The sequence below is a fragment of the Triticum aestivum genome, chromosome 4D (assembly GCF_018294505.1).
Source record: "Triticum aestivum cultivar Chinese Spring chromosome 4D, IWGSC CS RefSeq v2.1, whole genome shotgun sequence".
In the NCBI taxonomy this organism is placed as follows: domain Eukaryota; kingdom Viridiplantae; phylum Streptophyta; class Magnoliopsida; order Poales; family Poaceae; genus Triticum; species Triticum aestivum.
In genome coordinates this window covers 304937072-305009160 of record NC_057805.1, presented here as the reverse complement: position 1 = coordinate 305009160, position 72089 = coordinate 304937072, and the positions used below count along the sequence as shown (strand labels likewise).

At 43.2% G+C, this 72089-nt stretch overlaps 1 protein-coding gene across 1 annotated transcript; it reads right to left on the bottom strand.

The window, feature by feature from the left end:
* Window positions 1-55446: 55446 nt before the first annotated feature.
* LOC123097590 (NAC domain-containing protein 2) lies at window positions 55447-57812 on the bottom strand. The gene is made up of 3 exons (XM_044519372.1): window positions 57475-57812; window positions 57015-57322; window positions 55447-56486 (listed from the first exon to the last, which is right to left on the bottom strand). The coding sequence occupies exons 1-3, from the start codon at window positions 57638-57640 to the stop codon at window positions 55887-55889; spliced, it is 1074 nt and encodes a 357-aa protein (XP_044375307.1). The 5' UTR covers window positions 57641-57812; the 3' UTR covers window positions 55447-55886.
* Window positions 57813-72089: the final 14277 nt, after the last annotated feature.

The following is a 72089-nucleotide window of genomic DNA, read 5'->3' as shown; positions in this document are numbered from 1 at the left end:
TTTGCAAATGATCAAAACCATGTAATATTTATCAAATTTATTAAAAACTAGCAAGATGCCCGTGCATTGCACGACACATGCATTTTTTTACAAACACCTGTTGTAATTGACCCATGCGAGAGTAACTCCATGTGTAATAACTAATGATATCTCAAGAAAGATGAGAGATAATGTGAGGAGGAGTGGGCGTGGTGGTGATTGATGGTCGGACTGAGCAGAGGCATGCGGATGGACAACGCCGGCAGCGGCCACCATGCCAGATTGTTCTAAAGGCTTCCTTTTTAAATTGCTCAACAATGAAGTTGTGAGAGATAAGGATGAACGAGGGGTGGCCTTATCTACAAATGTGAAGAGAGATGCCGGTATTTTTCTGCAAAATTGGCATAGTTTGATTTCTATCCGTGAGATATAGATTGAACGATCTATATTGCACGATGACATGCACACCATCATCACCAACTCAATTTTCTATAAGAGCAACTCCAACGGGCCGACACAAACGGACGGTGATTTTGTCCGCTTTCTGTCCGTTTGTGTCGGTCAGGCGGACACGGATGTCCGCTTCCGCGTTTGGGTTGGCGCGTGTGCCCAACGCTGGCCCGGCCAATTTTGACGGCGCTAGAAAAGAAAAGAACGCATGCATATTTAAAAAAACATAATTAAACTTTAAAGCCGACCACGAAGGCAGACGAGAGTCCACGCGTCCACATTTGCATTTAAGAAAAATAAAAACAACCTAAACTATGAGGCGGCGTCATCATCGTCCTCGGGGTCCGTGAGGTCGATGAGCGTCGGCGCCGGACCGGCCCAAGGAAACGCTGTGTTCCAGAGCGCGTTCATGTCGGGCGCAGGCAGTACCGGCGCAGGGGGCTGTGCCGCTGCCTGGGCTGCTGTGGCCTGGCGCGCCTCCTCCTCGGCCTCTCGTTGCTCGTCCTCGAGGTCGCGCTCGAGCATCTCGAGGTACTCGTCGTCGCGGCGCTCCTCGGCCATCCGGATCTGGCGCCAGTGCTCGAGGTACACCGCCTCCTGCTACGGCGTCGCCCCCACCCAGACCGGTGGCGCGCGCACCCACTCGCGAACTACTCCCGTCCAGGAGTAGCGCTCGATGGGGGACGGCTCCGGCTCGGGTTCCGGTTGCGGCTCTGGCTCAGGCTTGACGCGGCGTCGGGGAGGGGACGACGGGCCACCGGCGGCCACACGCAGTCGCCCGCCGCGGAGAGGGCAATGGCCTGCGCCATTGCCGCCTCGTACCGAGCCTCCTCTTCCTCCGCCGCCTCCGCCCTGCGCCGCTCGTCCTCCTCGCTTTCCCGGTAGACGGCCGCAAGGGCCGCCTGGTCCTCCTCGCGGACGATGAGCGGGGGCGGTGGCACGGTGTGGTCGACCTCGCGGACGTCACGTCGCCTCGCCTCCTCGTGCTCGAAGGCGAACCAGCGCTTCCAGTTGGGCGAGTCGGCGGAGTAGCCGGCCTCGCGGCGCTGCTCCGGCGCCAGCAGCGCCCGCCGGCGCCGCACCTCCTCCGCGTGAGCCCTAGCCAACCGCGGCCCGCCGGCACCGGGATCCTATCTAGATCCATAGGCCAGTCCTGTGGCAGGGTGGCGTCGGGGTATGGGAGAGGCACGCGGTGCTGCCAGTGCCACTCCGCCTGGTGCACTGGCACGTTCACGCGCTGCCTCTGCCGGCGAGGCTCCGGTGCCGGCGGAGGTGGGAGGAACTCCGAGGGGAAAGGGATGCCGGGGGCCTTGCCCTTGGCCTTGCTGCTGCTCGTGCCGGAGAAGAGCCCCATCTCACTGTGGTGGTGGTGGTGGCTAGGGGGTGCCAGCGACGGGGAGCAAAGCTTGCTAGATGTGGACGGCGAGTTTGGACCAGGACGGCCCCGCCGCACGGTCGGCTTAAAAAAGGCGACCGCCGTCCCTGACGCGTGGGCCCGTGATCATAAATTAAGCTGATCGCGTGGGCAACGGGTAGTTGGATGGCTGACAGATAGGGACGCGGTGGACAGCGAGAAGGCGCGCGTGGCATCCGTTTGGCGTCTGCGCCGACGCATTTGGGCGCAAATTTGGGCCGCAAATGCGTCTGCGCGGACGCGAAGCGGACGTGATTTGGGTTTGGATCGGCACGCTGGGCCGCTATTTTTGTCTGCGCCGACTCAAATGAAGGCAGGCGGATGAAATGGATCGGCCCTTCGAAGTTGCTCTAAGAGTAAAGAAACTTGTATTATTAAAAAAAAGATAGCGCCTACCCTTGCATGCGCACCACGAAACATGGCCGTGCAACATGACACCTGGTAACTCTCCATCGTTGAGGCCTGCATGCAGCATGATTCATCTCCTACGTGTGCGCAATGCCGCTGGCCGCATGTCGACGCCGCACGCCGCATGGAGACTTGGAGAGCGAACATAGTAGTAGGAATATCAGGGAAAAGTTTGATTTGCCTCCTTTAAACAAAGTTTGCTGGGTAGGAAAACGATACGTGCATGTCTGATCACCGAACTCTGTCTGATGCGTGCACCCAAAGACGCATCATTCGTACACCACACGAGATATGAAGCACGATTCGGATCCGGATGGGCCCGCGTCCTTCCGGTAAAGCTTTTCGTCCTTTCGCCCAGCCAAAGGTAAAAAGGTAACAAAGCGACGAGATGCGCGGCGAGGTTCGCGTTCATGTGTCCCCACTGAGCAGTGTTACTGTTACAGACCTTGAAGGAACTTAATCTGGATTTTCTTTGTCAAACCTCAAGCAGGAAACCTTTTTCTTTTATTTTGAAATATCTTTCATTTTTCTCTTGAAAAGTGTTATTCCGGTGTGCACATCTCCCACCCCGAACAGTGCCATGACCTTGCCGACGCCCGATGGTGGGGTAAAAGGGACGGTTGTGGATAAGATCGTAGGATTCTCACCCCACGCGGCCACGCGGTTGTACTGTCTTCACGAGACGTGGTTCTGCAGTCCTGAACATTCGTACTGCCCCATGCTCAACTTTTCTCCCTTTTCTCTTTTCATTTATGATCTCCACACCTACTCGTCGTTATTAGGCACACCTGCTGCGATCTGCAAAGACAGCAGCGCAAACGCTATGATTGTGTCCGCGATCGACCTCCACACGGAGATTAGAGCAAATCCACCGCCCCGATTCATTTTGTTGTTCATTTGGGTCAAAACGAATATAAAAGTCGATTCAATGTGCCGACTTAAACAGATTCGCCCGATTTTTATTCGCCGGGTGACCCATTCCTAGCCTAAATTTAGGTCTCATTTGCGTCGATATGGACACGAAACAAACACGCGCGGCCGGCGCCTACTCCTCTCCATGGCCCGTTAGTCGGTGGCACAGCAACCATCATTTCCCTTCACTTTCCTAAAACACTCCCACCCCGCTTGCGCTCCCGGCCGCTCGCCATGGACGACGCGCCGACCCTCGATGCCACCGCCGGCCTCACCTCCCTCGCCTCGTCCCGTCTTACCTTCGTCGCCTCAGCCAAAGGCAAGCCCTGCGCGCCCCGCAAGACCGCGGCGCCACCCAAGAAGAAGCAGCTGACGCCCGAGGAACGGGTCGTGCAGTCGGCTAAGAGGAAGGGCCGGAGGCACGCGCAAGACGCATAGAGGGAGGTCATGCTCTACCTAGGGTTAAACCGTGGCCAGCACAGGCTCGTCAGCGCCGTCGTGGCATCGGCCAGCACGGGCTTGTCGGCATTTCCTCGGATGGTGCTTCGAGAGTCATCGCGCGCGTCTGCCATGCAGCCGATTCTCGGCTTCCATGTCTATCCGCAAGCCTCCCGCTTCTCTGGGGAATGCTCGCTGGAGGTGAGCGTGGTGGCGCCGTCCAAGCCCGCGCCCATGGCCATCGACCTCAACGCCACATCGGTGGCCGGTGCATCATCCTCCGGAGGGGCGAGGAAACGCCCGCGGGAGATACCAACCGACATACTTCCCGGCGCCCGCAACCTGTTCGACAGAATGCCGACAGCCGGTGACGGCAAAACGGCCAACTGTTTCATCATCGGGAAACTCATCTTTGAATGTGGTGCAGAGATCGCTGCCTCCGCTGGTGGTGCGGGTGCGCTGCCTTCGATCCCGAGGAGACCCGAAGCCAAGACGACTGAGTGCCATTCATGCCCGCCACCTATGGTCAAGCTGGCATGGACGACACCTTCATGCAAGATCAGGTCGGCATAGGCAGCACCTTCCCGCTCGACCACGAATTCCCGGAGGACTACGGCCTTGAGGAAGAGGATGAAATGGACATCGACGAGGATCCTTTGTTTGAGGACGAGCTCACCAACCAAGCCGACGCAAACAAGAAGTGAAAAAGCAAGCGGATGGAGGCATACACGCCATCCGAAGGCAAACTCATTTGTGAGTGTTGGAGGGACATTGGGCAAGACCCCAAGGTCGATGCTGAACAAAATGCATCAACCTTTTGGCTTCGTGTTCGACGTGAGTACCATGAACGCAAGAAGTTTGCACCATATCAAATGGAGAGCAAGCATGGGTGGGTGTCTCTCTCGAAGCGATGGAGGGTGATAAAACAAGAGTGCAACAAGTTTTGTGCCACCCTCGAGACCATCAAGGCACGCCCCATGAGTGGCATCGGCATGAAAGATATGGAATACATGCACCCCTTTTCGTATCCGTTTCTGTTACGCTTACATGTTCATTTGCATGTCCATTTTCCCATATACTTGCATGCTATTCATTTGCAGGCATTCAAAGCTTTGGAGGCATTCAAAGCCTAACATAAGGGCAAGTCCTTCAACCTCTTCCATTGTTGGATGGTCATCAACAGGGAGGAGAAGTTCAAGGCGTAATATGCCGCCGCCAAGGCACGTGGGGGGGGGGGGGGTCTTCGAGGAGCATGGGAAGGGCGAGAAGCCACGGCCGCGGGGAAAACACTTCCAAGAAGGAGGACAAGCGCGATGCGGCGTCGATTGCCTTGCATGCCACTTTGGAGAGCATGATGACCCAGAAGGACACAAGGGACAAGAAGCGCCGACAAGACAAGGAAGAACAAATGACTGACTTCATGGAGATCCAAAGGAGGAGGATTGAGCTTGAAGTGGAGAAGCAAGCCAAGATGCTTGAGATGGAGGCGGAGAAGCAAGCCAAGATGATCGACATCAAGGCCACCAATGCCAAGACCAAGGCAAAAGAAGTGGCGCTCGCTAGCATGATGACGGGGGTGAAGATCATGAAGATGGACTTGAACACCGTGTCGTCGAGGAAGAGGCCATGGTTAAAGAAGATGCAGTCCGACATGCTTAAGTTCAACGACGAGTGATATATGACGGAGAACGTCATCCGCTTTTTGTATGCCGACAAGTGAGCTGGCATGACCACGGTTGAGATGGCGTGGTAGAACTCCCGCCTTTTGTGTGTGTTGGCATGTGTGCCGGTCGCTGGCAAGTGCGCCAGCCTAAACTGTGTGGTGGGTTTTTTGGAGGCTGTCATTGTATGCCGACCTCTGGCATGAACTCTGCGACGATGGCATGGCCGCTGACATAATCTATGACCGCGGGTCTTTTAAAATTCATGCGCGGACATAAAATAGATCATACGCATTGGACGCTCGGCCGGACCAACAGTAAAACAAAGGGGGCGCCGAACGGATGGTCGATCCAAACAAACGAAAAAGAGACAAAACATGCATCTCATTTGGATCAGCGCATTTGCTCTTATTAACTTCAAATACATGTTCGGCGGCCGCCACAGAGTCACCCAGGAAATGGTGCAAAGTGGCCTTCGGTGGAGTGCCGGATTGCAGGAAAGTAAGCTACTTCTCTCACGACTAAACTATAGTCCCGATTTCTTTTAACACTGGTTTCTCCAAAATTAGTATATTTTGTGAAAAGTGCCGTCAATGGCGGACCAAGATCATGATGTTTCTAGCGTACAAGCATGTGGTGCAAAAGAATCTACCATACATTTCCGCGTTCTTTTTCATATAAAGTAAAAAATAATTGTGTTGTGTAATACTCCCTCCATTCCGTGCGCATAAGAACATCTCCAACAACAATACCCTAAATCAGAAATGTATAACCCATGGTCCGAAATGTCAAATGTCAATCACTTGTGATCGTCAGGATCATCCGATAAGTGTCCGTCATGATGGCGCGGCAGCTTTGGTTCTCGATCCAATAGTTGACGTTTTTCATCTAACCAGGGTCCTCATGGATGGTGGTAATAGCCTCAACCTTATATCCGCTGACACCATCAACAAGATTCGCATCGACCTGTCCCAAATAAAGCCCAGTATTTGTGTACAATTTTTAAACATGTCCAGGTGCTTCTCATGAATCCAAATTTGGATCATTTTCAACGTAAAACAATTTTCTCAGAGCTCGGTGTTGGATATAGGCTAGAGAGAGTTGGATTGGTAAGGTTTATTTTCTAAAGAAATAAAAAAAATGGCCTTGCCAACTTATTTTTTAGTTCAATCACACATTATCTTATCAATTTCCCCAAAACAGGTCCACATCCCTTGCCCAGTGCAGGGAAAACCCAGAGGACCAACCAATTGGTTCCTTGTTGCAAATTTCATCGATATGAGCTTCGACTTTCTCAATCTTGAGAGAGATTTCGACCAAATTCTGACGCCAATTTCAGCTGTAGTATACAAATTCAAGATGTTTTTCATAGGAAGCTATCCTCATCGCCCTTTCTTCAATATCTAGAGTTTTGGAATAAGGCACATGAGTGCCAAAGTTGGAAACAAGGTTTTTTCTCTCCTTGTTTGTAGAGAGCTCCTTGGTTATACACAATTCTTCTTTCGATAAGTTTTCTGCTTGTCGCAGACTATGTTGCATGCACTAAGTTTTATGTTCATTGCAATACATAGATTCAGTTGATATAGGTATCCATGTGTTGTAGTACTTGAGAAGTCACAACGACATCGAAACTGATATTTTTCTCAAAAGTTTGTATGATACTTTTATTTCCAGCAGTGTTCCAACTTTTTTCTTTTCTGCATATCATGACACAATGAGATGTAGAGCTCATTTCTTCCTTGTTTACCCATGTTAATCTTCAGCTAGATGTGCAAGCTTTACGAGAGAAATTTGTGTTCCAACGACTGACAAACAAATACAACAGAATAAAACTACCATTTGTCAAGGATTTCCTAGATAAACTTGTAAGTGTGTTATGCATTCATTTTTCTTCCTAATTTATCTTCGGGAAACTCCCATTCTTCTAGCTTTGTCACTTATGCATTCACTCCTCTTTCTAAAATTTTGTAAATCATAATCAGTTATGCTCAAATAAGTTCTACTCATCTAGCTTTCACACTTGTAGTAATCCATTTTTCTGTTTCCAGATGGTTGCAGGGTCTGGACGAGTTGGAGTAATTGAAAACTATATTGTGGGATTTCATCATGGCAAGTCGAAGAAGAACTTAAAGAAATACATCACTACCCAGTAACATGAATACTGGACTAAGTATGCAAGTTGTAGAAAAAATCGAGAACTTAGAAGGCATCAGTTCGTCTATATCTTCTATTGATATTGGAGTTTTTGAGTGAATACTTTCTATCTAGTAAAAAACATTTTGAAGTGACTAGCCGGAAACTAGTACAATTTTATGTACTTGTTCTTTACAATTTATGTACAGTGAATGCTTACTACCTAGTATTTTTTTTCTGCCTCTTTCATTAAAAAAATTAGATTCATTTTTATGGTGAGAACAACATTTTTTTTCTTGAGTTGTACAATAAAATAAGAAAAAACATAATTTGATATGCACAATTTACCGAGGAATATGTATATTTTTTCCCAAAAACATTTTTCTTGAGGAATATGTACATTTTCAAGTGGGAAAGACAAAAAATGTATCCAAAGAAAATGTAGTGCTAGTTGAATGTATCAACCAGAAGTAGAAGCAAAGCATGAAGAAAGAAAAAAATGTATCCAGAGAATTTGTACCAAACAGAAGAAAATGTATCCACAAAATTTTGTACTGCTAGTTGAATGTGTCCAAAAGAAAGAAGAAAAGTAAATTTCAGTACAAGGAGCGAACCAGTTTATACCAAGAAAGAAGAAGCAAAGGAGAAAGTAGAATAAACACGCACCAGAATTTGAAAAAGGGCAACGACGCGGGCGCCAACTGAACCGGCCCAGTTTTTTTTTTTTTTTTTGAAATAGCTTACCACTCATGCCAAGTGGTTGAACCGGCCCAGTTGCACGCTGTCGAGAGTACCGGAATCACGTCCGATCTTGTTTCTTGATTGAGTAAAAAAGGGATATATGAAGTTCGTTCTCTTCCTCTGTGCATCTCCCTTATGGGTAAATCCCCATCCCGTCTCACGTTCAACGAGACATTGGTGAACATTATTTTGACGCGTACATAGCCAAATAGCGACCAAACACGTACCCCAGCAGGGTGGGCGTTCGGTTCCCAGAAAGTATGCACCGATCGGTCCATAGGAATGAATGAAACTGAGATTTCGGTGCCTCGATATCGGTCCGTATTCAGTTTTTGACCGAACCGATTGGACAGGTGGGTCCTGGCAGAGTAATTTAGACTAATAACATACATATTTACTAGTCTATATTACTATCTCCATAATGAAAAGTGTCATAGTGTAGTACTACCGATATCTTCATTTATTGCTTTTAAACTCATTTTGCATTGGAAAAACGCTATGTGATGGTAACATATTATGTTACTCTATTTACCTCTCTCCTCTTTAGTTACATGACACATCATTTTTTTTGCTTATGTGGCATGTATGTTACTCTTTCCGCTTTTATTTAGTCCGCGTATTAGCTTTCGTAGAGTCAAGCTTCACAAACTTTGGCAAAGTATATAAACAAAAATATTAACATGTACGATAGCAAATCAATACCATTAGATTCATTGTTGACTTTAGTCAAACCTAGTATGCAGAGTAAATAAAAACAGAAAAAGTACTACTTATGTTACTTTTACTATAACTAGCTTTAGGCCTGCCGGATGGGATAGATGCATTAATGAAACCTTGTCTATAGTGCCTTGGCTGGGCTAGCAATTGTGTTGTGTGGGCTACATATAACATTACTGGACGGCGGTGCGAGGCATCTGATCGGGACTGGCCGGGATCTTGGAGACTTGGAGATGTGCAGAGCTACAGATGAAAATCCTGTTCGGTTATGGCCGGACCGGCGTTGATGGCACCTGCAGGTGTCATTCACCTTCCTAGAGGCTTCGCCGAGTGCAACGCCATCTTTCTCGCGACCTTGTATCGGCAGCCGTCTCCAGAGCGAAAGCCTTGATTCGTAGGATCGGTATGATGGCAATGTCTTTGAGGTTGTTACTCTGTTGGGAGCATTGTGCTGGGAGACTCGAGGTCCCGTGATGCGCTCCTCCGGTGTTCACCGCTACCCGGATCTTTCTCCTTCGGCGCCATGTACAGTCGTCGATGGCTACTCCAAGGAAGCTGGAGTTGCTGTTCTTCGGAGGTCTTCAGTGTCGGCCGAGACGTGGCGAGGGGCTCGGTGTTGGGTAGGCTTTTTGTGTCGTAGCCGTGTTGTTGTGTTTGGTTGTCCTTGTACGAACCGGGTGTGGAGTTGGTCACCTTCGCTCTCCGTAGCGAATGATAGACGTTGCTGTATGTCTTTTTTCTCTCCTTCTATAAAGCTAAGGTACGCAATTTGCGTACCCTCAAAAAAAACATATAACATTACGTGAGCGAGACATCATGCGGCAACTATGTGTCCTGCCCATGCATGTTTGCATGTCACAGTGTGCCTTTAGGCCGGAATTCAAATTTAAACATTGCGAAAAATCTGAAAAAAATCATGCATGTTCACATCATATATTAAGATAACCCCTAAAAAATTCAGATCAAAATTCAAAACATACATCGAAAAGCATAAAAGAGAAATCTGTCATGAATAGTTCGCGAATGGTTCTCTGTAGACTATTTACATCTGAGTTTATCTTTTTTGCTTCTCGATGTATGTTTCAAATTTTGATCTGAATTTTTTAGGGGTTATCTTAATATATGCTATGAACATGCATGATTTTTTCAGATTTTTTTGCAATGTTTAAGTTTAAATTCCGGCCGCAAGGCACATGGTGACATGCAAACGTGCATGTCACCGTGCGTGCATGTCACCTGATCTCTGTCCGTGATGTATAACACCTATTGCTCAAAAATAAAACACGTGATGCACAACACCCGAGAACAAAAAAGAAAAGAAAAAGGAAGCAAACGGGCATAGTTATATTTATGAGTTGTGGCCTGCGCCTGCGGTACAGGTTAATTCGACAGCCAGGATCGTCACGTGGGGAGCTCCTGTTTGGCGCCTCAGCGCCCCTTAAACTAGTTGGCGCTCGCAGGGGACCTGTAGCCGGCCGGCCCACTGAAACACAACGAAACGCAAAAATAATAATTAAAAAAAGGTTGATTACTTTTTCGAGAGAAGCAGGTTTCGAACCGCGGTCAGGACCATGGAAGTCGTAGCCGCTCTAATATCTGCAAGTAGCGTTATTTGAACCTTAATTTAGTCAATAATTTTTTTGTGAAAAAATTATTTAATATATTGACTCTTTTCCTTTTACGAGTAACATATACTATTATCCAAAACGAAAACATAACTTTCATAATATGAAAAGGTGAAAACATTTGTGAATTAAAAAATGTTCACAGATTTTGAAGAACAATTCATGTTTTTTATAAAAAGTTTTTGCAATTTAAAAAAATTATCAAATATGAAAAAGTTCGTGCAATATTAAAAAATTCATCAAATTTGAAAAACATTCATCGGATTTGAAAAAAAGGTTCACCTAATCTGAAAAAAGTTCACTGAATCTGGAAAAAGTTCATCAGATTTAAATAAAGTTCATCGGATTTCAAAAAAGTTCATCAAATTTGAAAAAAGTTCATTGTTTTCGAAAATAGTTCCTCGATTTCGAGAAAAGTTCACCGAATCTGAAAAAGTTCATTGAATTTGAAAAACAAATCATCAATTTGAAAAAAGTTCATCGGATTTTAAAAAAAGTTTATCGAAATTGAAAAGGAATTCATTGATTTTGAAAAAGGTTCACACTATTTGGAAAAGGATGAAGAAAAAAGAAAAAAGAAAAAGGAACAACAAAAATAAAGCCAAACTAAGGTCGACAATAAATAAAATGACTAAAGTAAATGTTCATAGAATCGGTCCTGGCCTAGTGGCTAGGGCCTAGCGCTTTCAACGACGTGGTTCCTGGTTCCAGCCCTTGTTCGTGCAATTTTTTGATGTTTCTCGATAAACAGAAGCTTTGTGGATGAGAATCAAGGGTAATTACATGGCCCTAGTACTTCGGTCAATTCGGTGGTCCGAGCGTGCACACCGAAATCACCGAAGAAAATTCGGTTTCTCATAATCGCTAACTGAGCACAGTACCAAATCAATCGATTTCGATCATTTCAGCTTCAATTAAGGTTAATTTGGTTCGGTCGTTCCATTTTTGGTTTTTTTGAGAAATCTCGCCTTCTTTACTGCTCAATAATTAAAGGTACAATGTTTTGGTCATGAGAAGACCCCAACCAAACATGACGACCTATACCTAAATTACAACCAAACTTGGCGAGATTATGCGCTTCAAAATTAAAACCTCTACGTTAATGAGTGAAAGTACATGAAATCATATCATTTTTCCTAGCAATTATTTCCTGAATGATGGCACCATGATATCCTCCCGACCCTGCTTAATGTCCTTCACCACTTCCTCACAATCTGAAGCAACGTGCATCATCTGAATTCCAAGGTCCTCTGCAAGTGCAAGAGCTTCTTTACACGCAAATGCTTCGAGAAGAGTCGGGTCAGTAATACCTGCATACACAACAAGAGAATAGCCCAGGTAAAGACCGGTGCTATCCCTGCATACTGCTGCTGCCACTCCACAATGGCCATGCCGAGCTACAGCTCCGTCGACATTGATCTTTGCTTTGTCCCGCATCAGAGGCAGCCACCTCTGGACTTCTGCCACCCTAGGACCCGAGCTCGCACCAGGAACCCTCTTGTTGCTGGTTTATGCAATCCTCGCAAATCCATCAAATATGAGTTAATGAATGAATTTGTTTGACTTGGGCTCTGAAAGATAACTTCATAGACCGCTTTCCGTCTTGTGTACCAGATAGACCATAGGGTAACAACCATAGCTGTAAACTGGTCATGGCTCAACGACTCCTGCATGTCAAAGAGAAAGTTCTTGGCGCCCGGCTCCTGATTATCTACCATACGCCGCACCACCTCTGAATCTGACAAGCCCAAATACAACGCGCCATGGTGCAACTGATTAGTGCGTGTCTCCAATAGTCTTCCCTCCCACACAAAGGGCATGCATCAACCGTAGACATGTTCCGTTTCTTTAGCACACCTGTTGTCGGCAGTGAGTGGCGTGCCAGTCTCCACAGGAATATTTTCACTTTAGATGGAACCGAGAACCTCCAAAGCGTAGTCCAATCTTCCTCCTATCTAGAGTTATTCCACGCACCACTTCTCCCTTCAAGCCAGTCTTCCCGCTGCATTTTGGTTTTGATGATGAATTTGTATGCAGAGTGATACGTCTCCAATGTATCTATAATTTTTTATTGTTCGATGCTATTATATTATCCATCTAGGATGTTTTATATGCATTTATATGCTATTTTATATGATTTTTGAGACTAACCTATTAACCTAGAGCCCAATGCCAGTTTCTGTTTTTTCCTTGTTTTTGAGTTTTACAGAAAAGGGATATCAAACGGAGTCCAATTAACCTGCCATTTTTTGTGGATTTTTTATGGACCAAAAGAAGCCCCCGAAGTAAAAGAGTTGGGCCAGAAGAGTCCCGAGCCATCCACGAGGGCGGAGGGTGCGCCCCCTACCTCGTGGATGACTCGGAGACCCCCTGACGTGAGACCGACGCCAAAAATTCCTATAAATACACCCGAAAGAAACCTAGATCGGGAGTTCCACCGCCGCAAGCCTCTATAGCCACCAAAAACCAATCGGGGCCCTGTTCCGGCACCCTGCCGGAGGGGGGATCACCGGTGGCCATCTTCTTCATCCCGGCGCTCTCCATGACGCGGAGGGAGTAGTTCACCCTCGGGGCTGAGGGTATGTACTAGTAGCTATGTGTTTGATCTCTCTCTCTCTCTCGTGTTCTTGATTTGGCATGATCTTGATGTATCATGATACGTCCATTTTGCATCATGCTTTTATATCGATATTTATTGCATTTTGGGCTGTTATATCACATTATGTCACAATACTTATGCCTATTCTCTCTTATTTTACAAGGTTTACATGAAGAGGGAGAATGTCAGCAGCTGGAATTCTGGGCTGGAAAAGGAACAAATATTAGAGACCTATTCTGCACAACTCCAAAAGTCCTGAAACTCCACGGAAGTTATTTTTGGAATTAATAAAAAATACTGAGCGAAGAAAGTACCAGAGGGGCCCCACACCCTGGCCACGAGGGTGGGGGGCGCGCCCTACCCCCTGGGCGCGCCCCCTGCCTCGTGGGCCCCCTGGCAGGCCTCCGGTGCCCATCTTCTGCTATATGAAGTATTTTACCCTGGAAAAATTCATAAGCAAGCTTTCGGGAAGAAACTCCGCCGCACGAGGCGGAACCTTGGCGAAACCAATCTAGGGCTCCGGCGGAGCTGTTCTGCCGGGGAAACTTCCCTCCGGGAGGGGGAAATCATCGCCATAGTCATCACCAACGATCCTCTCATCGGGAGGGGGTCAATCTCCATCAACATCTTCACCAGCACCATCTCCTCCAAAACCGTAGTTCATCTCTTGTATTCAATCTTTGTCCCAAAGCCTCAGATTGGTACCTGTAGGTTGCTAGTAGTGTTGATTACTCCTTGTAGTTGATGCTAGTTGGTTTATTTGGTGGAAGATCATATGTTCAGATCCTTTATGCATATTAATACCCCTCTCATTATGAACATGAATATGATTTGTGAGTATTTACGTTTGTTCCTGAGGACATGGGAGAAGTCTTGCTATAAGTAGTCATGTGAATTTGGTATTCGTTCGATATTTTGATGAGATGTATGTTGTCTTTCCTCTAGTGGTGTTATGTGAACATCAACTACATGACACTTCACCATTGTTTTGGGCCTAGAGAAAGGCATTGGGAAGTAATAAGTAGATGATGGGTTGCTAGAGTGACAGAAGCTTAAACCCTAGTTTATGCGTTGCTTCGTAAGGGGCTGATTTGGATCCATATGTTTCATGCTATGGTTAGGTTTACCTTAATACTTCTTTTGTAGTTGCGGATGCTTGCAGTAGGAGTTAATCATAAGTAGGATGGTTGCCCAAGTAAGGACAACACCGAAGCACCGGTCCACCCACATACCAAATTATCAAAGTAACGAACGTGAATCATATGAGCGTGATGAAAACTAGCTTGACGATAATTCCCACGTGTCCTCGGGAGCGTTTTCCTTCATATAAGAAACTGTCCAGGCTTGTCCTTTGCTACAAAAAGGATTGGGCCATCTTGCTGCACCTTATTTACTTTCATTACTTGTTACCCGTTACAAATTACCTTATCACAAAACTATCTGTTACCGATAATTTCAGTGCTTGCAGAGAATACCTTACTGAAAACTGCTTATCATTTCCTTCTGCTCCTCGTTGGGTTCGACACTCTTACTTATCGAAAGGACTATGATAGATACCCTATACTTGTGGGTCATCAAGTCTCTTTTCTGGCGCCGTTGCCGGGGAGTGAAGCACCTTTTGTAGGTGGAATTTGGTAAGGAAAAATTTATATAGTGTGCTGAAATTTACTGTCACTTGTTACTATGGAAAACAATCCTTTGAGGGGTTTGTTCGGGGTATCTTCACCTCGTCCGGAACCACAATTAGCTACCCCTCAACCTACTGAACCTACTGAAAATGTTTACTTTGAAATTCCTTCGGGTATGATAGAGAAACTGCTAGCTAATCCTTTTGCAGGAGATGGAACATTGCATCGCGATTTGCACTTAATCTATGTGGATGAAGTTTGTGGATTATTTAAGCTTGCAGGTATGCCCGAGGATGTTATCAAGAGGAAGGTCTTCCCTTTATCTTTGAAGGGAGAGGCATTGACATGGTTTAGGCTATGTGATGATATGGGATCATGGAACTACAAGCGATTGAAATTGGAATTTCATCAGAAGTTTTATCCTATGCATCTTGTTCATCGTGATCGTAATTATATATATAATTTTTGGCCCCGCGAAGGAGAAAGCACCGCTCAAGCTTGGGGGAGGCTTAAGTCAATGTTATATTCCTGCCCCAATCATGAGCTCTCAAGAGAAATGATTATTCAAAAAATTTATGCCCGGCTTTCTCTCAATAATCGCTCCATGCTTGATACTTCTTGTACTGGTTCTTTTATGATGAAGACTATTGAATTCAAATGGGATTTATTGGAAAGAATTAAACGCAACTCTGAATATTGGGATCTCGAGGAAGTTAAGGAGTCAGGTATAACACCCAAGTTTGATTGTGTTAAAACTTTTATGGATACCGATGTTTTCCGTGAATTTAGCACTAAATATGGACTTGACTCTGAGATAGTAGCTTCCTTCTGTGAATCCTTTGCTACTCATGTTGATCTTCCTAAAGAGAAGTGGTTTAAATATAATCCTCCCATTGAAGTAAAAGTATTTTCACCTATTAAAGTTGAAGAAAAGACCATCACTTATAATGATCCTATTGTTCCTACTGCTTATATTGAGAAACCACCTTTCCCTGTTAGAATAAAGGATCATGCTAAAGCTTCAACCGTGGTCAAAAAAGTAACATTAAGACACCCAAACCCCCTGAGCAAATTAAAGTTGAACCTAGTATTGCTATGGTGAAAGATCTCTTGGCTGATAATATTGATGGGCATGTTATTTACTTCTGTGAGGAAACTGCTAGAATTGCTAGACCTGATACTAAAAATAAACATATACCTGTTGTAGGATGTGTTAAGATAGGAGATCATTGTTATCATGGCTTATGTGATATGGGTGCTAGTGCAAGTGCAATACCTCATTCCTTATACAAAGAAATTATGCATGATATTGCACCTGCTGAGATAGAGGAAATTGATGTTACAATTAAGCTTGCCAATAGAGATACTATTTCACCAGTTGGGATTGTTAGAGATGTTGTAGTCTTGTGTGGGAAAATTAAATATCCTGCTGATTTTCTTGTTCTTGATTCCCCACAAGATAACTTTTGTCCCATCATATTTGGTAGACCCTTCTTGAATACTCTTAATGCTAGGATAGACTGCGAAAAGGATGTTGTTACTATTGGTTCGGGTGACATGTCTCATGAGTTTAATTTTGCTAAATTTCGTAGACAACCCCGTGATGAGGAATTGCCTAGTAAAGATGAAATTATTGGTCTTGCTTCTATTGCCGTACTTCCTAGTCCTTTAGAACAATATTTGCTAGACCATGAAAATGATATTTTTATGAATGAAAGAAGGGAAATAGATGAAGTATTCTTTAAACAGGGACCTATTTTGAAACACAACTTGCCTATTGAAATCCTAGGGGATCCTCCTCCACCCAAGGGTGATCCCGTGTTTGAGCTTAAACCATTACCTGATACTCTTAAATATGCTTATCTTGATGAAAAGAAGATATATCCTGTTATTATTAGTGCTAACCTTTCAGAGCATGAAGAAAAGAAATTATTGAAAACTCTGAAGAAGCACCGTGCTGCTATTGGATATACTCTTGATGATCTTAAGGGCATTAGTCCCACTCTATGCCAGCACAAAATAAAATTGGAGAAAGACGCTAAACCAGTTGTTGATCACCAACGACGGTTAAATCCTAAGATGAAAGAAGTGGTAAGAAAAGAAATACTAAAGCTTCTGGAAGAAGGTATAATTTATCCCGTTGCTGATAGTCAGTGGGTAAGTCCTGTCCATTGTGTCCCTAAGAAGGGAGGTATTACTGTTGTTCCTAATGATAAAGATGAATTGATCCCACAAAGAATTGTTACAGGTTATAGAATGGTAATTGATTTCCGCAAATTAAATAAAGCTACTAAAAAGGATCATTACCCTTTACCTTTTATTGATCAAATGCTAGAAAGATTATCGAAACATACACATTTTTTGCTTTCTAGATGGTTATTCTGGTTTCTCTCAAATACCTGTGTCAAAAGAGGATCAAGAAAAGACCACTTTTACTTGCCTTTCGGTACCTTTGCTTATAGACGTATGCCTTTTGGTTTATGTAATGCACCTGCTATCTTTCAAAGATGCATGATGGCTATATTCTCTGATTTTTGTGAAAAGATTGTTGAGGTTTTCATGGATGATTTCTCCGTATATGGAACTTCTTTTGATGATTGCTTGAGCAACCTTGATCGAGTTTTGCAGAGATGTGAAGAAACTAACCTTGTCTTGAATTGGGAGAAGTGCCACTTTATGGTTAATGAAGGTGTTGTCTTGGGGCATAAAATTTCTGAAGGAGGTATTGAAGTTGACAAAGCTAAAGTTGATGCTATTGAAAAGATGCCGTGTCCCAAGGACATTAAAGGTATAAGAAGTTTCCTTGGTCATGCCGGTTTTTATAGGAGGTTCATTAAGGACTTCTCAAAAATTCTCAGGCCTCTGACTAATCTCTTACAAAAAGATATTCCTTTTGTCTTTGATGATGATTGTGTAGAAGCATTTGAAATACTTAAGAAAGCTTTGATTTCTGCACCTATTGTTCAGCCACCCGATTGGAATTTACCCTTTGAAATTATGTGTGATGCTAGTGATTATGCTGTAGGTGCTGTTCTAGGACAAAGAGTTGATAAGAAATTAAATGTTATCCAATATGCTAGTAAAACTCTAGACAATGCCAGAGAAATTATGCTACTACTGAAAAGGAATTTTTAGCAGTTGTATTTGCTTGTGATAAGTTCAGACCTTATATTGTTGATTCTAAAGTAACTGTTCACACTGATCATGCTGCTATTAAATACCTTATGGAAAAGAAAGATGCTAAACCTAGACTTATTAGGTGGGTTCTCTTGCTACAAGAATTTGATTTGCATATTATTGATAGAAAGGGAGCTGAGAACCCCGTTGCAGACAACTTGTCTAGGTTAGAGAATGTTCTTGATGACCCACTACCTATTGATGATAGCTTTCCTGATGAACAATTAGCTGTCATAAATGCTTCTCGCACTGCTCCATGGTATGCTGATTATGCTAATTACATTGTTGCTAAATTTATACCACCTAGTTTCACATACCAGCAAAAGCAAAGGTTTTTCTACGATTTAAGACATTACTTCTGGGATGACCCACACCTTTATAAAGAAGGAGTAGATGGTGTTATTAGACGTTGTATACCTGAGCATGAACAGGAACATATCCTACGCAAGTGTCACTCTGAAGCTTATGGAGGACACCACGCTGGAGATAGAACTACACATAAGGTATTGCAATCCCGTTTTATTGGCCTACTCTCTTCAAGGATGCCCGTTTGTCTTATCTTATGATGAATGTCAAAGAATTGGTAATATTAGTAGACATCAAGAAATGCCTATGCATTATTCACTTGTTATTGAACCATTTGATGTTTGGGGCTTTGATTATATGGGACCGTTTCCTTCCTCTAATGGGTATACACATATTTTAGTTGATGTTGATTACGTTACTAAGTGGGTAGAAGCTATTCCAACTAGTTGTGCTGATCATAACACCTCTATTAAGATGCTTAAAGAAGTTAATTTTCCGAGGTTTGGAGTCCCTAGATATTTAATGACTGATGGTGGTTCACATTTTATTCATGGTGCCTTTCGTAAAATGCTTGCTAAGTATGACGTTAATCATAGAATTGCATCTCCTTATCACCCGTAGTCTAGTGGTCAAGTAGAATTGAGTAATAGAGAGCTCAAATTAATTTTGCAAAAGACTGTTAATAGATCTAGAAAGAATTGGTACAAGAAACTTGATGATGCATTATGGGCCTATAGAACTACGTATAAAAATCCTATGGGTATGTCTCCTTATAAAATGGTTTATGGAAAGGCATGTCACTTACCTCTCGAACTAGAACGTAAGGCATATTGGGCTATTAAAGAGCTCAATTATGACTTCAAACTTGCCGGTGAAAAGAGGTTATTTGACATTAGCTCACTTGATGAATGGAGAACCCAGGCCTATGAGAATGCCAAACTATTTAAAGAAAGGGTTAAAAGATGGCATGACAAAAGGATACAAAAGCGTGAGTTTAATGTAGGTGATTATGTGTTGCTATTCAACTCTCGTTTAAGATGTTTTGCAGGAAAACTTCTCTCTAAATGGGAAGGCCCTTACGTTATCGAGGAGGTCTATCGTTCCGGTGCCATAAAAATCAACAACTTCGAAGGCACAAATCCGAAGGTGGTGAACGGTCAAAGAATCAAACATTATATCTCAGGTAATCCTATAAATGTTGAAACTAATGTTATTGAAACCGTAACCCCGGAGGAATACATAAGGGACACTTTCCAGAATGATTCAGACTCCGAAAAGGAATAGGTATGTGGTACGGTAAGTAAACCGACTCCAAAACAGTTCTAATGGCAATTTTTCTCCGTTTTGGAATATTTAAAAAAATAGGAAAATAAGAAGTAGTCCGAGAAGGACACGAGACTTCCACGAGGGTGGAGGGCGCGCCCTACCCCCCTGGGCGCGCCCCCTGCCTCGTGGGCACCTCGTGTGCTCTCCGGACTCCGTTTTCTTGCACGATACTTCTTTGGTCGGTAAAAATTCATTATATAATCTCCCAAAGGTTTTGACCCTCGTATCACGCAAATATCCTTTTTTTTGTTTCGAGCTATTTCTATAGCAGATTTGGAGCAAGATGTCATCTCAGGATTCCGACGGAGAGAGCTATGTCTCACACCTCATTGCTGACCCAAAGACCTATGGGGATCTATCTCCTTGTGGTCGAATTACGGATGAGGAGGAGGATGCTCATTTGATGAGGATCAATGATTCAAGTTCGGAGGAGGAGGATGTCCCTCTACCTCAACCTGGGGATATGCACGTGAAGTTCAAGAAGTCTAGTCTCCCTAAGAGGGCTAAACTGTCTAACAACCGATCTATTCCTTCTCGTTTTCGGCAGAAAAGCAAAGGAGATTTATGTGACAAGATCTTGAAGCTGGAATCGGAGGTCGATGATTTAAAGGAGAAAATTACTCTTCTCAATTACAATATGAAAAAATTGAAAGCACAATTTACGTCATCAACAACTCCATCATCATCACCACCTCCGAGGAAAGAGATATAATCACATGGGTATGGGCACTCCCCTTGGCAACTGCCAAGCTTGGGGGAGGTGCCCCGGTATCGTATCACCATCACACTCCTATCTTTACCGTTTTTCTTAGTTCGATCCTTTTGGTAATATCCTGATCTAGTAGCATAAAGTTTTAGTATGATCTAGTTTGAGTTTTGCTTTATGATCTTTCTATGTAATCGAGTCCGTGAGCTATATATAATAAAGATTAGTGTTGAGTCAAGGGCTTGATTATTTTTCTATGATCCTGAGGGAATAAAAGAAAAATAAAGAATAAAAAGAAATAAAGGGATCATATTGATCTTATGGAGAGTAATGACTTCACATATAAAGAGTATGATGAACAAAAGTTGTTGAGAGTTGACAAATATAGTTTTGGTCATCGTTGCAATTAATAGGAAGTAATAAAGAAAGAGAGGTTTTCACATATAAATATACTATCTTGGACATCTTTTATGATTGTGAGCACTCATTAAAATATGACATGCTAAAGAGTTGATATTGGACAAGGAAGACAACGTAATGGCTTATGTTTTCTTATATCCGAAATAAAGTATATTGTCATGGATCATCCAACATATTGATCTTGCCTTTCCCTCTCATGCTAGCCAAATTCTTTGCACCAAGTAGAGATACTACTTGTGCTTCCGAATATCCCTTAAACTTTTTTTGCCATGAGAGTCCACCATACCTACCTATGGATTGAGTAAGATCCTTCAAGTAAGTTGTCATTGGTGCATGCAATAAAAATTGCTCTCTAAATATGTATGTTTTATTAGTGTGGAGAAAATAAGCTTTATACGATCTTGTGATGTGGAAGAAATAAAAGCGACGGACTGCATAATAAAGGTCCATATCACAAGTGGCAATATAAAGTGACGTTCTTTCGCATTAAGATCTTGTGTATCCAACCACAAAAGCACATGACAACCTCTGCTTCCCTCTGCGAAGGGACTATCTTTTACTTTATGCAAGAGTCATGGTGATCTTCACCTTTCCTTTTTACATTTTATCCTTTGGCAAGCACATTGTGTTGGAAAGATCCTGATATATATATCCAATTGGATATAAGTCATCATGAATTATTATTGTTGACATTACCCGTGAGGTAAAAGGTTGGGAGGCAACACTATAAGCCCCTGTCTTTCTCTGTGTCCGATTAAAACTCCATACCCATAAAGTATTGCGTGAGTGTTAACAATTGTGAAAGACTAAATGATAGTTGAGTATGTGGACTTGCTGAAAAGCTCTTATAATGACTCTTTCCGATGTTACGATAAATTGCAATTACTTTAATGACCGAGCTCATAGTTTGTTAGTTCTCAATGAAGTTTCTGATTCATACTTTACATTGTGAATAGATTATTACTTTGTAGCGACCCGACCCGAATGGATCAAGTCTCTGTGCTTAAGTGTCATCCCTGGATCGGTATGCTGACACACACAGTACTCGAGGATTTATAACAGAGGTAAATCACATGTATAAAGTAACGTAAAAACTATTACCTCAATCCAAAATAGCGGAAGTAACAAGGTTGTGGATTCCCATCAACACCAACGGCAAAGTTGAGTGTAGAAATCGTAACCCTAACGAATCACTTACTCGTCGTAAGAACCCTGCAACATGAAACGTTGCAGCCCGAAAACGGGTCAGCACATGGAATATGCTGGCAAATTCACACCATAGAGAAATGATGAACAAAGGCTATCACTACATGCAAATATGGTTGGTGGAAAAGCTCTATGGTTATAATGTTTTTGCGAAAAGCCAATTTTTCCCTACTTCAAAGGAATAAATTTTATTTAACTATCATGGTGGTTGTGAAACATTGAGATGGTTGACAGCATCTCAATCCCAATTAAGTATCATCATTAACCCAACAATATTAATTAAAGTAACATGATGAGATCAACGGGATAATCCAAGAACTAGATACTCAAGATGTCCATAACCGGGGACACGGCTAATCATGATTAGTTTGTACACTCTGCAGAGGTTTGTGCACTTTTCCCCACAAGACTCGATCGCCTCCGCTTGATTCTCGCACTACATGATGTTTGAGAAACGGATGACCGAGACACAGTCTTTCAGAAGCGTTAGCACCTTACGATGGGTACACCGGTACACCTACATCCCCTACATCTGCTAGTCTACCACTGTAAGAGTTCACACAACTTAATCAACTATGCTAGAGCCCATAATAGCTTGCGGCTGCACACGGAAGTTTCTAGCATGAATAATCTCATGATCCCTTTGAACCTGGGTGGCGGTCCAAAAGAAAAACAGGCAATCCTGGAATACCCAGGTACCTCAATCCACCCAGATGTGTGTTTAAGTTGCCACCTTAAGTAAACCATTAAATTAACAATCTCACATCTGTCATGGAAAATTCACTCAAACCCAATCCACGTCTACGAGCATAGCATAGCAATATAAGCAAACGTAGAAGTAACTCCCAAGGATTTGATAATAAAACAGGTAATAGGTACTACCTCAACTACTTCCCAATACCCACAATTTAATTAGGTCCTAACCATGCAATGTTTGAGGGTTGAATCTAATGCATAAAAACTGGGTATGAAAGGGATATGATCAAAGTGTGAACTTGCCTACAATGTTGATGAAGATGATTCGCACTCAAAACTCTTGGTAGATCTACTCGTCACACTCCGGTCAATCTATCGCAAGCAAGCAATGGTAACCACACATAAGCAATCACTCAAAAGATCGAGAAGAACGAAGAAGACACTTCGGAAAACATCAAAACCAAGCAAATAACTCTTGCAACATAAAACAATTTCTAACAGTACCAAAATTATGTGAATTTGGCCTTATCAGAAAGTTTAGGTCAAGAGCTTCGCTTTGCAAAAAAAAGAATCAACTCAAACGGAGTTACGGAACTTAAGTTATGAACAAAAGAAGTTTGAATACAAATCTGTTTGAATTCAAATCTTAAAACTTTCAAAAACATGCTTAAGTTGTTTTGCTGGATAGAGGGGATCATAACGAAGACGTGGGCGTTGGTTTCGTTGGATTTGGACAAACGAGTAAAAAGTTATTGACGTTTGAAGATCAGGGGCTAATCGGTAAATAAAATATTCACAGATGGGTCCCTGGCCGAAAATAACAGAAAAAGAAAAAACTAAATAGTGAACGTTCGTTCATAGGATCTAAACAGTGGACGTTCGCTGTTTAGTAAAACCTAAAAAAACAGATCTCGGCTAGGGTATTTTTTAATAAAACCAAAACAAATAAAAAAACCGGGGCGGTTCACGGTTTATACCGGCTCGGGCAAATAAACCGGCGGCGGCGACGGTTCCCGGCGAAGTGGCGCGGGGCTCCGGCGAGGGCGACGAGGTGGCTCCGGTCGTCGGGGAAGGCGGCGAAGGGCACGGGAGGGGGCGGCGTGGAGCGGTGGGTGCGGTGGCGGCGACGGCGGCGGTCGTCGGCGGCGAGAGTGGTGGCTTCGGGCGGCGGAGCTCGGCGGATCTCGCCGGCGGCGGCGAGATGCGGGAGGGGCGGCGGCACGAGCAGAGGGGAGAGAGAGGGTCGGGGTCCTCGCCTTTTAAAGGCGGAGGGGGAGGCGTGGCGTGGGGAAGGGGGCAGAGGAGGCCGGCGGCGGCACGGAGGCGGCGGCGATGCCGTGGCGGCTCGGGACTCCGTCCCGAGCTCGGGGACGAGCGGGGCGCGGTGACGGGCCGGCTGGGCCGGCCCGGTCCGGTCGGTCCAAAGTCTTTTTTTTAAAACAGAGAAAGAAATAATAAAACAAAAGAAAATGAAAATTTTATATAGGCATATAATATATCAAAATTTTCAGAAAAAGATTTCCAACAACATGGACATTTTTGTGAAGTCAAATAAAATCCTCACAAATTTACATAAAGCCAAGAGTGCTACTGCCTTAATAAAATCCAATAAAAATCATTTTTAAAAATACCAAAATGATTTCCAATTTATTTCTCTCCAATTTTCTGATGTAGGGAATCATGTTACCCTATTTTCTGTATATTTTATTTTTGGAGAAAAATAATTTGAATAAAACTCAAATAGCTCCAATATTGAAAAATAATTTCAATGGGACTTTGAATAAATCCTTTGAAACTCCCAACTCATATTTCATTTGTTTTGAAGAAGTCATTTTATCTTCTCTCGTGAAAATCATTGAGTTGCATAAAGTTTCAGAAATGGGAAATATTTTCAAATGAAATTCAAATATTTTCAACACCCCTTGTCATTTAAATAAATGGAAGAAGTCATGTCATCTTCTCTCCAGGGTTTTGTGGTGAAAAGAATTTGAATTCATGGAGATCATAAAAGAAAAATGAAAGTTTGGGAAAGTCCTTTTATTCCCTCTGATTTAACTTTCAAAAGATTTCGAATTCCACTCACTTTCAGTCAATCAATCAAACAATCAATCCAATCTATTTGTTTATTATAACATTCCAAAATTTAGAATTTTGGGATGTTACAAACCTACCACCCTTAAAATGAATCTCGTCCTCGAGATTCGGAGAGGCTAGAAAGAAATAGGTTAGGGTTTGGGGTCTTCTCAAAATCCATCGATCATCTCAGGGGTCTGGGGTGCTACCACCCTTAGAAACATTGTTACGGTTCCACCAAAACTCGTATACTCCATCCTTGTTGTTGACAGTGTCAGTCTTCTTAGATTCTCAGAAAAATTCCTTCTCTGGCTCTTTGGGTAGCGGCATAACCTTTTCCTCAATTCTTCTGTCTTTCATCTTGGTAAGGTTATTCCGAGACTGGGTCTTCACAGATGACGGGTCAGGCGCCAATACTAAACAACTATCGACAATCTCCTAGTGGTCAACAATTTACGGTTTCTCTTGTAGGAAATGGGTCTGGGTTGAACCTCACCGTATAACCTACGGTTGGCAACAACTGCCGTGTACAAGGGAAACATTCTTATACCATTCTAAGGTTCAAGCAAGGTTTAATACCGTCGTCTCTCTACTATAGGTAGGTCACTCAGATTTACCGTCCCATATAGCAAAGCGAACAATAAGAGTAAGTCGGTACGGTGATCAATCCATCCCGCACCCAAATCATTACCTTGTATATGGTTTAGCGAATCTCGCATTCTAACACTCGGTCATCCTCGCAAGCATTGCAGAATTTCTCTTGTCGACGAACCAAGTTCGGAAAAATCCAATGATTCTGCAAGCCAAACAAACATCTATCGTTCCTTCACAACTCTTAGGTTTTGCGTAACTCCTATAAGATCGTTTGTCGATAAAATCGTAACTTCTTCCGGGGTCTTTCCTTCAGCAAGAATGTGCTTGCTTCTTGGCAGGTCCTGGGGCCTGTGGGTTATGGCCCACCTCATCACTTGTAGTTCTTGAACTTATCATCGAGCAACTGATCATTAATCCAACATCCAACTTCCTGGTATTCTTAAATCCATCCAATTGTACTGTCTTCCTTCCTTCTATTGGCACCAAACTAGGACATGATTACTCAGACTCATCATGGAATTTCCATTGATCCATATTTCCAACATCATACCTCCTTTATATCCAATAGTAATTCATCTCTTCATCCTCGGGGGATATCCCACTTACCGAGATAAAAAAACTTATACTTATGAAGTCCATACTCCACTTCGTGGAACATCATTATCCTTTCCAGGGTCAAGCGTCCTTACAGGGGAATATTGGCCATCTCTGCATGGCACTTCTTCAACTGGGAAACATGAAACACATCATGAACTCTTGACAGTCCTTCGGGTGACTCCAACTTGTTGGCCACTTCTCCCATACGCTCCAAAACTCGGTATGGTCCTACAAATCTCGGGGCTAACTTTCCCTTAACTCCAATAGTTTAACTCCTCGCAGAGGGAACACACGAAGACATGCTCCGTCTCCAATTTCATAGACTACCTCCTTTACATCCAATAATACTCCATACCCTCATATTCTTGGGGTATCCAACATATCGAGATAAAACTCATACTTATTTTGTTCGAAATCCACTTCGTGGAATATCATTACCTTTTTCCAAGGGTCAAGTTTCCTCACAGGGTACTACCACCTTTAAAATGCACAATCTTCCATAGACCATATTTCTCATATCCTCGAAAATGGTCAAAATCTTTCTTCATAGAGTAACAACTCATAAAATCCAAATCAATACCAATGATGCTAACTTTATTGATTCTCAAATTATTACAATCTCCTGCATTCCATTACATGCCTCAATCCGACACCTCACTAATAAAAGAAATGTCCACACTACTACTACTATTTCTCGTTGCACTCAACTATTTATCACAAGTCTCCGTCTCCTTGGGGCATTCTCTGGCAAAGTGCCCTGCTTCATCACAACGGAAACATATTACTTCTGACATATCTCGAGGTTTCCTTGTGATTATATAGCCTCCTGGGGTCCTCATCTTCCCTTTTGGGCAATCATTGTGGTAGTGTCCTGAATTTTTGCACCTGAAACATGTGATATGACTCAGGTCTCTCTTTGTAGAAATTGGGTTGTTCCTGGGATCCAATCTACTTCTCTTCCTGGACTTTTCCGTTCCAATCAGGGCTTCTATTTCCTGTGGGTCATACTCTACTTCCTCTGTCGGGAATTCTACTAAATCCCCATTCAGACAATTTTGGGAGATGTGTCCTTCTTCTCCACATGAATAGCATGACTTGGTGCAGGGTTTAATTGGTTCTTCTTTGGGTGTGTCCTCCACCTCTTCCTTCATCACAGATTCCTCTAAAATTTCCATGAGGGCTCTTTTCATTGCTTCTTTCTTCTGCTGGACGGTCCTTTGTACCATGGGGTAGATGTGACACTGAGCAGGGTAGTGGGTAGTCCCTTCACACAAGAAACAAGTGATCTGCCTAGTTGGGCATTCTTCAGCTGGGTGACTTCCTTCACAATTAGGGCATTCATCCTTGTGTTCCTTATGGTTGTGTCCTATTTCTCCACAAGGCTTGTATGCACAAGGTTTCTTCATATCCTTTCCATAAGGTTTCAATTTCTGGGACACAAGACGAGATCTTTGTAGAGTCCACTTAAAATCTTTCCAAGTGGTTACTTCTTGCCATCCATTTGTGGTTTGGTACATCCTCCACCAAGTAGCAGCACCTCTTTCAAAACATTGAAGAGCATGCCGGGTCATATCCTTTCCGACTATAGGGTTATTCTTCATGTGATCCTCCATGTTCTGAATCCATCGGTCCGTCTCCAATTGACTCATCGGTCCAGAAAATACAAGCTCATCTCCATTCATCCTCTATTGGGTCCAAGGGTTTGGGGTGAGATAAGAGAGGTCGAGAGGGATGCACACAATACAAACAAAAGTTTTGAAAAGACAGATTTTATTGTGGCTGTCGGAAAAACAACAAACAAATGACAGCTCACAAACGTCGCATCTAACGTAGGTATAACAGGGGTTTGGTCTTCTAAAGGTCAATAAATCTTCAACGTCGCCAAACTCTTCCAGTCTTGTTCATGTCTCCGATGGCTTCTTGCAATCATGCTTGTCCTTCTCAAGTTCTTTTGCCAAATCATCTCTGTTGACGCGAAGTCTCTCGTGACGTCCTTTAATATTTCTGGGGTTGCGCTCCAACTTCTGGGTTTCAACATCCTTGACATGAACCATGACCCTACTGTCCTTCAGTTCCTGATGAGTCTTTGATGTCTCGAGGTTTTGCTCTTCCATCATGGCTACTTTCAACTTCTGGGTTCTGAGTTCTTCACGAAATGCTTACTTGTCGAATACTGCTTCCTGAAGGTTCATCTTTAAACTTCCTGATGTAATGCTCCAGATCCTGGTGATACACCAGCTAAGGTTAAAACTTCGTCTTGCTGATAGGTGCTCCATCAGCCTTCTACCATCCAATCCTTCCATGCATCTGCATGCTTAACTCAACACGGTGACAATAGCATAAACGGTTAATAACACCATGGTCAGCCGTGTCTATGCCCATGTTACTGCCATGAGCTTTCATTCCATAACTGATATCTCCTGTCTTTGGGTTTTCTTAACAAAAACTTTGAGTTCTAATGCTCCATGTTTCGGTCTTTCTCCGATACACCTTGCTCTCGAGTATTGACAGCTTCCATAGTCTGCCAAGCTCCATAAGGGTAACCTTCCTAGGTCATACACATCTGGCAATTCTTCAGAGCCTTCAAATTCTCCCAGTCTTCGGAATCTTCAACCGTTGTGGTTTCCATTATCATAATGCACGGTAAAATTCTCTTCATTCCAAAATGGTCTTAGTTGTCCGATATCTTGTCCTTCTTGGAGTGGTCTCATCAGTCGAATCTTCGTGTGGTCCAAAGGAAAAAGGGTATGGTCTCACTAAAGGGAATATTTGAATAAGCTCAGAAAAGAAGAGAGGTAAAAGATCCTTTTGAAAAAGAAAGTTTTAGGGAAAATCCTTCCTATGGGCTTGCCAGTTTCTAGGGTCACGTCCTACAGTCAACATGTGCTCTGATACCATCTTGTAGCGACCCGACCCGAATGGATCAAGTCTCTGTGCTTAAGTGTCATCCCTGGATCGGTATGCTGACACACACAGTACTCGAGGATTTATAACAGAGGTAAATCACATGTATAAAGTAACGTAAAAACTATTACCTCAATCCAAAATAGCGGAAGTAACAAGGTTGTGGATTCCCATCAACACCAACGACAAAGTTGAGTGTAGAAATCGTAACCCTAACGTATCACTTACTCGTCGTAAGAATCCTGCAACATGAAACGTTGCAGCCCGAAAACGGGTCAGCACATGGAATATGCTGGCAAATTCACACCATAGAGAAATGATGAACAAAGGCTATCACTACATGCATATATGGCTGGTGGAAAAGCTCTATGGTTATAATGTTTTTGCGAAAAGCCAATTTTTCCCTACTTCAAAGGAATAAATTTTATTTAACTATCATGGTGGTTGTGAAACATTGAGATGGTTGACAGCATCTCAATCCCAATTAAGTATCATCATTAACCCAACAATATTAATTAAAGTAACATGATGAGATCAACGGGATAATCCAAGAACTAGATACTCAAGATGTCCATAACCGGGGACACGGCTAATCATGATTAGTTTGTACACTCTGCAGAGGTTTGTGCACTTTTCCCCACAAGACTCGATCGCCTCCGCTTGATTCTCGCACTACATGATGTTTGAGAAACGGATGACCGAGACACAGTCTTTCAGAAGCGTTAGCACCTTACGATGGGTAGACCGGTACACCTACATCCCCTACATCTGCTAGTCTACCACTGTAAGAGTTCACACAACTTAATCAACTATGCTAGAGCCCATAATAGCTTGCGGCTGCACACGGAAGTTTCTAGCATGAATAATCTCATGATCCCTTTGAACCTGGGTGGCGGTCCAAAAGAAAAACAGGCAATCCTGGAATACCCAGGTACCTCAATCCACCCAGATGTGTGTTTAAGTTGCCACCTTAAGTAAACCATTAATTAACAATCTCACATCTGTCATGGAAATTCACTCAAACCCAATCCACGTCTACGAGCATAGCATAGCAATATAAGCAAACGTAGAAGTAACTCCCAAGGATTTGATAATAAAACAGGTAATAGGTACTACCTCAACTACTTCCCAATACCCACAATTTAATTAGATCCTAACCATGCAATGTTTGAGGGTTGAATCTAATGCATAAAAACTGGGTATGAAAGGGATATGATCAAAGTGTGAACTTGCCTGCAATGTTGATGAAGATGATTCGCACTCAAAACTCTTGATAGATCTACTCGTCACACTCCGGTCAATCTATCGTAAGCAAGCAATGGTAACCACACATAAGCAATCACTCAAAAGATCGAGAAGAACGAAGAAGACACTTCGGAAAACATCAAAACCAAGCAAATAACTCTTGCAACATAAAACAATTTCTAACAGTACCAAAATTATGTGAATTTGGCCTTATCAGAAAGTTTAGGTCAAGAGCTTCGCTTTGCAAAAAAAAGAATCAACTCAAACGGAGTTACGGAACTTAAGTTATGAACAAAAGAAGTTTGAATACAAATCTGTTTGAATTAAAATCTTAAAACTTTCAAAAACATGCTTAAGTTGTTTTACTGGATAGAGGTGATCATAACGAAGACGTGGGCGTTGGTTTCGTTGGATTTGGACAAACGAGTAAAAAGTTATAGACGTTTGAAGATCAGGGGCTAATCGGTAAATAAAATATTCACAGATGGGTCCCTGGCCGAAAATAACAGAAAAAGAAAAAACTAAATAGTGAACGTTCGTTTATAGGATCTAAACAGTGGACGTTCGCTGTTTAGTAAAACCTAAAAAAAACAGATCTAGGCTAGGGTTTTTTTAATAAAACCAAAACAAATAAAAAAATTAAACCGGGGCGGTTCACGGTTTATACTGGCTCGGGCAAATAAACCGGCGGCGGCGGCGGTTCCCGGCGAAGTGGCGCGGGGCTCCGGCGAGGGCGACGAGGTGGCTCCGGTCGTCGGGGAAGGCGGCGAAGGGCACGGGAGGGGGCGGCGTGGGTGCGGTGGCGGCGACGGCGGCGAGAGTGGTGGCTTCGGGCGGCGGAGCTCGGCGGATCTCGCCGGCGGCGGCGAGATGCGGGAGGGGCGGCGGCACGAGCAGAGGGTAGAGAGAGGGCCGGGGTCCTCGCCTTTTAAAGGCGGAGGGGAGGCGTGGCGTGGGGAAGGGGGCAGAGGAGGCCGGCGGCGGCACGGAGGCGGCGGCGATGCCGTGGCGGACTCCGTCCCGAGCTCGGGGACGAGCGGGGCGCGGTGACGGGCCGGCCGGGCCGCGGCCTGGCGGCTGGGCCGGCCCGGTCCGGTCGGTCCAAAGTCTTTTTTTAAAACAGAGAAAGAAATAATAAAACAAAAGAAAATGAAAATTTTATATAGGCATATAATATATCAAAATTTTCAGAAAAAGATTTCCAACAACATGGACACTTTTGTGAAGTCAAATAAAATCCTCACAAATTTATAATAAAGCCAAGAGTGCTACTGCCTTAATAAAATCCAATAAAAATCATTTTTAAAAATACCAAAATGATTTCCAATTTATTTCTCTCCAATTTCCTGATGTAGGGAATCATGTTACCCTATTTTCTGTATATTTTATTTTTGGAGAAAAATAATTTGAATAAAACTCAAATAGCTCCAATATTGAAAAATAATTTCAATGGGACTTTGAATAAATCCTTTGAAACTCCCAACTCATATTTCATTTGTTTTGAAGAAGTCATTTTATCTTCTCTCGTGAAAATCATTGAGTTGCATAAAGTTTCAGAAATGGGAAATATTTTCAAATGAAATTCAAATATTTTCAACACCCCTTGTCATTTAAATAAATGGAAGAAGTCATGTCATCTTCTCTCCAGGGTTTTGTGGTGAAAAGAATTTGAATTCATGGAGATCATAAAAGAAAAATGAAAGTTTGGGAAAGTCCTTTTATTCCCTCTGATTTAACTTTCAAAAGATTTCGAATTCCACTCACTTTCAGTCAATCAATCAAACAATCAATCCAATCTATCTGTTTATTATAACATTCCAAAATTTAGAATTTTGGGATGTTACATACTTGAGCATAAGAAATCATATGACAGTATCTATATATGTTGCTGTTATAAGAATAATCATGATGCCCTCATGTCCGTATTTTATTTTATCGACACCTCTATCTCTAAACATGTGGACATATTTATCGTTATCGGCTTCCGCTTGAGGACAAGCGAGGTCTAAGCTTGGGGGAGTTGATACGTCCATTTTGCATCATGCTTTTATATCGATATTTATTGCATTTTGGGTTGTTATATCACATTATGTCCCAATACTTATGCCTATTCTCTCTTATTTTACAAGGTTGGCATGAAGAGGGAGAATGCCGGTAGCTGGAATTCTGGGCTGGAAAGGGAACAAATATTAGAGACCTATTCTGCACAACTCCAAAAGTCCTGAAACTCCACGGAAGTTATTTTTGGAATTAATAAAAAATACTGAGTGAAGAAAGTACCAGAGGGGGCCCACACCCTCGCCACGAGGGTGGGGGTGCGCCCTACCCCCTAGGCGCGCCCCCTGCCTCGTGGGCCCCCTGGCAGGCCTCCGGTGCCCATCTTCTGCTATATGAAGTCTTTTACCCTGGAAAAAAAATCATAAGCAAGCTTTCGGGAAGAAACTCCGCCGCCACGAGGCGGAACCTTGGCGGAACCAATCTAGGGGTCCGGCGGAGCTGTTCTGCCGGGGAAACTTCCCTCCGGGAGGGGGAAATCATCGCCATCGTCATCACCAACGATCCTCTCAGCGGGAGGGGGTCAATCTCCATCAACATCTTCACCAGCACCATCTCCTCCAAAACCCTAGTTCATCTCTTGTATTCAATCTTTGTCCCAAAGCCTCAGATTGGTACCTATAGGTTGCTAGTAGTGTTGATTACTCCTTATAGTTGATGCTAGTTGGTTTATTTGGTGGAAGATCATATATTCAGACCCTTTATGCATATTAATACCCCTCTGATTATGAACATGAATATGATTTGTGAGTAGTTACGTTTGTTCCTGAGGACATGGGAGAAGTATTGCTATAAGTAGTCATGTGAATTTGGTATTCGTTTGATATTTTGATGAGATGTATGTTGTCTTTCCTCTAGTGGTGTTATGTGCGTCGACTACATGATACTTCGCCATTGTTTTGGGCCTAGAGGAAGGCATTGGGAAGTAATAAGTAGATGATGGGTTGCTAGAGTGACAGAAGCTTAAACCCTAGTTTATGCGTTGCTTCGTAAGGGGCTAATTTGGATCCATATGTTTCATGCTATGGTTAGGTTTACCTTAATACTTCTTTTGTACTTGCGGATGGTTGCAATAGGAGATAATCATAAGTGGGATGCTTGCCCAAGTATAGACAACACCCAAGCACCGGTCCACTCACATACCAAATTATCAAAGTAACGAACGCGAATCATATGAGCGTGATGAAAACTAGCTTGACGATAATTCTCATGTGTCCCCGGGAGCACTTTCCTTCATATAAGAAATTGTCCAGGCTTGTTCTTTGCTACAAAAAGGATTGGGCCATCTTGCTGCACCTTATTTACTTTCATTACTTGTTACCCGTTACAAATTACCTTATCACAAAACTATCTGTTACCGATAATTTCAGTGCTTGTAGAGAATACCTTACTAAAAACTGCTTATCATTTCCTTCTGCTCCTTGTTGGGTTCGACACTCTTACTTATCAAAAGGACTACGATAGATCCCCTATACTTGTGGGTCATCATATCGCGAGCTTTGCTATTATAGTTGGATCTTATGATGTTTCTCCCCCTCTATCTATTGTAATGGATTGAGTTTTCCCTTTGAAGTTATCTTATCGGATTGAGTCTTTAAGGATTTCAGAACACTTTATGTATGTCTTGCATGGGATACCCGTGGTGAAAATGGGGTATTCTATTGATTCACTTGATGTATGTTTTGGTGATCAACTTGCGGGTTTCGTGACCTTGGGAATCTATGCATAGGGGTTGGCACACGTTTTCGTCTTGACTCTCCGGTAGAAACTTTGGGGCATTCTTTGAAGTTCTTTGTGTTGGTTGAATAGATGAATCTGAGATTGTGTGATGCATATCGTATAATCATACCCACGTATACTTGAGGTGACATTGGATTATCTAGGTGACATTAGCGTTTTGGTTGATTTGTGTCTTAAGGTGTTATTTTACTACGAACTCTAGGGCTATTTGTGACACTTATAGGAATAGCCCAATGGATTGATCGGAAAGAATAACTTTGAGGTGGTTTCGTACCCTACAATAATCTCTTCGTTTGTTCTCCGCTATTAGTGACTTTGGAGTGACTCTTTGTCGCATGTTGAGGGATTGTTATATGATCTAATTATGTAATCCTTGTTGAGAGAACTTGCACTAGTGAAAGTATGAACCCTAGGCCTTGTTTCAAAGCATTGCAATACTGTTTGTGTTCACTTTTATCATTAGTTACCTTGCTATTTTTATATTTTCAGATTACAAAAAACCTATATCTACCATCCATATTGCACTTGTATCACCATCTCTTCGCCGAACTAGTGCACCTATACAATTTACCATTGTATTGGGTGTGTTGGGGACACAAGAGACTCTTTGCTATTTGGTTGCAGGGTTGTTTGAGAGAGACCATCTTCATCCTATGCCTCCCACGGATTGATAAACCTTAGGTCATCCACTTGAGAGAAATTTGCTCCTGTCCTACAAACCTCTGCACTTGGAGGCCCAACAACATCTACGAGAAGAAGGGTGTGTAGTAGACATCAAGCTCTTTTCTGGCGTCGTTGCCGGGGAGGTTAGTGCTTGAAGGTATATCTTTAGATCTTGCAATCGAATCTTTCAGTTTCTTGTTTTATCACTAGTTAGTTTATAAAAGAAAACTACAAAAAGAAAATGGAATTGAGGGTGCCTCATATGCTGCATCTTTTTAATGTCTTTCGTGAAAATAAGGATTCCGATAATTGTGCCAAAGTGTTAGAAGAAGAATGCAATAAAATGTTTGGCATAGAATCTTTGAATGATGAGCATGATTGCAATGTTGTCAGTATGAACTCTTTGAATATCCATAGTACTAATGATGATTGCACTAGTCGTGATAAAAATATCTCTTATAAGCATGTCAATTTTTGTGGAGTGCATAGAGCTTGCAAGCACACACCAAATAGGGAAGATAGATTTTGCAAGAGGCATAAGTATTTAGAAACTAAATGGTTGGAAGAGAGGCGAGATGCTTGTGCTAAAAATTTAAAATTTCTTTGCCATCCTTGTGAACTTTGCAATGAACGTGATCATTTAAATCTCCAATGCAAATTGTTTCATGATCGAATCATGTCCAAAAATTGTGATGACTTGATTTCCCTTGCGCATCATAATGAACTTAGTTTGCTTGTGGGTTATGAACAAATGAAACGTATAACTAATGATCTTCCAGAATTTTTTCTGGATAAAGTTCTTGATTTTGATCTAGAGGAAATTTATATGTATTGTGTAGTGAATTGCAATGAAATTCCTTATATTGCCAATTATATAAAGACAAGAAAACAAATAGAAGATGAAGAGAATACTAATGAAAGGGAAGAGATTTCCCAATATCCTCCTATTCTTTCTTATGATGAATCAGGTAACGAGGAGGAGCTTTCTATTCAACCAATCTCATTAATAAGGAGCTCCAAAAAGAGGATTAAACCCACACAGATGCGAAGAAGAAAAAGAAAAGACGAAGAAGCAAAGGTAAAAAGGTATCCCTTCCAAATGATGTTGCTCCTATTACTCATTGTGATGATGATAATTGCTATACTATTGGTGCTATCCATACTATTAATGATGAGACTGATTATGCTTATGATATGCAAAGGCCCAAGCTTGGGGATGCTATGTTTGATGAGAATGACATGTTTGAGAATTTATTTGCTACAATTAATGTTTGTCCCAAGCTTGGGGATGCTATGTTTTATGAAGATGATATTTTTAAGCTCCCAAGTTTTGATATGCAAATTTATTATGATGATAGCATGCCTCCTATTCATGATGATTATATTGATGAAAGTGGGTTTGGAAGAGTGTCAACTTTAGGAAGTAATGATCCCACTATTTTGGAGGGTGTTGAATCTTATTGTGACAATTATGAAAGTGGATTTGGAGAGATCATGACTTTATTTAGTAATGATTCCACTATCTTTGAAGAGGTTTCAATTGATTATGATGAGAACAAAGTTGCTACTTATGATGATTATTGTGATGACACTTATGCTATAAAAAGTAGTGATGATTATATTTATAAAACTTTTCATGATTATGATTACCCTTTTTCTGAACATTACTCTTTTAATGTGGAAACAATTTATAGTATTCGAGTTTCTTATGATACTCCCACTATTCCGAATGAGAAGAATTTTGCTTATGTGGAGAGTAATAAAACTTATATGCTTGTGCATCATGAAAATAGTGCTTTATGTGATAGTTATAATGTTTAGTTCATTCATGATTCTACTGAAATTTATTATGAAGGAGGAACATATGCTTGTAGGAATTGCAATAATATCAAGTTTCCTCTCTATGTGTTGAAAATCTTCAAGCTATGCTTGTTTTGCTTTCCTATGCTAGTTGATTTTGTTCCCATAAGTTGTTTGATCACAAGATCCCTATGCATAGGAAGTGGGTTAGGCTTAAATGTGCTAGTTATATTCTTCATGATGCTCTCTTTATATTTCAAATCTTATCTTTTATGTGAGCATCATTGAAATCATCATGCCTAGCTAGAAAGACATTAAAGAAAAGCGCTTGTTGGGAGACAACCCAATTTTTACCCCTACTGTTTTTGTGTGTCCACATGATTAAGATACTGTAGTAATCATGTTTTATAGCTTTTGTTTCAATAAAGTGCCAAGTAGAACCTTTGGGAAGACTTGGGTGAAAGTTAATGTGATCTTTCTGTAAAAAACAGAAACTTTGCGCTCACGAGATTAGCTGACATTTTTTTACAGAAGAGTGACTCTAAGTTGATTCTTTTTGAAGAAGATTAATAGACAAATTCCTCACGTCCACCAATTTATTTCAGAATTTTTGGAGTTACAGAAGTATTCGAGAGTTACATATTACTACAGACTGTTCTGTTTTTGACAGATTATGTTTTCTATGTGATGTTTGCTTATTTCGATGAATCTATGAGTAGTATCGGAGGGTATGAACCATAGAGAAGTTGGAATACAGTATATATTACACCAATATAAATAAAGAATAAGTTCACAACAGTACCACAAGTGGTGATTTTATTTCCTTATACTAACGGAGCTTACGAGTTTTCTGTTGAGTTTTGTGTTGTGAAGTTTTCAAGTTTTGGGTAAAGATTCGATGGACTATGGAATAAGGAGTGGCAAGAGCCTAAGATTGGGGATTCCCAAGGAACCCCAAGGTAATATTCAAGGACAACCAAGAGCCTAAGCTTGGGGATGCCCTGGAAGGCATCCCCTCTTTCGTCTTCGTTCATCGGTAACCTTACTTGGAGCTATATTTTTATTCACCACATGATATGTGTTTTGCTTGGAGCGTCATTTTATTTTCTTTTGTTTTGCTTGCTATTTGAATAAAATACCAAGATCTGAAATTCTTAAATGTTAGAGAGTCTTCACATAGTTGCATAATTATTCGACTACTCATTGATCTTCACTTATATCTTTCGGAGTAGTTTGTCATTTGCTCTAGTGCTTCACTTATATCTTTTTAGAGCACGACGGTGGTTTTATTTTGAAGAAATTGATGAACTCTCATGCTTCACTTATATTATTTTGAGAGTCTTAAACAGCATGGTAATTTTCTTAGGTTATGAATTTAGTCCTAATATGATAGGCATCCAAGAGGGATATAATAAAAACTTTCATATAAAGTGCATTGAATACTATGAGAAGTTTGATTCTTTATGATTGTTTTGAGATATGAAGATGGTGATATTAGAGTCATGCTAGTGGAGTAGTTGTGAATTTGAGAGATACTTGTGTTAAAGTTTGTGATTCCCGTAGCATGCACGTATGGTGAACCGTTATGTGATGAAGTTGGAGCATGAGGTATTTATTGATTGTCTTCCTTATGAGTGGAGGTCGGGATCACGTGATGGTTAACTCCTACCAACCCTTCCCCTAGGAGCATGCGCGTAGTACTTTGTTTTGATGACTTGTAGATTTTTGCAATAAGTATATGAGTTCTTTATGACTAATGTTGAGTCCATGGATTATACGCACTCTCACCCTTCCACCATTGCTAGCCTCTCTTGTGCCGCGCAACTTTCGCCGATACCATACACCCACCATATACCTTTCTCAAGACAGCCACCATACCTACCTATTATGTCATTTCCATAGCCATTCCGAGATATATTGCCACGCAACTTTCCACCGTTCCATTTATTATGACACGCTTCATCATTGTCATACTGCTTTGCATGATCATGTAGTTGACATCGTATTTGTGGCAAAGCCACCTTTCATAATTCTTTCATACATGTCACTCTTGAGTCATTGCACATCCCGGTACACCGCCGAAGGCATTCATATAGAGTCATATTTTGTTCTAAGTATTGAGTTGTAATTCTTGAGTTTTAAGTAAATAAAAGTGTGATGATCATCATTATTAGAGCATTTTCCCAGTGAGGAAAGGATGATGGAGAATATGATTCCCCCACAAGTTGGGTTGAGACTCCGGACGAAAAAAATAAAATAAAATAAAGGAGGCCAAAAAAAGAGAGGGCCCAAAAAAAGAGAAAAAATGAGAGAAAAAGAGAGAAGGGGTAATGCCACTATCCTTTTACCACACTTGTGCTTCAAAGTAGCACCATGATCTTCATAATAGAGAGTCTCCTGTGTTGTCAGTTTCATATACTAGTGGGAATTTTTCATCATAGAACTTGGCTTGTATATTCCAACGATGGGCTTCCTCAAATGCCCTAGGTCTTCATGAGCAAGCAAGTTGGATGCACACCCACTTAGTTTCTTTTTGAGCTTTCATACACCTATAGCTCTAGTGCATCCGTTGCATGGCAATCCCTACTCACTCACATTGATATCTATTGATGGGCATCTAGTCCGTTGATACGCCTAGTTGATGTGAGACTATCTCCTTCTTTTTGTCTTCTCCACAACCACCATTCTATTCCACCTATAGTGTTATGTCCATGGCTCACGCTCATGTATTGCGTGAAAGTTGAAAAAGTTTGAGAATACTAAAGTATGACACAATTGTTTGGCTGAAATCGGGTTGTGCATGATTTAAATATTTTGTGTGATGAAGATAGAGCATAGCCAGACTATATGATTTTTAAGGGATAGCTTTCTTTGGCCATGTTATTTTGAGAAGACATGATTGCTTTGTTAGTATGCTTGAAGTATTATTATTTTTATGTCAATATTAAACTTTTGTTTTGAATCTTATGGATCTGGATATTCTTGCCACAATAAAGAGAATTACATGGATAAATATGTTAGGTAGCATTCCACATCAAAAATTCTGTTTTTATCATTTACCTACTCGAGGACGAGTGTGAATTAAGCTTGGAGATGCTTGATACGTCTCCAACGTATCTATAATTTTTTATTGTTCCATGCTATTATATTATCCATCTAGGATGTTTTATATGCATTTATATGCTATTTTATATGGTTTTTGGGACTAACCTATTAACCTAGAGCCCGGTGCCAGTTTATGTTTTTTCCTTGTTTTTGAGTTTTACAAAAAAGGAATACCAAACAGAGTCCAATTGACCTGCCAATTTTTGTGGATATTTTATGGACCAAAAGAAGCCCCCGAAGTAAAAGAGTTGGGCCAAAAGAGTTCTGAGCCATCCACGAGGGTGGAGGGCGCGCCCTACCCCCTGGGCGCGCCCCCCTACCTCGTGGATGACTCGGAGACCCCCCTCACGTGAGACCGACGCCAAAAATTCCTACAAATACAGAAACCCCCGAAAAGAAACCTAGATCGGGAGTTCCACCGCCGCAAGCCTCTGCAGCCACCAAAAACCAATCGGGACCCTGATCCGGCACCCTGCCGGAGGGGGGATCCATCACCGGTGGCCATCTTCATCATCCCGGCGCTCTCCATGACGCGGAGGGAGTAGTTCACCCTCGGGGCCGAGGGTATGTACCAGTAGCTATGTGTTTGATCTCTCTCTCGTGTTCTTGATTTGGCACGATCTTGATGTATCGCGAGCTTTGCTATTACAGTGGGATCTTATGATGTTTCTCCTCCTCCATCTCTTGTAATGGATTGAGTTTTCCCTTTGAAGTTATCTTATCGGATTGAGTCTTTAAGGATTTCAGAACACTTTATGTATGTCTTGCATGGGATACCCGTGGTGAAAATGGGGTATTCTATTGATTCACTTGATGTATGTTTTGGTGATCAACTTGCGGGTTTCGTGACCTTGGGAATCTATGCATAGGGGTTGGCACACGTTTTCGTCTTGACTCTCCGGTAGAAACTTTGGGGCATTCTTTGAAGTTCTTTGTGTTGGTTGAATAGATGAATCTGAGATTGTGTGATGCATATCGTATAATCATACCCACGTATACTTGAGGTGACATTGGATTATCTAGGTGACATTAGCGTTTTGGTTGATTTGTGTCTTAAGGTGTTATTTTACTACGAACTCTAGGGCTATTTGTGACACTTATAGGAATAGCCCAATGGATTGATCGGAAAGAATAACTTTGAGGTGGTTTCGTACCCTACAATAATCTCTTCGTTTGTTCTCCTCTATTAGTGACTTTGGAGTGACTCTTTGTTGCATGTTGAGGGATTGTTATATGATCTAATTATGTTATCCTTGCTGAGAGAATTTGCACTAGTGAAAGTATGAACCCTAGGCCTTGTTTCGAAGCATTGCAATATCGTTTGTGCTCACTTTTATCATTAGTTGCCTTGCTGTTTTTATATTTTCAGATTACAAAAACCTATATCTACCATCCATATTGCACTTGTATCACCATCTCTTCGCCGAACTAGTGCACCTATACAGTTTACCATTGTATTGGGTGTGTTGGGGACACAAGAGACTCTTTGCTATTTGGTTGCAGGGTTGTTTGAGAGAGAGCATCTTCATCCTACGCCTCCCACGGATTGATAAACCTTAGGTCATCCACTTGAGGGAAATTTGCTACTGCCCTACAAACCTCTGCACTTGGAGGCCCAACAACGTCTACAAGAAGAAGGTTGTGTAGTAGACATCACAAAGCTAACAGAGAAAACACCCTTCCTATCTGGGTGCCACGCCCAAAAATCCTCCATATTCCGTGTGCACACTGGAATTTTCAAAATAGTACCCGCGTCGATGGGTAGAAATACACTACGGATGTAGTTCACATTCCATTATGATGTAGCTGGAATTAACAACTCTGAAACTTTAGATGGAGGATCAGCCACACGAGATAAAACTGGTCTTAGTGATGATTTTTTGGTAGCAAATTATTTGTCCAAATATCCATTGATTTACCATTGCCAATCCTCTTGATGATACCTTGTTTCAAGATTTCTCTACCATCAAGAATTGCCCGCCAAATTTGAGAGGGGCGGGAACCAAGTTCTGCCGAGAGAATATACCCTTCCGGATAGTAGCTCGCCTTGAGAATCCTAACACTCAATGATGTAGGCTCCTGAAACAACCTCCATGCCTATCGTGATAATAATGCAAGGTTAAAAAGTTCCAAATCTCGGAAACCTAGCCCTCCCAAATACTTGGGTCTCGTCATCACTTCCCAAGAAACCCATGCAGGTTTTCTTTTTCCTTGCTTACATCCCCACCAAAATTTCCTGATAATGGTGTTAATATGTTTGCATGGTCCCCGTGGCAAGCTAAAACATGATATAGAATATACCGGGATCGCTGATAACCCACAAGTATAGGGGATCGCAACAGTTTTCGAGGGTAGAGTATTCAACCCAAATTTATTGATTCGACACAAGCGGAGCCAAAGAATATTCTCAAGTATTAGCAGTTGAGTTGTCAATTCAACCACACCTGGATAACTTAGTATCTGCAGCAAAGTATTTAGTAGCAAAGTAATATGGAAGTAACGGTAACGATAGCAAAAGTAATATTTTTGGGTTTTGTAGTGATTGTAACGGTAGCAACGGAAAAGTAAATAAACGGAGAACAATATGTGAAAAGCTCGTACGCACTGGATCGGTGATGGAGAATTATGCCGGATGCGGTTCATCATGTAACAGTCATAACATAGGGTGACACGGAACTAGCTCCAATTCATCAATGTAATGTAGGCATGTATTCCGAATATAGTCATACGTGCTTATGGAAAAGAACTTGCATGACATCTTTTGTCCTACCCTCCCGTGGCAGCGGGGTCCTAGCGGAAACTAAGGGATATTAAGGCCTCCTTTTAATAGAGTACCGGACCAAAGCATTAACACATAGTGAATACATGAACTCCTCAAACTACGGTCATCACCGGGAGTGGTCCCGATTATTGTCACTTCGGGGTTGCCGGATCATAACACATAGTAGGTGACTATAGACTTGCAAGATAGGATCAAGAACACATATATATTCATGAAAACATAATAGGTTCAGATCTGAAATCATGGCACTCGGGCCCTAGTGACAAGCAGTAAGCACAGCAAAGTCATAGCAACATCAATCTCAGAACATAGTGGATACTAGGGATCAAACCCTAACAAATCTAACTCGATTACATGATAAATCTCATCCAACCCATCACCGTCCAGCAAGCCTACGATGGAATTACTCACGCACGGCGGTGAGCATCATGAAATTGGTGATGGAGGATGGTTGATGATGACGACGGCGATGGATTCCCCCTCTCCGGAGCCCCGAACGGACTCCAGATCAGCCCTCCCGAGAGGTTTTAGGGCTTGGCGGCGGCTCCGTATCGTAAAATGCGATGAATCCTTCTCTCTGATTTTTTTCTCCCCGAACACGAATATATGGAGTTGGAGTTGAGGTCGGTGGAGCGTCAGGGGGCCCACGAGGCAGGGGGCGCGCCCAGGGGGGCAGGCGCGCCCCCACCCTCGTGGACAGGTGGAGGGCCCCCTGACGTGGATTCTTCTTCTAGTATTTTTAATATTTTCCAAAAATAAGTTCCGTGGAGTTTCAGGTCATTCCGAGAACTTTTGTTTCTGCACATAAATAACACCATGGAAAGTCTGCTGAAAACAACGTCAGTCCAGGTTAGTTGCATTCAAATCATGCAAGTTAGAGTCCAAAACAAGGGCAAAAGTGTTTGGAAAAGTAGATACGACGGAGACGTATCAACCGCCTGTGCAACTGATTTAATCAAAACATCTTTGCCACCTGCCGATGATATCTTACCCATCCATCCTTTGACTTTATCCCAGATGCAATCACTTATATATTTGAAAGTATCCTTTTTTGAATGACCCACAACAGTGGGCATACCCAAATATTTGTCAGTTAAAGGTTCATTTGGTACTTGCAAATGCCCCTTCACCGCATCACGAACAATCTGTGGACAACCTTTACTGAAAAATATAGAAGATTTTTCTCTATTCACCCTCTGTCCTGATGCCAAACAATATGTTTCCAGTAGATTTGATACCTCCTCTGCTCCATTAACACTTGCCCTGAAGAACAACAGGCTGTCATCCGCGAATAAAAGATGGTTCACCGACGGAGCCGGTGGGGCCACCTTGATTCCACTGAGCCGCGATGACTGATTTTGAGATTTCAATAGGTACGAAAGGCCCTCCGCTGCTAACAAGAAAAGGTATGGAGAGATAGGATCTCCCTGCCAAATTTCACGAGATGGCTTAAACTCCTCCAATTTAGTTCCGTTGAACATAACAGAAAAAGAAACAGAGCTCACCAGATTCATAACAACAGAAATCCAAGGTGCAAAAGCCAAGTTTCTCCATCATTGCCCCCAAATAGCTCCACTCAACCGTGTCGTATGCCTTCATCATGTCCAACTTGAGTGCACAGTAGCTGTTATTCTTAGCCCTACTCCTCTTCATAAAATGTAAGCACTCATAAGCCTAGATAATATTGTCCTTGATCATCCTCCCCGGGACAAAGGCCGACTGTTCCTTAGAAATTATTTCAGGCAAAATCTCTTTCAAGCGATTAGCCAACACCTTTGATGCTATTTTGTAGAACACATTACAAAGACTAATGTGATGAAATTGAGATAAAAGTGTTGGTTTGGATACCTTCAGAATTAGGACCAGGAGTGTGTCATTAATGCATTCCGCACTTTCGCCCCGAAGAATACGAAGAATAGCATCAGTGACAGAAACGCCACAAACATCCCAGTGTCTCTGGAAGAAGTGCGCCGGGAAGCCGTCCGGCCCCGGTGATTTTGTAGGGAACATCTGAAACAAAGCTTTTTTCACCTCTTCCCGTTCATATGGCGCTATCAACATCTCGTCATCTTTGACGCCACTTTAACCGGGACATGATTCAAGACCTCTTGAACTCCTTGCACTCCTTCTGACGTATAGAGCATCTTGTAAAAATTAAGTGCTAGGGCCTGCATCTCTGTCGGGTCTTCTATCAATTGTTCGTCCGGTCTCCGTAGTGCTTTAATGAGGTTTTTCCTTCTCCTCAGTGAGGCCCTGAGCTGAAAAAAGCGTGTATTCCTATCTCCTTCTGAGAGCCACTGAATCCGAGACCTCTATCTCCACATCAACTCTTCGCGAAGATAAAGCTCAATGAGCCTGTCATTTACTTTTATTTCGACATGTGTTGGACCCATCCTAGCTGGGTCGTTTCTCAACCTGTCCAAATCGCTTTTTAGTTTCTTTATTTCTCCTCTGACACTTCCAAAAGTGCACTTGCTCTACTCCCCCAAGTTGCTAGCTAGGGATGCTAGCTTAGCACGTAATGAAGGAAATATGCCCTAGAGGCAATAATAAAGTTGTTATTTTATATTTCCTTATATCATGATAAATGTTTATTATTCATGCTAGAATTGTATTAACTGAAAACTTGATACACTTGTGGATACATAGACAAGACACCGTGTCCCTAGTAAGCCTCTACTAGACTAGCTCGCTAATCAAAGATGGTTAAGTTTCCTAACCATAGACATGTGTTGTCATTTGATGAACGGGATCACATCATTAGGAGAATGATGTGATGGACAAGACCCATCCATTAGCTTAGCATAATGATCGTTCAGTTTTATTGCTATAGCTTTGTTCATGTCATATACATATTCCTTTGACTATGAGATTATGCAACTCCCAGATACCGGAGGAATACCTTGGGTGCTATCAAACGTCACAACATAAATGGGTGATTATAAAGATGCTCTACAGGTATCTCCAAAGGTGTTTGTTGGGTTGGCATAGATCGAGATTAGGATTTGTCACTCCGAGTATCGAAGAGGTATCTCTGGGCCCTCTCGGTAATGCACATCATGATAAGCCTTGCAAGCAATGTGACTAATGAGTTAGTTGCGGGATGATGCATTACGGAATGAGTAAAGAGACTTGCCGGTAACGAGATTGAACTAGGTATGAAGATACCGACGATCGAATCTCGGGCAAGTAACATACTGATGACAAAGGGAATGCCGTATGTTGTCATTGCGGTTTGACCGATAAAGATCTTCGTAGGATATGTAGGAACCAATGTGAGCATCTAGGTTCCGCTGTTGGTTATTGATCAGAGATGTGTCTCGATCATGTCTACATCGTTCTCGAACCCGTAGGGTCCGCACGCTTAACGTTTCAATGACGATTTTGTATTATATGAGTTATGTGATTTGGTGACCGAATGTTGTTCGGAGTCTCGAATGAGATCACGGACATGACGGGAGGGGAGTCTCGAAATGGTCGAGAGGTAAATATTCATATATAGGATGATAGTATTCGGACACCGGAAGTGTTCTAGGGATACCGGGTACGTATCGGGTCACCGGAAGGGGTTCCGGGCACCCCCCAGCAAAGATATGTGCCTTATTGGGCCAAGGTGGGACAGACCAGCCCCTAAGGGGCTGGTGCGCCCCCATATGGGCCGGCCTAAGTGGAGAAAGGAAAAGTGGAGGAGGAAAGGAAATAGAGGGAATAGGATTCCCCCTTCCTTTCCCCTCTCCCCTCTTTCCTTCCCGCCTCCGGAGATAAGGAAAGGGGAAGGCCGAATTGGAGGAGGCCCCCAAGTAGGATTCCTCCTACTTGGGGCGCCCCATGGCTGTCCCCCTCCCCTCCCACCTATATATATGTGGGGAGGGGGCGCCTAGAACACACAACAAACATTGTTAGCCGTGTGCGGCGCCCCCTCCACAGTTTATGCCTTCGGTCATATTCACATAGTGCTTAGGCGAAGCCCTGCGCGGATCACTTCACCATCACCGTCACCACGCCATCGTGCTGATGGAACTCTCCCTCAACACTTTGCTGGATCAAGAGTTCGAGGGACGTCATCGAGCTGAACGTGTGCAGAACTCGGAGGTGCCGTACGTTCGGTACTTGATTGGTTGAATCGAGAAGACGTTCGACTACATCAATCGCATCAAACTAACGCTTTCGCTTTCGGTCTACGAGGGTACGTGGACACACTCTCCCCCTCTTGTTGCTATGCATCTCCTAGATAGATCTTGCGTGAGCGTAGGAATTTTTTTGAAATTGCATGCTACGTTCCCCAACACGTAATGCACCGACCGTTGAGTTTTGACCATTTAAGTTCCATGCAGCATCCACGGCTCGCTTCAAGTCTTGGTGGGAGTCCCACATAACCACGTTCTGGAACCTCTTCTTCAATCGTCGGGCTGGCACATCTAGTTGGAGCAGTACTGCCGAGTGATCCGAGGTTGCTGTAGTAAGATGTTCCACCATGGAGAGAGGGAATTGAGTGCACCATTCAGCCGACCCTCGAGCCCTATCTAGGCGTACTCGAGTGTACGTCCCGCCCACGACTTTTTTCTCAAAAGTCCAAGGCCTTCCCGGGAACCCCAGGTCTACCAGTCCACATATATCAACCTCGTCGTGGAAACCTTGAATCTGAGTCCGACTCCTCTGGCCAACGCCGTCGTGCTCGTCAAAACGCAGAACCTCGTTGAAGTCTCCAAGGCACAACCATGGAAGATTGTTTAAGGTAGCCAAGTTCTTCATAGTGTCCCAGGTATTATATCTCAAGTATGTTTGAGCTTCCCCATAGAAAAAAGATACCCTCCACGGGGTATCACTCAGTTCACTGATTTTTACATCTATGTGGTACTTGGAATAACCAAAAATCTCAATTTTTATTTCATTGTTCCAAAATATAGCTAAACCACCACTTCTACCAGTGGCGTCCACAGCAAAAGAGCAACCATAACCTAGTGCTAGATAGATTTTCAGCTCTAACTCTATCAATTTGAGTCTCCACAATACAAAGCACTTTAGGGGCAAACTTAGTCGCGATCTCGCGTAGCCTTTGAACTGTCGGGGCGTTGCCTATCCCTCGACAGTTCCAACATACTAGACTCATTGCATCCAGAGGTCCTCCACCGAGGAGGCCGCCGATCTTGCGTCATTTGGTTTGCCGAAAACTGAAAACTTCTTAGCATTTGACTTGTCTGATGGAATAGCCGAGCCTTGAGCTGACTACTCCTCTTCAGGTCCTATTTTGGAGGCGGGCTAGGAGGAACAACAGCTCCCCCTTTGCCTCCAGTTACCTGCATTATCTCCATGCCCATGCCTGTCCCATTAGCAGGAGGCTCAACAAACTGTTCCGAAGGGCGTTTCTGGTTGAGATCTGCCTCGTCCATCTCGTCATCCGCTTGGGCCTTCTTTTCCTTCTCGATTTCATCTTCGCCATCATGCTGAGGATCTTGTCCTGGGGTCCGTGACTGCTGGATGTTCCGGTGTCTCCTTCCCCAACGAGTAGTGGCTGGAGCTCTCAGATTTTTGAACACTAACGCTGAGGGGTCCCGTCGCTGTGCTCCTTAAATTGATGCACGTCACCAATCCGGCAGCCTTTCATACTTTACTGTAAATATTTCTCGTTGCCCACCTCTAACCAGCGAAATTGCTTTCTTCAATGCTTTATAGACATTAAGCCTGAGCCTAACTCTGTAAAAATTACCCTCAAAATCAAATGCGGACGGCTCTGCGTCTACAAATTCTGCAATCTTGGATGCCAAAGCCTTCACCATACCATGAGAACGTACAGGGAGGTAAATGATCTTTGCCCAAATATCAATTGTGTTGAGCTCAATGGATGTTGGCTTAGAGAATCCATCATAGGGAGCTATAACCACCGGATTCCCCCTGAAGTGCCATGGCCCTCCCTGTGTGACCGTCTCCCAATCGCCTAGGTAGTTGAACTGCATGACGAATAAGTTATCCTCAAGGGTTTTGATCTTTACTGGCCTAGCCAAATCCCACGTAGAGCGCATATTGCGGAAGAACCAGTAATTACTGAACTATTTATCCATATGCACCCGAACAAGGATCATCCACCTGAGATCTTCCGCCGCCGGGGCGCCCTCTTCATCGAACACCACGTCGTCGAGGTCCTCCTTGTTCAAGGCCAACTCTTTCATCAGGCCCTCGATCTTCCCCTTACTTCCTGACGTAGACCCTTCGCCTTGATTCGCCATGTCCAGAGCTCCCGATCTGATCTTCCTCATCCCACGAGTTAGGTCGCAACCCTCAGCCAAGGCTGGGAAGCAGTCTCAACGACTGCCCCGTAGTCAGCCCGAGTCTACCGGTCCTGATCAGCGATGGCGGAGGACAAGTTTTCTCAACGCCGCCGGAGGCGACGAGAGGACGTATAAACCCTAACTAGAGGGAAAACTATATGTGCCATTTTCGGGTTATATGCCCACCGTGACCCCTAGCTACCCGTTACATACACTTGGGTGGCCCAACTAACCCATTTCAAGTGAACCTCCCCAGACCGGTTTTCGCTCTTTCATTTTTTTCATTTCATTTTTAAGTTTATTTTTCCAATTTTCAATTTTATTTTATTTCCATTCTTCTTTATTTTTTCCTTTCCAAACATCTTTCAATTCATGAATACTTTTTGAATTTGCAAACATTATTTTGATATCATGAATATGTTTTTAAAATCCTGAACATTTTAAAATTTTGAGAAAACATTAGCAAATTTCCGAACATATTTCATATCATGATAATTTTTCAAATTCGCAAATACTTTCTAAAACTCATGAAGTTTATTTGAATTGGCAAAGTTTTTTGAGTCAACAATCATTTTTTGATATTTTGGAACAATTTTAGAATTTATGAACTTTTTTAAATGCATGAATTTTTTTATTCGTCGAAAAAATTAATCGATGGCTTTTTCTAAAATTGCTGACTATTTATGCAATTGTCAAACATTTATTAATAATTGCTGACAACTATTGGAATTTACGTGCATTTATTCAAATTCATGAATAAGTTTTGAATCCGCAAACATTTTTGCAAAATTGTGACCATTTTTTGATTTCCCGAGCGTTGTTTTCAAAGTCGTTAACAATTTATGAATATGCGAACATCTTCAAATCATGAGCATTTTTTGAATCCCTGAACATTTTTTGAATTCACAAACATTTTATGATTTTGAAATGTGTTTTTCAAAAATTCACTTTTATTTTAAAATCAATAACTTTTTTGAAATCCTGAATCATTTTGAAGTAGAAAAAAAGCAAAAAAAAACAGGGGCCAGCCCAAAGGGCGCGGGGGGGGGGGGGGGGGGGTGTTGCGCGTTGTGTCTCCTCAGCGTGCACTATGGGAATAGGGCAGTGTGGGGGCATTTTATCAAGAGGCAAAGCAAAGATGGATCATTTATCAATTGCAATGTAAGGTGGGGCATATCGGCCGGGGCAGAGCAAAGCTGGGCCAAATGTTCAATTGGCCCATGTGGAATGGGGGCTCCCGAATAGGAGGTAAACTCTTCACTCAAAAAAAAGAATAGGAGTTTTTTTAGGGGGGGAAAGGAATAGGAGGTAAACTCTATTGAATGCTCACTGCGTCATGTAGTGCTTGTTTTGTACAGGAGTCGAGCGGACGAATGCAGGATGGGCTGGCCCATGTAAGATATTGTTCGTTCAATACATCCTGTTATTTCGTCTCTTCGCTAAAAAATGGTTATTTCCTCTCTCTTTTTTTCTTGTTCTTTGATGGTATATTTTAGGTTTTTATTTTCTTTTCTTTGAAAACTAAAAATGTTTGTGCTTTCACGGAAATTCTTCGTAATTTTAAAAAATGTTTGCCTTCTGCAAAAATGTTCAAACATTTTCAAAAAATATTCATGTTTCCAAAAGGTTTTCGAAAGTTGGAAAATGTTCGGATTTCTAAAAGTCTAATTTTTTTAAAAAAATTGTGCTCTAGAAATATTTAAGTTTTTGTGGAATGCTCGCGAATTTGAAAACATATTGACGATTTTGAAAAAAATATTTGTAAATTATAAAAAATCTTCATAATTTCATAAAATATTCGAAATTTTGTATAAAAGTTATCATTTTTTTAAAATGCTGGTGCTTTAAGAAAACTTTACAGATTTGTAAAAATGTTTGCGTTTTTTTAAAAATCATTTTTTTTTAAACATCCGTGCTTTCAGAAAATGTTCGCAAATAGATAAAAACTAACGTACAAAATCTTCATACTTTTGAACATAATATTCTTGATCTTTCGAAAACTGAATGATATTCAAAGGTTACTAAAACAACGACTATGTGGGAGGCTGACACTTCGACACTTAATACGTCATATAGGAGGTTCTAAAATAGGAAGCGCCCAAACCAATATCCATTGGCCCTCTTCTTTGTTGTAATTGCTCCCAGAAATGCATGCTCCACTTGGATGATTTATATAATGAAACATTTGTTTACTTAACTATTCAGTTCATATATTTCTGAATAACATCTTCTTCTACGTGTAGCCAATACTATCACATGTACGCCCTTGTTAGAGTTTGTGAGTAAAAAAATTACTGCAACTTGGATGGACAAATAACGAGCGGTGCCCCTTATGCAATCGAGCTCCTGAGATGGTTGCAGACCTTATTTTGCAATGTCGCTACTGCATTCGAATTTGGCACATGGTAAAAGATTGGCTTGGAATGCACCTTCTTGAGCTCTCCATGTAGAGCAACTTCAATGACATTTATCCTTGGTGGGATCATCTTCTCCGTCATGCCCATAATAGCCACCAAAGCCGTGGGCTCTCTTACCATGTCAGTTTGGTGGGAGATCCGAAACGAGAGAAATTCATATGTTTTCAACAACAACAAAGCATCAACATGTGACATTGTCCTATCGAGAATCTGAAACGCAGCCGACCGTTGGGTCTTCGTGGGGGCTAAGCATTTGGGTATTTGTATGTCGGAAAAGTAGGCTTTTGTATGATAGGGTTAGAATCTCGAGACAAGAGTGCCTCACAAAAAGGATGACCTGAATGCGTCCATACCGCAACACAGGCTTCAGTACGGCTGTAGTTTGCCAATTGATGTGCTACCTATTTTGATATCTACTAACTTTCCGAGGAACAAACTCTAACTTCCATGCGAGATTTAATCTCAGCAGCTAGATGACCATAGGCCAACCTGAAAAGAGTATCGTCTAAGAGGATGGGCAACATAGGATGTGTTTGGTTAGAGGGAGATGTTAAGGTGGATATGGGCATACCTATCCAGCTGGATAGGGATAGCATATTTTTCTGTTTGGTTGTGTGGATAAAGTTAGCCTATATTTTGTTTGGTTAGAAGGATGAATCATGGTTGGGGATACCATTTTTCTGTTTGGTTGGTGGGTGAGACTAGCCCATTTTTCAATATGAGGCAATCAAATATGATACAAAAACATTTGTAGAAAGAAGGAGTCATACCCAAACAAACTCATCAGTAGTACAAGCTAAATGTTAACTTCAATACACATCATAGTTCAACATTTCCATATGTAAAACACAAGTGAATAGAGCACATAGTTCGACATTCCATATAGTACTAGATCAAATATATATAGTTATACAACCCATGCATAGTTCAATGTTTTGGTTGTAATCAAAAGAACAAGTCCGTACAACCCATAGCTCCATTGTTGGTTGTCATCAAAAGCGTAAAGTTAAACACCCATATAAGATCAGCATGCTTCAGCTTCAGGAAAGGTACTCTTCACATACCTAGAGACCCAAACCTTTCTTTGAACACCCCCCAGAACCTTGAATGTCGTTGCAACACGAGGATTGTCAACCAAATAGGCATAGTAATGAGCAACGGAGTCCACATCAAAGCCAGGGAGTTCTTTCATCTCATCCCAAAGACCATCAATGGCGGGGTTGACGTCGCTAGCAAGTTTCTCAATGGCAACAACAAGCCTTTCACTTGAAGCCATTATAGTTGCAACCATCCTATCTTCTGCAGAAGGATTAGTTTTGGCTTTCTTCAACTTGGGAGCGGCTGACTCATCACAAATGTGTGATTGGGCAACCTCTTCATTCGAGGCAACAACTTTGTTGGTTTTCTGTTCTTCAAGATCAATCACCTCCATCGCTAAAGGGTCACTTGAGTCTTTTGCATATTGCCCCGTAGCCATGCATGCTCCAACGATAACCAGCATCTCCTCATAATGTTTAATAGGCTTGTTCAGGAAGGGTTCATCTTCTTTGTGGTCCTTTGTAAACAAAAGTAATCATTTCAGTAAGGAATGTGAGTATAAATAAATTCCAGCAAGTTATAATGCATGAAAGAACTCATTTCAGCAAGAATTTGGCTATAAAAGCTCATTTCAGCAAGAATTTGGCTATAAAAGCTCATTTCAGCAACTAACATGGAGTATACATAAGGTCCAGCAAGTGGTAATGCATAAAAGAACTTATTTCAACAAGAATTGGGCTATAAAAGTACTCATTCCAACAAGGAAATGGAGTATAAAAAGTTCCAGCAAGTGATAGTGCACGAAAGAAATCATTACAGCAAGTATTAGGAGATATGGAACCAATTTCAACAACTATTTTACATTAGAAAACACATTTCAACAAGTATTTTGGACAAATGGAACCAATTCCAGCAAGTACTAAAGGGCAGGAAAATAGATACCTTAATATGGTTTGTGTAATGCTCATATGCAAGCACACAACACGCATATGTTCACACCACCACTGGCAGCTCATGTACGCAAGCACGCCCGCGCAATTTGCCAGCTTCCTACATCTGCTGCCTGCGTGCGAGGCACATCTGTTGCCGCACTGCCCTTGCCTCTATCTCCCACGCCGCCCCTGGATCTACCTCCCGTGCCACGCCTAGCTACAGATGCCGCCGGCACCACGCCCAGCTGCAGCAACCGCCGCTGCTGCACCCATCACCGGCCACCGCCGCCGTCGCACCCATCTGCGGCTGCCGCCGCCGTGGAAATCCCGAACGGGGGACTAAGGATAGGAAGAAGATAGCGTTAATGCACCGACCTTGAGATCCGCCGGCCGTCTATTCGATTTGCAGCCGCTGTCACCGACGGGAGACGAGACGAGAGATTTGAGGGAAGGAAGGGGGAAAAGATAGGGTTGGAGAGGTGGGCGGGGCCGAAAACGTTTCGGCGCGAGCCTGGCTGCCCATGTCCGCGAGATATTCGCGCGCGCGGAGCCGGATTTTTGGTGAATATTCCTAGCATCGGGTTAAATATGGCTATCCATGTCCCTTACGTGACTATCCCTCCAACCAAACACATCCACAGTCGACGAAGGGCCCGTCCCTATGCTTAATGGCCAGTCTTTTGCCAATTTTTTTAAAACAAACATACACAGCGTTGTCACATGTGTTTTACTACCAAGTCCTAGTACTTGTTTATTTTCACCAACCACGTCTCTGCTGTATTTTGCACTCCTAGTACCTAAGTTTGGAACATAGCACGACCCATAGAAAAGTATGAACTCGCCATCATTGCCACAAAAGCAGCCAGTATATAGTATCCCTTGACTCTGGAGGCATGGGTTCGGTATAAGCGTGCTCAATCTCTCCACCATCATTTACATAAAATTGCTTTATAACTGAAAGGCCAGCGATCAATCATGAATTAGCGGATAATAATCAAAGCTAAACGCCCCTTGCTACAAGATAACATATCATATTCACGCAACTTGCCCTATGTAGGTAGCGTCAAAATAGCTGCCCTCCGGTCCTTCCGACCTGCTTCTTTGTTTCCCTGCCGCCTGCATGGGCTCACGAACGGCAGTGCGCTGGACGGATTCTAGTCGTCGCCAGAACCCTCACGCCCGCCACGGCAGCAATTCCCCGTCACTCCGATGGCTCCCCAATCGTTAAAAACGTACGTAGCGTATGGTCCGCATGAGCACCGGCTCCTAATCTAATCAATGGAGCGCCGCGCGTGACAGAGAAGTGGGAACTGAGGCCTCCCTCAGGTGGCCCGTTTCCGATTAACAAGCATTATCCGGCGAGAAAATTTGGCTCCGGCCAGTGGCGAGGGGATACGTGAGAGGCCGTCTCGCGCGAGCTGCCACTGCCACAAGGGGAAAACGGCTGGGCGACGGGAGGTGGAAGATGGAATATACTTCTGAATCTTTCGTTAAACTACTATCCGAGGTCTTTTGGTTGCCTTGCCGTCTTACCGTGAGATTCAGAGAGTTTGAGGAATGTTGTGCCTTATCTGCATGCATGGCGAATAAAGCACGAGTCGGAATGATCCTATTGTTTTCAACCTTTGTTTCAGGACATAGATGGAGTGGGTGGTCAATGCGCTCTACTTACTTCATTACTTGCGTGTGCGGCATGGAAAATTTTACCTGTGGATAAGCATCTCCGCCTTAGGAAAATATAAATAGCATGGCACTAGCAGATGACTAGATGTACATGGTGCTATGGAAAGTAACAACCAGGTAGTAAAAGCTAATCCACACACACGGGACATGGAGAATGGATTCGTTTATTCTTCAATTATTATTTCTCTCAAGGAAGGACTCTGCCGGCTGGTAAAAGTTAAAAACACTCGATGTAGTACTACTCTACATTTCAAAGCAGAATAGTAGTACTCCACCAGTTAAGTCGGGAAAACTACAGAGCCGTAGAAAACCTCCACACCCAGATCCAGCAATCCAGCTAAGCTCAACATGCATGAGGTCCTGCCAGCGCCTTGACTTTTTGTTGAATCATCATCCCTTCGTCCGCCTTATCGTGATTCTTGATGATGGATCTGGAGTACTCATGGATCTGCTACAGTAAATCAATAATTAGAGCTGTCCTCCGGCTGTGGCTCCAGGGGACCTGCACTGCACTGAAGTGCACCCATCCATCCATTAATTGATCCCACTCTGAGCCGCCAGATGGGCCATTTTTTGTTTGATCCGTGACATGGATGTTCCTGGACTTGTTGATGTGCATGGCAATATTGGGATGCCTTGGTGGCCGGACAAGATTCTACATGGACAAAAGGCCTCTTGGCCAATCTGAAGAAAACTTCAGCCGGATGAAAAGGCTGTCACCCATCCGCTACCTGAACTGAAAGCTAAACGCCATCCACAACTTGCCTGCTTTTGGCCAATTATTAAATGCCCGGGTTCCATATTCTTCTTTCGCCCGTCCTTTATGTGTTTTTCTGGCTATTTCCCCTTCTTCTGAATGGACTAATTATGTTCTTGGAGCAGGTGTTCGTACTTGTGATTTTCTCGTGCCTTTCTTTACTTCTTGTTTTCTTGGATTCGATAATCTTCTCGTGTGTGGCTGAACATTTCTGTATACAAACCCTTGAGTACAATAGTGAAACATGATACAGTAAGATGAATTAATGGTTCCATTAAAGAATATATTTTCGCTGTTTTACATCTTTTGTTCCAGGCTTTCAGTCCGTCGATCTCAGTCTCATCAAGCCCTTCCTAGCACGGTCGTAAGCTTCAAGTACATGATTGTACTGCATGCCTAGGAAACAAAAATATTGTGTACACACTACAAACCATATCTACTAGTATGATCCATGGACCTAAGCTAGTCGTTCGACACGCGCGCGCGCGCGCGCGCGCGCGCACACACACACACCTGCAGTACAATCCCTTTCCCTATATATTAACCAATAATTTGTCTAATTTAGACCTATCTTGCGCAATAGACCCCAATAATTGTTCTTCAAATCATCAGTTCGCCGGTCGTATATAATTCAGACTGATGGGGTTGAAGTAGTATAGTGTGTATCCACCGTCAGTTCATCCGATCCCCATGTTAGAAATGGAGCAGCGTCTGATGGCCCTGGCCCAGTGACCCCTGCAAGGTGTTGTTGCCTGTTTGGAACGTTGTTGCACCCAAGCAAGAACTGTTCGGCTTCTTGCCCGTCACCGCCGTCGCGGGCTGGTTCGTCGGCCGGTTATGGTCACCGTCCTCCGACGGCCTCTTGCGCTTCCCGGCGGCACCCTCGCCTGCCACCGACGTCGAGGCCGACGAATCCATCTGCCCAAGCTGCGACATGTTGTTGCCGCCGCTGTTCACATGGAATTGGCCCATGATGGGGTGGCCGAAGAGGGCGGCGTGTTGATCGTGCCGTGCCATCAGCGCGTGTCCGCTGTCGTCGAAGAGCTGCGCCAGCGAGTACTCGTTGAGCAACTCTGATATGGACGGGATCTTGGGCATCCTCTGTGTGCCACTGGCCGCGGCCTGCAGTGGGTAGCCGCCGGCGCCGCCTTGCATGATCATGCCGGCGCTCGACATGGGGCAGGCGCCAGCGCCAGAAGGCTCGTCAAGCTCGTGGTCGGACAGCGGCGGCACCGCCATCGGCGACACTTGGCTGGTCTTCTTGTAGATCCGGCACAGCACCCAGTCATCCAGCTGCATACATATATGCCAAGACGGATCACACGTAGTATTAAATTTAATTAATGAAAAATCTAGAAATAAATGAATAATACTTGCAATCAACCAGGCGAAAGATGAATCAGTCATTAACACGCGTATGCATCAATCAGGCCTATCATTGTCGGATCTATTGACTTCGCGCCACCATGCCAAGTATGCCTAAAGAACATTTCTTTAAACGAGACACGCACATTAAAGCAGCTCTTGCGTCCAGTCGCGAGCCACTGCACAACCCGATTCCATTTTGGCACAACCTGACGTGCCGACGACACGAACCCGTACACCCTCCCGGAAAAATTGCTGTGCAAGTGCGCGGGCAGGTGCGTGCATATCGTTCGGTGCCACGCATGAAACTGCCATGACACCAATTCACATATATACTAAGATCTACTCCTACATGTAGTTTTATACTCTATACTAGGGTTTTGGGTGTTCAGTTCAGTTGATTTAATTTGTTTATATGTTTGATTGATTGCTGTACCGTACGTGCTGACGACTTACCCTCATGGAGGCGTTGCGGAACTTCATGGGGCGGTAGGTGTTGCCGGCGTGCCCGTCGGCGGCGGCGAGGCGGTATTCGTGCATGATCCAGTTGGTCTTGATGCCCTTGGGCGGGCGGCCCTTGTAGAAGACGAGGGCCTTCTTGACGCCGACGCTCTCGCCGGTGGCGCTGCAGCGGATGGGCTTGTCCGTGCCGGTGGCCTTCCAGTAGCCGGAACCCGCGGCGCGGTTCGGCCGGACACCGTTGGGGTACTTACGGTCCCTCGGCGTGAAGAAGTACCACTCCCTGTCCCCGTAGCTAGCCTTGGCTGCAGTTAATTAAGGGACCCCAAGAGAAATAACGGACGATTATTGAGATGAGAATGAAGCTAGCGCAAGTGGGAATCAAATGAATCGATCATCAGCATGAATGAATCATGATCTGCTTGGTGCAGAGGGGAGGCAGCAGGCAGGTACTAACATGGCAGGGCCCATGGGTCGAACTTGTAGATATCTACGTCGGCGATGATGGAGACGGGGCAGGGCGATTCGGCGGCGCGGTTGCGGAGGTAGTGGAGGATGAGCTCCTCGTCCGTCGGGTGGAACCGGAAGCCCGGCGGCAGCATGGCCGGGTCGGACATGATCATCGCCACGCCACGCGCGCTCGAGCTCGATGACAAAAACCCTAGCTAGCTAGCTAGCTTGGACTGCTAACCAGTCTTGGAAGAAGATCTGGTAGCTAGAGGGAGCTAGCGATAGATGAGCAGAGCTTGTAGGTATGAGAAATGAGGGGCTCGAACTTTTGGAGACGAGAGGGGAGGGGCCGCTTATATGGTTGCGGAATTTTGTCCTCTTGTGCGTGTGACGCTTGGCCATGGCCCGGCGAGGAGGGAGGGAGGCCTTCTCTGTGGTTTCGGGAAGGGTGTGTGTGGTTATCCTTGATTCGTTATTTCTCACGTCCGGCGTGATGGCGCCCGGGATTGGGCATGGGCCGCCATGACGTCGGCCGGTGAAACTTGCTGGCGCACGCACGTGTTGCCTGCCGAGCGATGGATTTGGGCCGAATCTCTCGCCTGATCCACCCGACACAACGGAATCCCACACCAAAAAAAATAGTCGGATCGTATAATCAGCAGGAAGCTTTGTTATTCTTCTTTCCTTGGGTGTTTGCCTAGGGATGCATGAGTCAGGGAGTAGAGACTAACATATAGGCAACTTCAGCTAGATTAACATGGACAGAAGAAAAAGGAAGGTATGCAATACGTTGACAAATTCGTGGGTCTAGTAGCAAGGTCAGATTTAGTTCGACACTACAGTGAGATGGCGCGGAAACAGGTTGCGAGGGTAGGATTTGTTTGTTTGGGCCTTTCTTGGCTAAGAAAGTAATATGCTACAGACAAGAAATTGGACCCCGTTGTAGGGTTAGTCAGGCAAAAGAAAGAAAGCGTAGGGGTACCATATGCAGCTTCAACCTGTATTAGCTTTGTCTTGTATATGAAATATGATTCGTACTATTCTCGTGCATATTACCTAGTATGATTTCGATGCGGTAGACCCATTATGCTAAACAGGCTATTTGAACTATTCTTTTCTTTCCAGGGACATACGTTTGAACTATATGTTGGAAAAAAATATGAGCAATTTACCAAATGATTTTTTACATCATTTACCAAATGATTTAATCCAACATTTTGCCTTGCATGAATGGGCTAAATGGACCTTTAGGATTTATTAGGAATTCTAAAAATGGTTATTGGGCTGGCTCAAAATAGACCAAATTTCAGTACTATAGAGTGCAAACATGTGGCGTGCGAGGAATGAGCTCGAGTGCAGATAAGCTATAAATCTTGAAACCGAATCTGGATATCTTTCCTTATTTCGGTAGGATATATGTCAACAATTAATGCACCGCAGATCTTACGATCTACTGGAGGTCGTGAAGAGGACAGAAGGAAGAGAGGTGTCTGAAGAAACCTCAATAGCGACGAAGGTGACACGATGCTTTTACGCAGGGCCAAGCCCCTAGATGGTAAAACCATATGTCGTGCCTACTAAGCTTTATTAATCAAAATGTGGATTACATTTGTGTAGGTGAGATCTACGGGGAGCTAGTTATGGGCCTTGTCTCCGAAGATAGTCGCCCTATGATGGAAGTCCACCAGCCCCTTGTAAAGGTAGATGGAAGCTAGTAATAAGGCAGCTATCGTTGTCGGATACAATACGATCGGGTGATCATATTGTTACAAGGAATGTATCTTCCCAAGCTTAATCCATGCTCGTCCTCGAGCATGAACACGACAAAAGAAATATATGTGAATGCTACCTAAACATGAATATGATTATCTTATTCAGTCTCATGAAAGTTTAACTCAAAAGAAATGTGATTTAAAGCAATTCTCCTTAGTTGATAACAAGCAAATAACATTAAAACATATAGATAAACAAGCTCTTTCTTTTCATGAATCAATGTGTCAAATCAATGTTTCCATTACCAAAGTTTTAGAGAAAATGTCAATATTATGTACGAACTTAGCATTATTCAATCTTCATCTTATAGTGACAACCTTATCATAAATTGGCCGCAAGGCCGATGTAGTACACAACTACGCAACCCTTCTGCATTATGCACTCGATACTCATGCAATACGTGAGTGTGGGTCTAGACCTTAGCACGTAATGAAAAACAAGTGAATAATGATGGGGGTTAATGAGAAGTAAAAAAGGAAGATAGTCTTACATCAATGCAACTGATCATTAGGCAATGGAGAGTCCTTATAATGGATGTTAATGTAAGGAGTAGGGATTGTCATGCAACAGATGCAATAGAGCTATGAATGTAGGAAAGCTCTCCCATGGACTAGTGGAGTGTGCATCCAACTTGCTTGCTCGTGAAGACCTAGAGCATTTGAGGAAGCTCCCCACTGGAATATATAGGCCAAGTTCTATAACATGAAGTCCCTATTAGTATATGAAACATGTAGCACATAAAAGCACTCTGTGAATGTAGTAGTGATACTTTGAAGCACTTTGTGATACTTGCTAAAACCAGGTGCTACTTCGAACTAGAAGTGTATGATAGAAAAACTAGTAGAGTTGCTCCCTCTACTCTCTCTCTCTCTCTCTGTGTGTGTGTGTGATGTAGGGTGGAACCCTAGGGCCCGATCTTTCACAATTTGGAGGGGGATTCCCGAAGAACACGAAGAACACTAGGGGAAAAACAAGAGGAAACACTCAAATTGACTTGATCCAATTACACATGTGCTAGATCCACATACACAAAGAGAGATACAAAGGTCCAAATCCAACACAAGAAGATACAAGAGGTAACTAGTTCATCCCAATCCTTGGAGGAGTTGAGATCTTGAGTCCTTTGGAGGATCTTCCCTAGATGGGGTCTTGAATCCACTAGGGATCTTCTCACATGGAGGTCTTGAACTCCATGGGAATGGTATCTCTCTCTCTCTCTCTCAAGAGAAGAGGTAGGTAGGAGCAAAGCTCACATACAGATGAGCTATCATATTTGCTATCCCTAGAAAGGAGGTGGAGGTGGTCTACTTATAGTCTTAGCCACGAAGGGGTAAGTGCATGGGCCTCTGGCCCGGCTGTGCACGCGCATGTGCCGGACCTCCGGAGGCTCGCGGGGGTCCGGACGTCCGAAGTGCGTCAGACTTCCAACGTTTTGCTTTTGGACATGTGGCACCGGATTTCCGGTAGGCGTCAGACGTCCGATGGCTGGAGGTTGTCGGATGTTCGGAGGTCGTTGTTCGTCCGCCGCTGTAGACTTGCCAGCTGTTGTCCTTCTGGTCGGCTGGGCGTGGGCGCGTCAGATGTCCGGTGGACGCCGGTCGTCCGGGCGCTGTAGAGTGTCGGACGTCCGGTGGCTTTCGGTCGTCCGACCGCTGTAGACTCCGCAGCCCTGTCTTCCTCTGTCTTCGCCTCCACGCTTCCCTCGCAGATGGTGTAGGCGTTCCTTGGCGCTTTCACTCCTCCACGTCGTCCGTGAAGCTCTGGCAATACCTATGCATGCACACGAGAGGAATGTCAAGTAGTATACCATCCTCAAAGGGGTCAAGTGAACACGTGTAAAGGAGATGATTCACTTTTATGTATGTGAAGTAGAGGTCGCATGTGTCACTTGCCAAATGGACTCTTGACATGGTGATGTCCGTAGGGTGCTCCGCATCATCTCCCCCCCCCTTGGTAAAGATCTGACCTCGGATCGAAAACCAAATCACCATGGGAAAGAGATGGCTTTGCCGTGTAGAAATGGATGATCACCAAGTACTCATCATCTTCAAGCTCGGAATGGGCACTCTCCAATGTCGCACCGTCTAGTGATTCCTTCAAAAGGAGCAAGTACAACAAACACTTGGAAACACAAATGTGGTTAGCGTTAGTGCAAAACCAAACATTCAAGAGGTGATTCACCCAACAAGTGTCTTCATCAAGCATAGCATATGGTGTGACAAAGGATTGTGACATGGCATGTAAGCATATCAATCGAGCACAAGCAAATATATCATGGGGGCAAGTATGCAATTGTGAGGTAGAGATGCAAATATGTTTGACAAGTGAACAAGCATCTACCTCAAGGTCGTAGCAAACATGCATCAAGCACTAATTTAAAGGTCTATGGTACGCATAGGAAGCATTCACGACACCGAATAAAATGAAGTGTCTAAACACATGGTCAAGTGCAAGACAATCCAATCATAATGTGCATAGGGTGTAGTGAAGATAGTATGTCACTCAACACAATAGAAAGAGCAATTGTTCATCATCTGTGAGGCAATCAAGGCAAGCATGTAGGAATCAATGGGACATGACATATGTGAAGTGAAGACATTGTTGCAATCACGCATATGATAGGAACAAGTAATCAAAGAATTGGATGCAACACACAAGGTATATATGTCATGAGGCATGGCAATGTGGCAATGATAAGTCGAAGCAAGATCTCTAGCATGTGTGCAATATGTCAAGGTGCAAGCAACACATGAAGTAGGATCCACAATATTCATACTCATGGTTTGGGGGTTCTCAAAAGAGAAGGATATCACCTTGAAAGCATGTCCTTGTGCATCCTTCACAATGTCGAAACACAAGCAAGTGCGATGTAGAAGCGCGTTGGTCGAAAGTGGATCGCTCTCAAGAGCTCGAATGGTCAACTCACGTGAAGTGGAAGTCGACACGAAGAATGATCCTACACAAGCACAAACAAAACCAAAGAATGTATGCGCATGGTAGATAAACACATCATCCATCATGATGGTTCTCATCTTTTTCACATAGCCATTAGAAGCACAAGTGCATGAATACTATGATGCACCAATGGCGAATTTCATGGCACTAGGAATATGGTGCAAAGAGGGAATACACGCATGCTTCAAAAGAATTATGTCAAAATCTCCAAATATATGCGAGAATGCTATGGGGGTAATCTCATTATCAAGACTAAAAGCATTGTTGCACTCAATACATGGCAAAACATCTAGCATGAGCGAGGCAACATACGGAGCAATATGACAAGAAGCAATAACAATCATGTGCAAAGCATGGCAATGGTTGTCATCAACCACAAGAAAGGAGCAAGTATGAACCATCGGTGATGCAACAAGGCAAGCAATCATAGTAATCAAGTCGTGCAAACTAGTGGAGCAAAGATGCAACACACTAGGGGAAAGCATGTCAATCATGTCATGTGCGCAAATAGTAGGTATAGGTAATGCACATGACATATCACAAGCACGAACACAAAGCAAGATCAAAGTATCATCATAGGAATGGGTCATAAATGGAACATGGCAATAACAAGCGATATCTCCACCAAGCTTGCAAATACACATACAAGTACAAGAATCAATCATCATGTGTAATGCAAAGCATGGGTCACAAATGCATGTCAAAGGCATAGGAATGGGCATATCATGCAAAGTGAACATGTCAATATGGCATAGAATATGTAATGGACAATAACCCATAACCATGTGAGGGCCATGTAGAAGAAATGCGCGATGGGAACAGTGTGAAAGCCAATCCACAGGATCCCTAGTCATCGTTGCTCTCTAGAGCTCGCTTTGTCAACTCATGGGATTGCGAGGTTGACAATATTTCATGGGTACCTACACAAAGAGACACAAACGAAAGAAATTGTGTATGTGGTAAATGTACACATCATCCATCATGATGTGTATTTTCACATGTGAGTTAGCACAAGATAAGCAATGCTCAAAGAAATTTGATGCATGGTATAAGAACATGTCATCCATCATGAAAGAATAGTTGTTATGTATAACACGATGGGGACACAAATTGAGCGTGCAAGTGTATGGCACATCAATAGCAGTTTCATTCATGGGGAGCATATGGTGAACACAATCATGAGGATCATGCAATGGATGGGATGGATCAAAATCTCCTAAATGTATGATGAAACTATGGGGGTCTCCTCAAGTGCAATATCAGAATCATAATATAGAGAGGTGGAACAACATCCAAAACAATGCATATCCGAAGCTATGTGGTCATGGCATGGCATATGAGATAAATGATGCAAAGGTAGCATGTCAATATCATTACAAGAAAAACAAATGCCAATAACCATGGGCTTGTCATCTATGCCATATGTGCAAATTGGGTTTATTTTAATGGCATGCATAGTTACTATGAAGAGATTGCAAATTGGACATATTGTTGATCTCATGCATAGCATATGACAAGTCAAGCGGATTGTCAAACATGATGTGACCAAAATAATTATCACAAGAAATCCTATGTAACATGGCATCACAACTAATAAAGTCCACATGGCAATCATCAAACTCATCATAAATGGGTAAATCATCTCATGGGGAAGTCGAACTAGCATGAAGCATGACAATAGGTGGATCAATATCATGCAAGCAATCAATGTCAAGATAGTCCACTAGTGGGACAAGAGCATCACCTTCACCTAGCTATGTTACCTTTGTTATTCCACTCTTGTGGTGTAGGTGAGGTGGTAAAGACCAAGTCATGGTCAACATCTTCATCTTGATGAAACCATGTGGGGGTGCATCATATTACACCATGGCCATCATCTTGTCCAGAGGGAGGATGAAGTCGTCGAGGGTCGGTGCGTCATCGTATATGGGTCCTAGCACCAAATGAGAAGACACAATAGAGGTAGAGGTTAAGTCGTTAGAGTTCAAAATGTCCTCACATGACCTATCAACTATCTCACTCTCTATATGTGGTGGCTCACTCACTCCCTCAAAATAGGTGCACCCAAAGTCACATATGGTGGAGTCACTCATCTCACTCAAGTGGTGGTGGTTGTGGCTCTCCTCACATGGTAATTGGGGCAACTCATCATATATGGGGCTAGTGGTGAAGTCACTCTCACTATCAATATGGTGGCATAAGTCACTCAACTCATCTCCAAACGCCGCCGTGGTCGAAGGGAAAAATCCCGTGCTCAACCATCTCGTCGCCATCGCCGTGGATGAAGGCCGAAGATGGCACATCATCACTCTCTTCCATGACCGAAGGGAAAATCCCATGCTCGATCATCTCATCACCGTCGCCGTGGATGAAGGCCGAAGATGGCACATCATCACTCTCCTCTATGACCGAAGGGAAAATCCCATGCTCGATCATCTTGTCACCGTTGCCGTGGATGAAGGCCGAAGATGGCACATCATCACTCTCGCCTCCCAAGATGGAAGAATCATCCTTGCTCGCCACCTTGTCGCTCGCCTCCAAAGCATGTTCCTTGAGAGACTCTGTAGTCGTAGTCGTCCCCATGCTGTCTTCAAAAAGAGTCGTGGTAGACTCGGCATCATCAATGCCACAAAGAGGGATGGCGGTGAAGTCGAACTTGGGAACGTCTTCCTGGAGCTCGTCGGGCTTGGACATCTTGGTGGTACTACCCTCATGCTCATTCCCGTGGAGCTTGGTCGTCGCGAAGTGTGCTTGGGGTGAAGAAGTCTTGGCCTTCATGAAGTCTTTTTCCACCGTGAGAGCACCAATGTAGTTGTCGTAGAGGGACGTGTAGTTCTTGTGGAAGATAGTCTTGTAAGTGCATCTAGTGCCCCTTAGTGATTTTGGTGTATTGAAGACTTATAGGTTAAGGGACTAATGTGTTTATGAGTGTACACAGGTCTATAAGTCTATGAGGAGTTTGATATTTACAGAGAAAGTCGACCCCTAAAAATGAAGCTCTTCGACTGAAGACTTTGGATTTCTGAAGACTTTCTGAAGACTTTGAAAGTGAAGAAATTGGTGTGACCTTGAAGACTTGGCATTCATTCGAGGAACATTGAGCGTGAAGAATTTTGTTTTCGTAGTTTCATTTTATCTTTCTTGAGTCATAGGAAACACCGTACTGTTAAACGGGGTCGAGGAAATACTAAGGAAAAATTTCCAAGTGATGCTCAACTCAAAATCCTACACCTACCAATCCCTTCGAGTGAAGCCATTGGAAATCTCATACACTTCAGTCAATTTCTTCAGTGACAGAGACGAAGTTCTTCTGGTCGCTGAGGTATTTGTTCTGACTGAGGAGTTAGGAATTCGTCAGTGCGGATTGCCTACACAGTGAGGAACATGATAGCCCTGAGGAATTTGATACTCAAATTTCCGACCGTTGCTGTGCCTTGTGCCAGTTGTCCCAAAATATCTACCCACCTAACGGTCATATCATTGAAGGGCATTTATGTCTTATCATGTCGGGCTGCTCCCTAGGCTATAAATAGCCGCCCCCTACAACCACTAGCTGGTTGGCTGCTCCGAGAGAAACTGACACTTGTCATTTGAGAGCATCCCATCCTCCGAGGACTTTGAGCGAAAATCATCATGTGAGGAAAAACCCAAACCCAAAGTGGTTGAGCATCACTGAAGAGATTGATCCTGCGTGGATCCGACGCTTGTTACCTTTGAAGACTGTGCTTCTTCCAGACGGTTAGGCGGCATGGTCTAGAGCATCCAAGAGGAATTGTGGATCGCCGAGTAACCAAGTCTGTGAAGGTTTGGAAGTCACCTGAAGACTTACCACGAGTGATTGGGTGAGGTCTGTGTGACCTTAGCTCAAGGAGAATACGGTGAGGGCTGTGTGTCCGGGACTGTGTGTCCTCAGGTTTAAATACCTAGCTGCTCCAACCAGACGTACAACTGAGACAGCAGTTGGAACTGGTCTACCAAATCATTGTCTTCACCAAGCTTACCGGTTCTATTTCCTCAACTCTTTCATTTCCTCATAACTGTATTGTGCACTTGTTCATATCTGTGTTTGAAGACTTTGACTGAAGACTTTCTCAATTTCCTCAATTCAATTTCTTCAGTCTGTTTGTCCTCACCCTGTGTTATCCTGTGTTTACGCTTTCTGTACTCTGTGCTTGTCTTCATTTCATCATGATGACCATGTCTATGTTCTGTTATGTTTACTTCTGAGTACTTATTCCGCTGCAAGTAGTTCTTCGCTATGGAATTTCCTCACCCGCAAATTCCTTAGTGAAGAATTCATAAAAATCGCCTATTCACCCCCCTCTAGTCGATATAACGCACTTTCAATTGGTATCAGAGCAAGGTACTCCCTTGTTCTTTGTGATTTTGGTTTAACCGTCTGGAGTTTTAGTTATGTCGACTGCAGGTATGATCAAGGTCTCTGCTGGGTGTCCTACCTTCGATGGGACGGACTACCCCTACTGGAAGAATAAGATGCAAATGCATCTTGAGGTAATTGATAACGATCTCTAGTATGTTGTGGAAAATGGTATTCCCTCAGTCACACCTTCTCTGAATGCTGCTGGTGTGAAGAGATTCAAGCAACTCGATTCTCAAGCGAAGAATATCATATGTGGCCATGTGAGCAAAGGACAGTATGGAAGAGTGAGTGCTTTGGAAACTGCTAAGCTTATCTGGGATAGGCTGTCCAAAGTCAATGAAGGAGTCTCAACACAGCGTGACTCTCGAGTTGATGTTCTTCGCAATCTCTTCAACCACTTCAAAAGACTCGACAATGAAAATGTTCAACAAACCTTCGATCGCCTCACTGACATCTCAAATGAGCTTCAAGCACTTGGTGCCACTGACATCACCGACCATGAGGTGGTGAAGAAATTGCTGAGATCGCTTGATTCCTCATTTGATACTCTAGCATTGATGATACAAGAACGTACTGATTACAAGTCACTTGATCCCGCTGATATCCTCGAGAGGCTAAATACTCATGAGTTCCAGCTTGCTTAGAAGAGAGATCTCTATGGTTCGAGCTATGGCAGTTCACGTGCCCTGAAGGCCAAGGTCGTCTCTGAATCTGAAGGTGAAGATTCTGGTAGTAGCCTTGGTGATCCTGAAGAACTGAGCCAGGAGCTAGCACTGCTCGTGAAGAAATTCCAAAGGTTCTCAAGACGTGGCCGCTTTGGAAAAACCTCAAGGAGCAATGATTCCTCATCCAGTGACTACAAGAAGAGGCTATGCCACAAATGCAAGAAGCCTGGTCACTACATTCAAGATTGTCCTCAGTGGGAAAAGGAATCAAAGAAGAAGAAATACAAGGATTACAGTTCTGATGATGCGAAGAAATCTTCAAAGTCTTCATCATCAAAATCCTCAAAGTCTTCATCTCACAAGAAGGGCAGCTCCAAGAAGGATCGGGCATTCATTGGCAAGGAAATGGACTCTGAGCCTGAATCTGACGAACATGAGGAAGAGGAGGCATCTTAGGAGTCCGAGTCCGGTGTGGCGAGCCTAGCCCTCGCTACTGCATTCATCAGCAAGTCTATCTTCAACTCTGAAGAAAATGACTTCACCAACAAGGCTGATGAAGGCAATGATGACTACGCTCCCACCTATTGCTTCATGGCAAAGGGTGCCAAGGTACTCAAATATACCTCCTCTGAATCAAGTGAGAATGACTCTGATGAAAACCTCAAGCCCAGCTACTCTAAACTTGCTAAGATTGCTGTGAAACAACGAAAGGCTTTTGAAAAGGTTCAAAACATGCTAGACAAAAGTGATGATATGTTGGGTGAAGAAATGGATCGCACTAAAACCTTGACTGAAAATCTTCAGAGACTTCAGTCCAGATTTGACAACCTTTAAGGTCATCATAACACTCTCTTATCTGATCATGAGAAGCTTTCTTATGAATTTCTTCAAAGAAAGCAAGATCTTGAAAAGCTAAGGGTCAGTTATGAAGATCTTCAGAAGGAGCGCGATTCATTGCTTGCTCAACAAATCAGCGCTGCTCAGGAAGAATTTGTCCCTCCATGCTTGAAGTGCATTGAACGTGACTCTGCTAATTCTTCACCTGAATGTTCAAATGCTTCCAATGTTACAAATTCTTCATCTGTCTCTGCTATCACTAATTCCTCATCTGAGGACATTGCTAGTATCACTGATGATGCAGGGCTGAAGGAATTGTACATGACAGGCATGTACAAAAGCCTCAAAGGGCATCAGACTCTTTGTGATATGCTTAAAAAGCAGATCCTCAACAGGAACCCTAGGAAAGAGGGTATTGCCTTTGAGAGGAAACTCAATGCTGATGGTACATATTGGAAGCCTGAGCAGTACCCCAAAACCTCATGGTTTGCTGCGAAGGGACCTCCAATAGATCCATCCACTTTTAGCTGGCTTTACATGTGAATCTCCTCATTCTTCTGATGAGTCATTTGACTCCAACTATAAACTGTTCAAAAATCAGAATGGTGAAGTATTTGCTAGATATATTGGCACTAACTGCAGGAACGGTTCCCCTATGAAGAAAATCTGGGTTCCCAAAAGGTACCTTGAAAATCTTCAGGTGAATGTCATCATGACACCACCAGTGAAGAATAGGAACCCAGATCAACTTCTTCACGTGGATCAAATTCCTCAAAAGGATCAAAGTCCTCATATGAACATCATCGTGTTAACACCTCTGTTTCACAGGGAAGAGCTAAGGGCTATGAATATGAGCATTACTCTTCTAACCATTATGTTCATAAGTCCTCGAAGAATTTCTCTACTTATTCATATGCTTAACCTAACTCCTCATATGTGAAACGAAATGGATGGCTTCTATGCCACCTTTCTCATATGGAGCTCGCAGAGTGATGAACTCTTTGCCACCCCTTCAGATGTGTGTGGTGAAAAAAAAGAACTAATTTCTTCTGCAGGGTCAGGTCTCCAGACGTGCTCGAACGTCTGAAGAATTTGCTGGAGACCTGAAAATGCCTGAAAGGACGCAGGCTAATCATGAAGAAATGAACTTTAATTTCTCACGTCCTCATACTACTTTATCTGTCTATTGCTTGATGAATTTGATCTGATGAATTGATGTCATATTCTTCACTGATGAAGTATATGAGTTCATAAGCTGCACTAATTCATCTACAGGATGATCAACCCAAAGCCATTGAGTGGGTCCTCGATAGTGGATGTACAAATCACATGACTGGTGACAAGAATCTCTTGATGGATGCTCCCTTATCTCCATCGCATCTGAAGCATATCATCTTTGCTGACAAAGGCAAAAGTCAGGTATTGGGTCTAGGTAAGGTTGCTATCTCAAAGGATCGGCACATGGACAAAGTCATGCTTGTCGAGTCCTTAGGATACAACCTCTTGTCTGTCTCAATGCTTTGTGATCTTGATATGGTTGTTGTCTTTGGCAAGTATCGTTGTGTTGTGATCATGGAAGCTGACAATTCCAAAGTCTTTGAAGGCTTTAGGAGAGGAGACTTGTATATTGTTGATTTCTCTACAGGACCACAACCAGCCGTATGCCTACTTGCAAAAGCTTCAGAAGGCTGGCTATGGCATCGACGACTTGGTCATGCAGGCATGAGGAATTTGCACACGCTTGCGAAGAAGAAGCATGTCATTGGCATTGAGAATGTCAAATTCCTCAAGGATCACTTATGCGGAGCCTGTGAAGCTGGAAAAATGACCAAGGCTAAGCATCCAGCGAAGACTATCATGACTACCACTCGTCCATTTGAATTGCTTCATATGGATCTCTTCGGTCCTAATCATTATTCAGCAGTTTCAAATGATGCATCTCAATATGGCTTTGCCATTGTTGATGATTACTCTCGTTACACATGGGTACACATTGTTACTTACAAACATGAAGTGCAGAAGTCTTCAAACGATTTTCCTCGAGGGCTTCAACCAACTTTGGTGTGAATATCAAGCACATCAGAAGTGACAATGGAACTGAGTTCAAGAATTCTGGTCTTGATGACTATCTTGATGAACTTGGTATTACTCATGAGTTATCTGCTCCTTATACTCCTCAGCAGAAGGGCGTCGTGGAGCGCAAGAACATGACTCTTGCTGAGATGGCTCGCACTATGCTTGATGAATACAAAACGCCTCGTCGTTTCTGGATTGATGCAATTGATACTGCATACCACATCATCAACAGAGTTTATCTTCACAAATTCTTCAAGAAGACTGCCTATGAACTCCTCACTAACAAGAAACCCAATGTGAGTTATTTCAAAGTCTTCGGGTGCTAAATGTTGGATTAGAGATCCTCATCACAACTCAAAATTTGCACCGAAAGCACATGAAGGTTTTATGCTTGGTTACGGAAAGGACTCGCACACCTACAGAGTCTTCAACAACGTTCTTCATAAGGTTGTTGAAACTGTAGATGTGCGGTTCGATGAAACTAATGGCTCGCAAAGAGAGCACCTACCTTCTGTGATAGATGAACCAGCACCTGAGGAAACTATCAAGTTCAAGGCTACTGAGGATGTCATCCCTACCGAAGAATCTGCCGAAGAATTCATTCCAGAACGTGAAGAACGTCAAGCTAATGCACCTGAAGAAAATGCTGAAGAAAATGGTGCTGAAGAAAATGCTGATCAAATTCCTCGACGACAACCGGCTCATCCTCGCATTGCAAAAGAAGTGCAGATTGAGAAAATCATCGATGACATTGAAGCACCAGGTCCTCTCACACGCTCAAGAGCTTCACATTTGTCTAACTTTCGTGGGCACTTTGCTTTTGTCTCTATCACAGAGCCCACTAAGGTAGATGAAGCATTTATGGAGCCTGAGTGGATTGAAGCTATGCAAGAAGAATTACATCAATTCGAGCTCAACAATGTCTGGGAACTGGTCAAACGTCCAGATCCTCGCAAGCACAATATCATTGGCACAAAGTGGATCTACCGCAACAAGCAAGATGATAATGGCCTTGTGGTGAGGAATAAGGCACGAATTGTAGCTCAAGGCTACACACAGGTTGAAGGAATTGATTTCGATGAAACTTTTGCACCTGTTGCTAGACTTGAGGCTATTCGCATATTACTTGCTTATGCTAATCATCATGATATCACTTTATATCAAATGGATGTGAAAAGTGCATTCCTCAATGGTAAGCTTGAGGAAGAAGTATATGTTGCTCAACCCCCAGGTTTTGAAAATCCAAAGCATCCTGACAAAGTCTTCAGACTCAATAAGGCCCTCTATGGCCTCAAATAGGCCCCTCAGGCGTGGTATGATAGTTTGAAGGAATTCCTCATGAAGAAAGGCTTCAAACCCGGTGCACTCGACCCTACTCTTTTCACTAAGTCTTATGATGGTGAATTGTTTGTGTGCCAAATATATGTTGATGATATTCTCTTTGGTTGTACTGACCAACGTTACACTGATGAATTTGCCTTTATGATTAGTGAAGAATATCAAATGTCTATGATGGGAGAATTGAAATTCTTCTTAGGTCTTCAAATTTGTCAACAACGCAATGGCATATTCATATCTCAGGAGAAATACCTCAAGGACGTATTGAGGAAATTCGGCATGCAAGAGTGCAAAGGCGTCAAAATTCCAATGCCCACAAATGGCCTTCTGTGCACTGATGAAAATGGTATTGACTTCAATAAAAAGGTATACCGCTCCATGATTGGTTCTTTATTGTACTTATGTGCATCTAGGCCAGATATTATGCTTAGTGTTTGCATGTGTGCCCGATTTCAAGCTACACCGAAGGAATCACACCATAAGGTTGTGAAGCATATTCTTCGATATCTAGCTCACACACCAACACTTGGATTATGGTATCCCAAGGGCTCGGCTTTTGATCTCATTGGATATTCAGACTCTGACTATGCTGGTAAT

Coding starts and splice junctions, on each gene's coding strand:
- LOC123097590 (XM_044519372.1), bottom strand. CDS start 57,640: ATGATCATGTCCGACCCGGCCATGCTGCCGCCGGGCTTCCGGTTCCAC. Junction 57,323..57,474: donor CGACCCATGGGCCCTGCCAT/GTTAGTACCTGC, acceptor AATTAACTGCAG/CCAAGGCTAGCTACGGGGAC. Junction 56,487..57,014: donor TCCGCAACGCCTCCATGAGG/GTAAGTCGTCAG, acceptor ATATGTATGCAG/CTGGATGACTGGGTGCTGTG.